Here is a 71,622-nt window from a genome sequence, read left to right on the forward strand (position 1 = left end):
GTGTTTATGTCTACCTTTTCCTATATAGTTACAAGATGCCGCCAAAGAAAACCACCTTGTATGCTAGAGCTGAGAGTATGACGGTTGACGATATAGTAAAGATGTTGGAGCACCAAGATGCTCTTACGAAAGCTTTGAAGAGAGTGGGAAAGGATAAGGAGGTTGATCACTCCAAGATCAATATCCACATATCTAGGTTCAGTCCGAAAGAGTATAAGGGAACCGGGGCGCCAATTCTTCTGGATAATTGGCACAGAGAGATGGAGAATATCCTGGAGTTAGTGCACTGCCCGAATGAGTTAAAAGTGGAACAAGCTGTGTTCTACTTGAGGGAAGCGGCAGGTGAGTGGTGGGATAAGGTTAAGGTGAGTGCTAGGGAGATGTATATGAAGCAGGGACTACCTGCAATACCTTGGGATGAGTTCAGGAGAGCCATGAGACGTGAGTTTGTGCCAGAACATGTGAGGACTAAGCTGGGGGAGGAGTTCGATGAGTTTAAGATGACATCTAATATGACGGTGGCTGAGTACTACCGTAAGTTTAATGAGAAGTCCAGATATGTTGAGGATATGGGGCTGAGTGAGGAAAATCTAGCTTTGAGGTTAGAGAAGTAGTTGACCCCCAAGATTATGGATTAGCTACCGATGGGAGTCCTTACAGATGTTAAGGAAGTCTATGAGAGAGATGGGAGGGCTGAGAGTTTGGTGGAGATGACCAGGGAGAGGGGTGCTGAGAAGAGGAAGGCTGAGAGCGAGGGTGGTGGTCAATCCAACTATAAGAAGGGTAACTACACTCAGGCGAGAGCATATTCATCTGGTTCAGGGTTTAGTGCTGGGCTTCATATGGGCGTGGCCGTGGGAGTGGTAGCAGTAGCTGGGGAATGACCTGTTTTAACTGTGGCGGTGTAGGCCACAAGAGACATGAGTACACCAGTGCGGTGAGTGGGGGTTTCCAGAGACCGTCACAGGGGAGCTTTTCACAGGGTCTTGCACAGAGTTATGCGAGTAACAGACCGGCTGGGTCATGGAACAACATGGGAGGTCAGAACAATGGTGGGGGCAACCGCAATGGTGGTAATTCTTATCAGAAACTAGCTACGAACACCAACAACAACCAGGGGTCGGGTGCTAAACCGGCTACCTCAGCTAGTACTGTCTAGGGAGGTGGGCAGAAGACCAGTGGCAAGCTGTTTATGATGGAAAAGAAAGCAGTTGAGGACGACACTCATGGTATCACTGGTACATTTCTTGTTAATGATGTTTATACCTTTGTTTTGTTTGATTCGGGAGCGTCACAGTCATTTGTATCATCGAGTCATGTTAAAAGGTTGGGTTTGAGCGAGTTTGAGTCTGTAAGAGAGGAAGTTTTTATACCTTCGGGGGAGTCTGTATCTTGTGGGAGGTTGTATAGGGGTGTGTCCATGATAGTTGGGCAAGTTGATCTACCTGTAGATTTGTTGGAGTTTCCTTTAGATGGGTTTGAGATGATAGTCGGGATGGATTGGTTGGGAAAGTACAAAGCTAAGATAGATTGTCATCAAAAGAAAGTTTCTTTGAGAGGCCCTAAGGGGATTAGCGTGTCTTATCGTGGGTTTGTTGTCAAACCCAAAGTTAAGTTGATTGCAGCAGTGACCTTGAAGTCCTATCTGAGGAAAGGGTGTCCGTTGATCTTGTGCCATGTGAGGGATCACAGAGTGGAGAGTCCGACAGTTGAGCAGATATCAGTTGTGGGGGAGTTTCTAGATGTCTTTCCAGAGGAGATTCCAGGGTTGCCACCAAAGAGGGAGATAGATTTCAGTATTGAGCTGAAACCGGGGACGGGCCAATCTCTAAGGCACAGTATCGGATGGGTCCTAAGGAGTTGGAGTAGCTTAGGAAGCAGCTGGATGATCTGATTGAGAGGGGATACATTAGACCTAGTGTGTCATCGTGGGGAGCACCAGTTTTGTTTGTAAAGAAGAAAGATGGGAGCTTGAGGTTGTGCATAGATTACATGGAGCTGAATAGTGTGACAGTGAAGAACAAGTATCCTTTGCCAAGGATAGATGATTTGTTTGATTAGTTGAGTGGTGCAGCAGTCTTTTCTAAGATTGATTTGAGGTCAGGTTACCATCAGGTGAAGATTAGAGAGGAGGACATACCAAAGACAACTTTCACGTCGAGGTATGGTCATTATGAGTATGTGGTGATGCTGTTTGGGTTATCTAATGCACCAGCTGTGTTTATGGATTTGATGAACCGGGTCTTCAGTCAGTTCTTGGACAAGTTTGTGATGGTTTTCATAGATGATATCTTAGTCTTTTCTAAGACTAAAGAGGAGCACGAGGAGCATCTTAGGATTGTGTTACAGACCTTGAGGGAGCATGATTTGTATGCAAAGTTGTCCAAGTGTGAGTTCTAGTTGGAGGAAATTGTTTTTCTAGGGCATGTGATTTTAAAGAAAGGGGTAGTTGTGGATCCTGCAAATATTGAAGTAGTTACCAAGTGGGAAGCACCAAAGAATGTAGCTGAGATCAGGAGTTTCTTGGGTTTAGCGGGGTATTATCGACGATTCGTTAAGGATTTCTCCAAGATTGCTAGACCTATGACAGCTTTGATGAGGAAAGAGAATAGATTTCGCTGGGATGAAAGTTGTGAGACGGCGTTCCAAACATTAAAGGAGCGTTTGACCACAACTCCAATCTTAGCGTTGCCTGAAGGGAGTGAGAACTTTGAGGTGTATACGGATGCTTCAAAGAATGGGTTGGGTTGTGTGTTGATGCGGAATGGAAAAGTGATTGCCTATGCTTCTAGGCAATTGAAGCCTTATGAGGAGAACTACCCTACTCATGACCTAGAGTTGGGTGCAGTTGTGTTTTCTCTTAAGATTTGGAGGCATTACCTATATGGGGCGACCTTTAAGGTATTTTCAGATCACAAGAGTCTCAAGTACATCTTCACTCAAAAGGAGTTGAACATGAGACAGAGGAGGTGGATGGAGTTGATTAGCGATTATGACATGGACATTATCTACCATGATGGGAAAGCCAATGTGGTTGCAGATGCTTTGAGCAGGAAGAGTGTGCATTCTTTGTGCACAGCTATATCTTTGATGAGATTGAGAGATGAGGTTGGGAAGTTCGGGATACATATGATCCAGAAAGGGGATGCTATGGGAGATTTGACAGTGCAGCCTGATCTTTATGTTGATATTCGCAGTAAACAGGAGTTGGATCCCAAGATTGTGGAGTGGAGAGCTGGAGTAGAGAAATGGACAGTGTCTAGATTCTCTATTCATACAGATGGTAGTCTGAGGTTCGATGGGAGGTGGTGTGTTCCTAATGATGAGGAGCTGAAAAAGATGATCATGGCAGAGGCTCGTTGCACACCATACTCGGTACATCCAGGCGGTGACAAGCTATACAAGGATTTGAAAAAGACTTTCTGGTGGCCTGGGATGAAGAAAGAAACAGCTGAGTTCGTGGCTCGTTGTTTGACATGTCGAGAGTGAAAGGGGAGCAAACGACCCCACAAGGTAAGATTCAGTCTCTTGAGGTACCTGAGTGGAAGTGGGAGTCCATTTCTATGGATTTTATCGTGGGTTTACCGAAGAGTCAAGAGGGTAACAACATGATATGGGTTGTAGTGGATCGACTGACCAAGTCAGCTCACTTTGTGCCAATGAAAGATACATGGACTAAGGCACAGTTAGCTATCGCTTATCGGAAGAATGTGGTGAGATTACATGGGGTGCCTAAAGATATAGTGTCTGACAGAGATTCGAGGTTTATCTCACGGTTTTGGAAAGAGTTGCAGGAGTCTTTGGGAACTACCTTGAGGATGAGTACAACATTTCATCCTGCGGCAGATGGCCAGACGGAGAGGACCATCAAGACTCTAGAGGATATGTTGCGAGCTTGTGTTATGGATTTTGGTGGTAGCTGGGAACAGAGGTTATATCTGATTAAGTTTTCTTATAACAACAGCTATCACACCAGTATTGACATGGCGCCATTTGAGGCTTTATATGGGAGGATATATAGGAGTCTGATTTGTTGGGACGATAGTGCTGAGGCAGTGGTTTTGGGACCAGAGATGGTAGAGCAGATTAAGCTGATCAGACAGAGGATAAGAGCGGCCCATGATCGACAAAAGAGTTATGCTGATCTACATCGACGGGATATAGAGTTTCAGGTTGGGGACAAGGTTCTTTTGAAAGTGTCTCATATGCATGGGGTCATGAGATTTGGCAAGAAAGGGAAGTTGAGTCAGAAGTTCATCGGACCGTATGAGATCTTAGACCGTGTTGGAGAGGTTTCTTATCGGTTGGCTTTACCATCTGCTTTGGATAGGATACATAATGTGTTTCATGTATCTCAGCTGCGAAAGTATGTTAGTGATCCGTCACATGTGTTAGAGGTAGAGAACATAGAGCTGGATGAGTCCTTGTCTTATCTTGAGGTGCCTAAACAGATTCTTGATCGAAAGGTTAGGAAAACTAGACATGGTGAGACAGTGTTGCTTAAGGTTCTTTGGTCTAATCATGAGGTTGAGGAGGCTACATGGGAGGCGGAAGAGGCTTTGAAGGAGCGGTACCCGTCTCTTTTTGACCAGGTATGTATGGTTACGGGACGTAACCTTGTTTCTTTTAGGGGGGTAGGAGATGGTCGCGAAGAGTTTTTACATGTTTTTTATGTTGATTTTGATATAGTTAGTTGTTTGAGTCAGATTGGGTTTGGTTTGGTAAGTATGTTTTGGAATTTTATGTTGAGTTTTTTTTTGTTGTCGTGTCGGGAGAGTGTTACTGTGTTTTTGTTTTGTTGTGGTTTGAATGTCGGGGACGAAGTTCTTTTTAAGGAGGGAAGACTATAATACTATGGTTTTATGAGTCTCTGGGTACTCTATCGAGTGGGGCTTACTCTGTTGAGTAAGTATGTTTGGTATACGACACAGTAATCTGCCTGTAGGGTACTCGATCGAGTAGCCTTGGCAATCGATCGAGTAAGTGGCTCTCGATCGACTACGAGACTTACTCGATCGAGTTAGTCGGGTTACGGGTGTTATTTGACGGATTTGTTAATAACGCGGATTAATATATAACAAGTTTCGTCATCTTCTTTAAACGCTTTTACAAAACCTAATTCACTGCCAAGAGACATTTCTAGTTACGTTGCATTGTTCTTCCGCATTATTAGCAAATCCCGGAGCTAGAGGTGTCGGTTTCCTTTGTTCTTTATACCGTTGAGATCCTTGCATCAAGGGTAAGTTCTACGTATCATTTTTATAGCAATTGGTTAATGTTGGTTAAATCCTAATTTGGGGAATTGGGGGTTTCTATGGTTTGTATTGTTGTAGTAGTAATTGTATGAATGTATGTATAGGAGGAAGGTTCGTAGAAGAGAGGTTTTGAGACAGCTGCTAGATCGTCTGATTCTGTGATTGCTTTCCAGGTAGGGTTTCCCTACTCAGTATTAATTACATGATGTGTTTGGTGGTTTCATTGTGTTTTTTTGTTAAAGTATATTGTTGGTGGTTGTGACGGTTGTTGCTTATATTGTTGGTTGTATTATTGATTAATATCGTTGATTATTGTTGTATCTGTCTGTGGTCTTCGGGGTACGTCCCTGGCTGAGTGGAGTCACTTGCGGGAGTGGCTTCACGCCCTTGATTCGCCTTCTGTGGAACCCGCCACAGAAGGGATGTGCACATTAATGAACATGGGTTTATCGCTCAATGGAGATGAGCGGGGCTTAGGTGGGAACGGCTGCGGTCCCCCACTGGTGGTGTGGAGTATTTGTTGCGATGGGTACTCTGGCAGGACTACACACTTTAGTGTGTAGTCAGTTGTGTGGTGATTGATTATGGAGACTGGGGTTGGATGTGACGATTGAGCTGTTTGGCATTTGTTTTTTACTGTGATTTGTATTGTGTAATTAGTACTGACCCCGTTTAATTGTTTTAAAAACTGTGGTGATCCATTCGGGGATGGTGAGCAGTTATTGAGCAGGTTTGATATGATGCATATGGGCTAGCTGGGATGAGTCATCACTTGAAGTTAGAAGAGTCTTCCGCTGTGTCAGACGATGTCCTTTAGTTATTCAGTTTTGTTAGCAGACAGTTTTGGTTTTGTTGTATTTCATTTAACAGTTATGGTTTGAGACATGTAATCACTTAAACTATATTTACTTTTAAAGTACGTTTCTTTATTGTCTTATGATTATCATTGCCTCTGGTAGCCGAGATGGTGATGTTCCTATACCTGAGTGGTCCTGGTAAGGCACTTGGAGTATGGGGTGTCACAGCCTGTGTCGATCCATATGATATTTCCGATCATATGGGGAGCACTTGTTTACAGGTTAGCTTTGGTAGCATGCGGGAGAAGGGACGAGCCGTGATGACATTCAAGTCGAGTATAGTGGATTAGACTAGTTTAGTAGTCATGAGTTGTATTATTCGTTTTATTTATTCATTTATGTCTATGCAATCCACTAAATATTTATTTATGTTAATTGTTTCTCAATTGTGACTCCGATTTCACTACCTCGGGAAACCGAGAAGGTAACATCTCCCCATTACTTTGGCCGGGTAAGAAGGGGGTGTTACATGCACACGAGCACAAATGTAGTGATTTGAGTTAGTAGCGGAAGTCTTATAACAACAAACACACAACGAGTTGGGAGCTTAAGCCGGTCTTATTACCCAATTTACTTTCATAGGTGACTCTTAATCAGGGCTTCAGGGAGATTTCTTGACCTCAATTCTATCCGGTGCCCAGGTAATTAGATTCTTAGGGGAGCCTAGTCAATGTACTAGGAGAATGCCTAATGCCTAATCACTAGCAGCGGAATTAACTAAACTGAACAGTAGTCGAAACGTCTGATTGTCGAGTTTTATGGGATTTGAACTGTTTGAAAGTGAGTGGAAGTCTTAGGACAACAAACACACGACGAGATTCGAATGCACTAGGTTTCTCAATTTGAACCAAAGAGAAGAACCCTTACTCAATTTGAGTATAGCATACTTACAACGTTTCTCATCTTCAATATCTTTAAAATCGAACACTTTATCGATCTTGCGTTCCCATTCCAGATATGCCTCAAGATTTGTCCCTCCAATGAACTCAAGTAGTTCGTTTATCTTGAATTCATCAAAAGGGCGTACTATCTCACGCCTAGGCTGCCATCTTGGCCCTCCTTCATGGACATTGCGAAGGGCTTCCCGCAAATTCTCCAAGAAATTTGGGTCATCAAAATTCATCTTCCAACAACTAGGATCAAGAGTCGAAGCTCTGATACCACAAATGATAAGAGTAGAGAAATCTCATAGCAAAGTAGAACGGAAATCAGGGTCGAAGCTCTTCGTGCTCCTCTAAACTTCTGTCGTTTCTCTATGCTGCCACCCTCGATGTCTGATCAAAATAGGGTTTATAAAGAAAAATTTGGGGAATATGAACCTTTAGTTACCTCTAATTATTGCTCATAAACTCGAGTGATTAATCGCATCATCAATTGGATTCATCATGAATGCAGCCGTTATTCCGATTATTCACTGTCTTCTCGCATCTTTTGCGATTCCACCGAGCATTTTACTTTCTGCATAAAACCCAAATAACTGGAATTTGTGGGATTAGTTGTTTGTTTGGTAAGATGATGATCAACATTAATTCTTGGGATTTTCTCAGTTGCACCCTTATGTTTCTTCATTTTCTCATTTGTAACTCTACATTTTCCATATCCCCAGACATACCCCTCTTCTTTCATATTTATTTCAAAAATAATCTTACTAATCAATTCCATGACTTCCGTCTAAAATTCTGTTAGTTGACCTATATACTTTCTATTTTGACATAACATATCTCCTCAGTCTTCCAATTCTCAACCCTTATATCTCATCTTTATCTCAATCCCATCATCTTTTTCCTTAATTATCTCAGCCCTTCACTTATGCTTCATGGTTGAGCGAGGTATGTGTTATAGTAGAGTAGAGCGATGGTACAGTGGTTGCGCGGTGGCCATTAATTATAATAGGTTGCAACCATACATGGTGGTTCGAGCGACAATTTCGACGGTGTTGCTTTAGGGGTTAGTCGATGGCATGCATGTTGATGGAGAAGATTTATGGTTGTTTAATTCTGAATATTTGCAAAGGCTCAAGTTTCATCTGAAGCTTACTTGGTAATTACGACACCGGAACAACCGTAACGAAATTGCCCAAAACTTTCCTACTATAATCTCAATTAGTGGATCAAAGTTTGACATAAGTTTCAGAAATTACCTCGCCTTATTGAACTCGCACGGTATTAACAAACGTTTTACCGCGGAGAAAAACAGAGTATTGGGACTGAAGTGGTACCCCTTTTCTTTGTTAAATCCATGTTTTACCTTACAGTTTATAAAATTGAACTAAAGTAGGTGACGGTGGTTAAAGGTAGGTGAGGTGCGAGGGTGACGGTGGCTTGAGTGTATACTTCTGCTGGATGATGATTAAATATGGTGTTTTTATGGGAATGCTTGGTGGTTGATGAGTTTTGGGTGGTTGATATGGAGGTTCATGTTGAATGTGGTGAGTTTGACCGTGGGAGATGGTAGATTTAGTATTTAATGGAGGTTGATATGGGGTAAGGAAGAGATGATGGTCATGTAAACGAACAAGTTGACGGAAAAATCATGAGGGTCACGTCTGGGAGTAACTAGGATAGTACAAGGGTACTGCGGGAAATAACAAAAAGGTAGGGGTATAGGTGAGAAAGCGAAGAAACATGAGGGTACAAATGACAAAAATCCTTAATTCTTTTCATTCTTCTATATTATTCTTTGGACTAAAAACGAGGAGTATTATCTCAATCTTGGAGTGGGCCTTCAGCCACTTTGTCACAGCTCTAAACACGGACTATGTTGGCCTAGATCATATCCTTCCACAGTAAATTTGACCCGTTTTGTCTTCGGATGAGGGAAATATGGCCCAAATATAAACGGGTTTCTATAGCGAGATAGCACAACTTGGGTTTCCGAGATCAAATCAATTTGCAAATCACCTATTAAATAAAGAATGGGTTTTTCTATATGGTAACCCCGAACTTTTTCAGATCCCATGTGGTAACCCTGCAAATCAGAAAACAAAAATGGTAACCCTGTGGTGCATTATTATGTATCACCGTAACCCTTAACTAAAATTCCGTCAATTTGCACCGTTAAGTGATGATGTGGCGTATGATGTGGCTATTTGGTGTTGATGTGGCGTGTCTTCCCTCTCTCCTCTTTTTCCTCTCTTCCCATTACTACTGTCATCCGACCCCACCACCCCCATCTTACTGCTGCTCGCCACCGCTGACGGCTGACCCGCCAAGACGACGGCATATCACCGGCGTTCCAACCCCACACGTTATCATCTTCTCCTTGCTTTCTTTCTCATTTTCTCATTGTTTTCTTCCTCATCCTTTCGACGTCAATGGAATATAATCTATAAAATAAACTAAACAGAGGCGTTTTGGTCAGTTTCAAGCGCATTTCAAGCCATTTACACCAAGCACTCGACATAAATATTTAACATACCTTCCTACGTATCTAATTCAAGCCTAGCATTGACGACGAGTTAAAATTTCGACAGCAGTTTGCCAAAATTCGTGCTCTCTGCCAAGTAGTGTCCTTGAGAGGCGGTCAAATACTGCAATTCCGAAGACAGAGAAAGTTTGCCCATAACACAAGGGTTCCAAAACAACAAGTTTCATCAAAATCCGACAAGTTTTGAGTCATTTTCGAGCCTATGAAGCGGTTTTATCTCTAATCATCTCAAACTAGCCTAAATCCTTCTACGGTCAATGAAAATTCGAATGAAAGGCATGGTTGTGCTCCTAGCATGGTCAATTACGCAATTCTAATGCTAAATTTACAGGACAAATGCATTTCATATGCTATCCCCAATTTTTCGAAATTATGGGTGTATGAACCCTAATTTTAATCGAAATTCTGCCCCAAATCAATCAATTAATCAAAAGCAAGATACGTACCTCGATTTGTCATAATTAATGGCGGGGTTATGGTCAATATTGGGTGATCAATGGCTCCGTTCTTCGAGTTTTAGAGGAGGAAGACGAAGAAGTTGTGTTTTGTTTAAAATGAACAAAACTCGCGGCAGTGACGAGAGGAGGATGAGGAAGAAAGCAAGGAGATGAGGAAGGAGAGCTAAAGGAGAGAGGAAGGAGAGATGATAACGTGTGGGGTTGGAACGGTGCTGGCGATATGCCGTCATCTTGGCGGGTCGGCGGTGGCGAGCAGCAGTAGGATGGGGGGTGGGTGGTGGGGTCGGATGACAGTGGTAATGGGAAGAGAGGAAAGAGATGAGAGAGGGAAGACATGCCACATCAACACCAAATAGCCACATCAACACTTAACGGTACAAATTGACGGCATTTTAGTTAAGGGTTACGGTGATACATAATAATGCACCACAGGGTTACCATTTTTGTTTTCTGATTTGCAGGGTTACCATGTGGGATCTGAAAAAATTCAGGGTTACCATATAGAAAAACCCATAAATAATAGATATAAGTAAGTCAATATATTTAGAATCAAACAAATATTCAAGTGATTAAGCCCCAAATGTACTAAAAATATGTAATCTAGCTCAAATAATACGAAAGACGACTCCAAGTGTATAAAAATAACTAGTAAAAATATGTAGAATTATGTGCTTATCAAATTCCCCCACACTTAGACTATTGTCGTCCTCGGCAATGACAAACCATAAGCTAAAAATATCGGCTCAAAAGATTAACCTCAAAGATTTTAGACATAGGTACAATCGACGAAAAACTAAAACATTTTTATTTTTTAGAAATCTATTTTAAAGTTTGTAAGTTGATGAAGTTATTGAAAACATTTGAAGTTAGGTTAGCAAGTGACATATACTAAGTTCTTTCTCCGCTACAAACTATACAACCGATTAATTAAATAACATAAGATGTTTTAAACCGCTTCTAAATTTAAATTATAAATAAACTTTTCATCCTTCACACTTGGTCTAACTATCTTTGTGCTCGCGTGCAAGTGTATTGGCTCGTAGGGGAACGGTTCAACAATTTTTGACACACCAAAACCCGCCCCACTGATATCCCTATCCGAGGGTGACATGCTCGATGTCTATAAGGCATGAACTCAAGTCATAAATATTTTACAAATTTGCTCTTGGAGAGGCTTAAACCTGGGTGGGTCTCTTGGAAATTTCATCCAAGTTTTACGGTGAGTTACTTCTTTCAAAATTTCAATAAAATTTCAGTTTATTCTAGAGCAAGTCAATCACACGAATTTCAAATCTTGTAAAACTCCAAATTTGCGTACCAAAAAAAAAGCACAAATTCTCATTTGTGACGGTAATATCCGTCACAAGCTTGTGACGGGTCAAATAAAACCCAATTGTGAAGATAAAACAAGCCTTTTATGATTACCTAAGCACTTTTACTTTTGTTTTATCTACCATGTGAGTGATACTTGACCCAGATATACCCGTCACAAACAAGACTTATTAAAAAAAAAGACTTTTAATCTCAAATCAAGTATATGCAAATCCTAACCCATATTTAGCTTTTTATAATAGGTGAATAGCGCTATTAACAACTTAAATGTTGCAATCTTATCTATATTAATACAAAAGACAATACTCAATCCTCGGCGCGCCACGTCATTAATGCAACATTTTTTTGTTCTTGAAATTCATGTTATGGTGGGACCCGCTAGTGTGCAATGTATTTATTTTTTCAGATTTCCGTCTTTTCAAACATGCGATAAATTCCGTCTTGCAACAAATTCTATGAAATAATATTATGAAAAAATTCTATGAATTAATATTATGAAATAATTTTATACATTCCGTGTAAATAAAATTAATAACATATACGCAGAATGAATTACAAATGGGAGTAAATGAAATTGAATTACATAATTTTTAAAGCAAAATTAAATTATAATAAAATTACATAATTACGAGAAAGAATTACATTTATATACGGGAGTATTTACTTGGTGTATAAAATATTCATGTATTTTGGTTAATATTATTGCACCATGCAGCAACAACATAACAACATAATTTTTTAAAACTACATGGTAAAAATTTTTTTGTTTAAAAAATCAATCATGACGGAGTATTTACTTGGAATATAAAACTCGGCAACTTAACTATCACCACAAGACACACCGAAAATGGTAGGTGACAATGATAGGCAACCGAGTTAATTTAGTCTTCAACTAGCATTTAAAGCAAATTTTAATTTTTTTTACTCTAAAAAAATAAATAAATTTTAATTTAATTTACAAGTGATTAAAATTTTTGTAATAAATTTTTTTAAATTTTTTTTAATAAATAATTCGCAATTGTTGTAATAAATATTTTTTTAATAATAACAACACAATAAGTTAACAGTCGAAAAACTTTAAAATATGTTGTTTTTAGAAATACAAAAACAAATATACATCCAAAGACATTAATACTGACCCAAATACATACTCGTGCAATTTTGCACGGGTTTAAAACTAGTCACAACCATAATTCTCTAATTTTAAAACATAACCATATTTTATCAAATACAAATTGTTGTGTAAGACTTGAATTTATGTAAGACTCGTCCAATAATATGAGGCCCATCAAAATTACTAAGTAAAAATATAAAATAATATTTTTATTTTAATAACTTAATATTATAAGTTGATAATATACATATTTAAATATGTTAGTTTTCAAAATAAATTATAAAGTTATCAAAATAAAATAAAAAGCTTGATATAGTAATGACTTGTGCTTGGACTTTCTCCTATTGGGTCCGTCCTATGCTATAAGACGGTCTTATAGGAGAACTGTTGTTTATCAAATCAGATCAAGATCAGTTCAAATCGGTTCGACCACTACTACTCCCTCCCTAGTCCCTAGTTGGGCTCTTCCCCAATCCCCATCCCATATATCCCCAAGTATCCCCCAGTCTCCCACTCGACGACCCGCTCTCTGCTTTACCCTTTTTCACAATCCCCTGTTTTTATCAATTCCATCCATCAAACCTCCCTTTACCCTCTCCCTTTCTCTCTGTTAAAAAAAAAAAAAAAAAAAAAAACAGAGAAGAGGCAGAGCAATTAAATAATCCCCAAATCAATAAAAACTCAAACCTAGAATCATTTTTCCCCAAATCTGATCACTACCCATTTCATTATTTCTACAATGTACAAAACCCAGAAATAACTTCCCCAAATTCCATCAATTTCATACATGGGTCCTTCTTCAGAACAACACTCTCCTTCTGAAGTATTTTCATGGTTGAAAACCCTACCTGTTGCTCCTGAATATCATCCTTCTATTCAAGAATTTCAAGATCCAATTTCTTATATTTTTAAGATTGAAAATGAAGCTTCAAAATTTGGTATTTGTAAGATTGTTCCTCCTGTTCCTCCCCCTTCTAAAAAATCTGTTATTTCCAATTTCAATAAATCAATTTCTTTACTAAATTCTAATAATAATTGTAATTATAGTAATAATAATTCAATTTCTGAAGGAAACCCTAGAAATGTTGCTCCAACATTTACTACTAGACAGCAACAAGTAGGGTTTTGTCCAAGAAAACAGAGACCAATTCAGAAATCTGTGTGGCAAAGTGGTGAGAATTATACCCTTCAACAATTTGAAACAAAAGCTAAAAACTTTGAGAAAAATTACTTGAAAAATCATGTTAAAGGTGGTAAAAAGACTATTTTACCCTTGGAAATTGAGACTTTATATTGGAGAGCAAATGGGGATAGACCATTTTCAGTGGAGTATGCAAATGACATGCCTGGTTCTGCATTTGCACCAATGAAGGAGAAAAGGGCAGGTGATGTTGTGAGTAATGTAGGTGAAAGTGCTTGGAATATGAGAGGTGTTGCAAGGGCAAATGGGTCATTACTTAGGTTTATGAAGGAGGAAATACCTGGTGTTACTTCTCCTATGGTTTATGTTGCTATGATGTTTAGTTGGTTTGCTTGGCATGTTGAGGATCATGATTTGCATAGTTTGAATTATTTGCATTTGGGTAATGGTAAGACTTGGTATGGTGTTCCTCGTGACGCGGCGTTGGCTTTTGAAGAGGTTATTAGGTTTCATGGATTTGGTGAAGAGATTAATCCTCTTGGTTAGTCAATTTTGCTTTCTTACATTTGCATGCTTATTACTCTCTCCGCCCAATCATTTATTAACGACTGAGTGAAATACCCTTCAAAGTGAATATAAAACGTAAAGAAATGACTTAGACGGAAATGTGAGGTAGTATAGGTATGACTGGCACTTGGGTTATATTAATGGGATATGAGACGACTTTTTATTTGAGTGAAGAGATTAATCCTCTTGGTTGGTGAACTGTTGTTTTCTCTGTAGGTTTCATACTTAAAATGGCATGTATAATAAACGTGATATATTCATGTCCAGTTGGTGTATTTTAAGATGGGCATATCCGTCTTAGGAATAAAACTGGTGAAATAACACGCCACTTAGATAGACAGGAGTCACGGGACTAGTTTTTTTGCTAGTCGCTAGGGATTTTGCTTTCGTGTCATGTATCCTATTCGACCCGTTTTAAACTTAAAAGATCTGATTCATGGCACTGTTATGAGATGATTTGGTATTTGATTGAAACCAGTTTGCTAGGTGTATAGGTATGCTTTAGTTACTTTGTCTAGGTTGGGAATTTGTGTTCATATGTTACTGTCCTGATTCAGGATAGGCTAGGGAACTTGCTGTGAGGGATATGTTGCAAGACTTGCCTGTCGTGCCAGATGTAAACGCTGTATACTACTGTCCTGTGTTCTGTTTTGTAATGAACAAGCTGTAGCTCTGATTAGCACCAAGCGTCCAAGCCTAGTTATTTATAGTCTGGCCTTGCCCATTAGGTGTCCAGTAGGAGGATGTCATTTAGCTAGTTTGATGCTCTTTTTCGCTAAGAACTGATCACGTGCTTCACTGTTATCTTTCTTTTACTTATGTAGGTCTCGTGCTTCTTGAATTGCTGTAGTTCTGATGTGAAGCTTCTCCCGTGTGTTGGTCTGGAATTTTCGTTGTCTTACATACGATATTATTATGTTTCTGCGTCTCTGTCAGAATAGTTCCTTGGGCTTTACACTTGTTATGCAAACAATGGGCGCCATGTATATTTTTAGATGATCAATATTGAAAATGTTGTTAGCGTTTTATATTTAGGCGATGCTTTCCTTGATTGCCAAGTACGTGTGATGTTGATGATAGTGTTTAGTGGCAATTGAAGTGGTTCTGGCACACTGATAGTGTGTTCATCTGCCATCATTTTTTTGGTTTCAGAGCATGCGTCACCTCCGAAAGGGGACATTAGATACGGCATGTCTGCACCAATGCTTTGGTATTAGCATAAGCTGAAGTAAATTGCTTAAGTTGCAGTCCTCTGTACTCTGATGATTAATGGTTGGGAAACACTGTTCCTCTGCTTTAAATAACTTGTTTTCCCCTAGTTTCTAAATTTCTTTTTCATCATGAAAAGCTATGAATCTTTTGATACATCTGGATCATTTATATGCTTGACTTAAGATTTGAATGCGTGATTTCCATTTTACGAATGAGTATTACTCCGTATTTGAGAGTGTGGCATGGCTCTTTTCATAAATTTCAGTTGTACTCTTGCTATGTTTGGTGAAAGGACTACAGTCTGACTCTGAATTTTAATTTGTTCAACAGTTACTTTTGCTACGCTTGGTGAAAAGACTACAGTAATGTCTCCTGAAGTACTCATGAATGCAGGAGTGCCTTGTTGCAGGTGATGTAACAGATACTTGTGTAGCCTTATCTTCTAATCGCAAGTCCATCAAGCCACAAGCAAAGCTATGAACCATTATAAATAAGAGTATAGGTCTTCAGCTTATGTCCCATTTTAGACAGTCTAACGATCTGGTACTTGCAAAAAATTATTTGTAATAGGCATTGATAAATGGACGAATAGTCGTTTCTAGAACGTTTATTTCATTTGTAATCTTAGACTCTTTGTCTGAAGATGATCATCCCTGTCTGACGCTCTTCCTTACGCCTGGTCAGGTTGGTGCAAAATGCAGGGGAGTTTGTTGTCACATTTCCTCGGGCTTATCATTCTGGCTTCAGTCATGGTAAAGAAGTACCGAGTATTTTTTTTTCTTGCTTGTTTCACTTACTCTGGATGTCTTTAGGTGCTAAGAATATAACTGATTTGAAATTCACCTCTTTGATGTAGGGTTTAACTGTGGAGAAGCATCTAATATTGCCACCCCGGAATGGTTGAGATTTGCAAAAGAAGCTGCAATTCGTAGAGCCGCCATAAATTATCCACCGATGGTTTCCCATTTCCAGTTGCTTTATGATCTTGCATTAGCAATAAGGTATTTGTCCTGTTGAGGGTTAAATTTCTGTCGATCACATGTGTCTTTAAATTAAAGTAGGCAGAATGCAAACAGTGGCGGATCCACGAAGTTTGGCTTAGAGGGGTAAAATGTAAATATAAGAAGTTGCGGGGGCAAAAAGTGAAAAATAAGATACTCTATGTTGTCGAGATACTCTATGTCTGTCTATGCTTAACATTCTGTTGCTTCTCTCTGGGTTTACCTTCTTTACTCTCTGGAATAAAGATGGCTGATAATGAGTACTCGCACAAAACTCCTGTGGTCATCCAAATGGATAATAAACACTTGTGCTGCAACGTTTGGTTTTTAGCACTTAAAATCTCTCATATGTAAGAGATAATGTTCAATATGTTCCGCTCCTTGTCCAATGTTGCTTGTAGTTATATCCAATACAATTGAGATTTGCAATTTAAATATAATTGATGTCTCAAACGTCATCTTTTTTTTTTTTTTTTTTGGCATGTTAGGTTGCCAGCAGGTAGCAGTGCCGAGCCTCGAAGTTCTAGACTTAAAGATAAGAAAAAGGGTGAAGGGGAATTGCTGATCAAACAGATGTTTGTGCAGGATGTGATGCATAATAATGAGCTTCTGTATACTCTTGGACAAGGATCTGAAGTTGTACTTCTCCCTCATAACTCTTCGGAAAAATTTGTCTGGTCCAATTTGCGTTTTGGATTAAAGTATAAGGTGAAACCTGGGTTGCCTATTAGCTTACATAGTTCAGAAGAGTCTACCAAAGCTTATGATGATATCATGTTAGCTAGAGATATCAAACAACATAAAGCCTTTTATCCTGTCAAAGCAAAGCTCAATTCCACGAGCTGTGAGACACAGCACTCGGAAACCGAAACAAGAGAAGCGGCTACTGCAGATGGCTTATCAGATCGTGGACTATTCTCGTGTGTCAAATGTGGGATTTGGACATTTGCTTGTGTCGCAATAGTCCAACCTAAAGAAACAGCGGCACAATACCTGATGTCGGCAGATGCTAGCTTCTTTAAGGACTGGGTAGCTGGCTCTGAATCTCTTAATCATGACATAGATGTTATTAATGGTGATGCAAATCGATCAGAGCCAGAATCACTTTCAGGTGAGCCATTTTTTTCTCCTGTTTTGCCTACTAATGACTCATGACTGCACTTCTTTTTATTGTGAAATAGCGGTCATTCGATTGGAGATGCAATTTGGTTTATGGGTCATCCAAAAACAATCTCTTGGTTTTAAATGAGCAATGACTCTCCCCCAATAGGTATAAGTCATTTATGGGTAGAGTTTCTAACATCCTATAAGATAAGAAGAATTATGATTTTGAGTATACTCCTGGACGGCTGGACCCAAACAAATACCAGCTGTATAGCATCTCATTCCTCCTCCTGTCAGTTCTAGGATTCAAATCTATTTTTCGTTGTCCAAGTAAAGAAAACCGTCATAAGTTTGTTATCATCCTGTGGCCTGTTGTGAAGATTGGCTTACCTACTCCTTCGTTTATTCACCGCAAAGAAGGCCATGATTATGGAGAAAGACAGGCATGTCAATAGTAAAGGGGTTGATAATTATAATGCTGTACTACGGAAGTTCTTCGTTCTATTTCAGGATAGACGTATCTTCAAGGCTGTTTTTTTTTTTTTTTTTGCAACTCTAGCCCTTGTTTTGTTGATTGATGAGATCGTCTTTGCTGTCTGTTATTTGCAATACATTTCTTGTAAGATACTCTTGTAGTTTCCTAGTTTCATTTGCGATTTAGCGAAAGAGACCCTGTTTTTGGTGCTCGATTAATGTTACATATCAAAATGCCTCTCTAAATTGGGTGCTTTTCTTTTACTGCAAAGTAGAAGTCAATGCAACTCTGGACATTCTTTTCAAAATTCGGGTCTCGTGTAAACAGCCTCTGTTGCTATTAACACAAGGCTAAGATTCCATTCATCCGCTCCCTCTTATCCTGCCATTAGCAAGAGCCTTTAAGGAGTGGGGTATTGTTATTGTTGTGTAGTTTTCTGTATGTAACCTATGCGTTGATGATGGTTATTAGGTTGCTTGTTATTAACATTCTGTGTATTTTCTCTTTTTGTTCATGAATGATTGAATAGCTGTTCTTCAAATTCCAGGGTTCATGAAAAAGAATGCCCCTGGTGGGTTGTATGATGTTCGTTCCAAGTCGGCTGAATATCACGTTCAAAGCATGGAGTTCAGCCCTACAATCAAGTCAGATACTGCTAAAACTCCCGAGGAGGGTATTCATATTGAGTCCAAAGAGGTCTCATCTGCTCTCGGGTTGTTAGCTATGACATATGGAAATTCCTCCGATTCCGAGGAAGATGATGTTCTACCCTCTCGTCCTGTTATTTCCGAGGATAATTTATCAGGAGATGATTCATGGGACACTAAACTGCACCCAGACAAGGCAAAATCACCAAATTCTGAGCAAGAATATTGTAGTGGCATGGAAAGGAGTCCGACCCTTATTTCTCCACGAGCGGAGTTTGACGATGAAGGTTCTCCCCGCAGATCTGATTTGTATGAGCAGTGCGAGGATAGAAGAACTAATAGTGGCGATAGCAAATATGAAGCTCACAACCGCTCTGCTAAATTCACAGAAGAAGATAGCTTGACCTCAGAACAAAATTACCCCTCTATTGCTGGAGGAGAAGATTCTGCAAATTTTTGCAGAGGTCTGGACCTAATGGCCAAGACAAGTCTTTCCTTCACTCACGGATGCGATGAAGATTCATCTAGAATGCATGTTTTTTGTCTTGAGCATGCTGCGGAGGTTGAAAAACAACTCCAGCCTATCGGTGGGGTCCATGTCGTACTTCTTTGTCATCCAGGTGTGTTTGGACTTATCCTATGCTGGATTTTAGATAACTAAAACGTCTTATGGTCATATAGAAATTAGGTGAGATTTTCTTCGAATCGACTGGGTGTTTTGCGCCAAGTACCAGGAAGAAAAACAAATCCACTCAGGCCAAAGCCCATAAATGCCCAGATTTGCTTAGTGATTGAGATGTACCTTTTTTGGCTTACTATTATGTAGTCATGTTATTAGCCTAATTTAGGTTAAGATGTTGAAATATTTTAGTGAAGAGAGTTGCAGCATTTTTATGGAGATGGTCATATTTGGAAAATTTCCAATGGAGCCAAAGATTCATTACACTTTGGTTCTGGATTATGATAGAATAAAGTAAAATGGCTCACTAAAGTGGCTACGCTTCTTTCTCTTGTGAAGTAGTGGTCCTTCGATGCAGTTCTCGACGCAATTTTCATCTTGTGTCATTCGGAAACAGCCTCTTTGTATTGCTAACACAAGGGTAAGGCTGCGTACATCTTACCCCCCCCTTACCCCCCAATTTGCGGGAGCCATTGAGGCACTGGGGTAATGTTGTTGTTGTTATTGTTGTTATTGTTGGTCATATTTGGAAAATTTGATAGTTTCGAGATTGTTTGTTGGGCGACTATGGTCCTTGTCACAATTCTTTGCAAAATTCGAAATGTGTTTCCTAGCTTAGCAGAATTATATGCTGCAGATTTAACAAGTCCCCGGTCATAGTAAAGAGTATAAGATGCCTATGAATAGGTCTTCCATTATATATATGGTGCAGTGTGTTAATTGAGTGTACTGAGCTACTGATTGATTACTCTTTAAAACATCTAACACAACATAGGGAGCGAAAATTTTTGGATGTTGTCAAGTCATTCAATGTGAAAAAGGTTATTAAGCATAATTGAAAGGCATTTTTTCCGTTGGGTTGTCTTGACATCATAAGTAGTAGACATACGTCTCTATTTTAGTCTATAAATAGATTTCTTTGCTTTCCATTGCTTCTTACTCAATCCAATTCTCGGATTCTTATTACTATTCCTATAATCTCCTCACAGAATTTGAATAGTTGTAAGAAATCAGAGAACCAGGGGGAGTATCTCATCCCGTTGCGTTTGATTCTTTAGTTTAATATTCTAGCTGTTTGCCTGTTGCATTTTCAGATTATCCAAATGTCCAGTTCGAAGCAATGAAGGTGGCTGAAGAGATGGAAATTGATTATGACTGGAAAGACGTTACATTTTCTGAAGCAACCAAAGTTGACGAAGAGCGGATTCAGTTGGCTTTGCAAAGTGAAGAAGCGACTCCAAAGAACGGAGATTGGGCTGTAAAACTTGGCATTAATCTTTTTTATAGTGCCATCCTTAGCCGCTCCCCTCTTTACAGTAAGCAAATGCCCTACAACTCTGTCATATATGGTGCTTTTGGCTGCACGCCTCCTTCCAAGTCCTCTCCAAAAGCTAAGTCTCATCTCAAAGGATGTGCCAGGCAGCGAAAAGTTGTTGTGGCTGGTAAATGGTGTGGAAAAGTTTGGATGTCGAATCAGGTTCGTCTTTCATTTTTGTTTTTCTTGATAAAGAAAATGATTTTTTTTGTTAAAGGCCAATAAGCATTAAACTATACCAATTTCGTTGAATCAGGTTCATCCTTTATTATTGCAAAGAGATCTATATGAAGAAGAAAAAGCTGCCAGTTTTTGTTTGGCATCAGATGAGAAATTGGGGAGAAAACCTGATACTATCAATAAAGTACAGACTACCTCCTCCAATAGAAAGCTTGGAAAGAAGAGAAAGTTGACCGTCACGAGTAGGACAGCTAAGAAGATGAAATTTGCAGGCAGTGATCCCGAAGATTCACTTGATGAGAGAATAACTGAGTTTTTGCCTAGAAGTATTCGGAAACCAAAAATACATCATAGATTAATCCAGATAGAAAAACATCATGAAGAAGAATCTCTAGATGGCCTATCTGATGAGAAATCTGAGTCCTTATCTAGGAGAAGTGCAAGAAAACCCAAAAAAACACCGAGTAGATCAAGCCAGAGAGTTAGGCATCATGAAGTCGAAGAATCTCAGGATAGCCTATCGGAAGATTCCCCTGATGATGAACCTTTACCTCATCAGGGACCTTTGAGAAGAGGAGGAAGTAAACCCGCCTCGAAAATTAAAGGTCGACGGAAGGTATCTCGGGATGTGTTTTCTGATGATTCCTTGGATGCTATGAACGGTGGAAGTAAACCTGCCGCGAAAACAAAAGGTCGACAGAGAGTATCTCGGGATGTGTTTTCTGATGATTCCGTGGATGCTATATCTCATCACCGTGGGCTGAGGAACTACGGTAGTAGAGTAAAGGTAGTAGGCAAAGCAATCAGACAGGCGGAAGCCCAAGCGAAAGATACCGAGGATAGTGATTCTGAAGGCCCACTTTCCGATGAATCTCTTCAAGAACATACACCTGTTAGGAGCCCAGAGTTTGAGCCCATTAGTGAAGAAAATGAGATGGAAGGCGGGCCCAGCTCTCGACTGCGAAAACGAATTTCAAAGCCTTCAGCCCGGATTCTAGAAACCAAGGCAGCACTAAAAAGCCAAGTAAAGAATCCGCGGGTAAAGAAATTCCCGGCTACAAAGAATGTGCCCGAAAGGAAGGGTCCCAAGATGAGGCTTCCAGTACAAATAAATAGTCCCACTGTCACCAGTGATGAAGATTCAGATAATGACGACGAAGCTGAATTTCGGTGCGACATCGAGGGGTGTACCATGAGTTTCGAGTCAAATCAAGAGCTTTTATTGCATAAAAGAAACGTTTGCCCGGTCAAGGAATGTGGTAAGAAGTTTTTCTCGCACAAGTACTTGGTTCAGCATCGACGTGTTCATATGGATGACAGGCCACTCAAGTGTCCCTGGAAGGGGTGTAAGATGACTTTCAAATGGGCCTGGGCTCGAACTGAGCACATCAGGGTCCACACAGGTGCTCGTCCATACGTCTGCAATGAGCCCGATTGTGGTCAGACATTCAGATTTGTGTCAGATTTCAGTCGTCACAAGCGTAAGACAGGTCACTCGGTGAAGAAAGCTAAGAAATGACGTTTTGAGGGGTAATCGGTATGTAAACATCACAAGTTAATATTGCTTGTCTGAGAATTGGTGTTTAATTCCAATTGATTGACACAGGTTTACTTCAATTTCTAGTTTTTAGGGTTCATCTTGTTAACTGCCATTGGTTGACATTTGATTCAGTTGTTGGTCTTTAGAAGGGTCTTCATTGGACCCATTCTTTAGTTAAATGGATAAAATGTAATGGTTAAAATGATATTTAACCTTCCCTCCCCTTATCTAGACCTTGTTGAAGCGACCGCAAACCTTTTCTTCTGCCTTCTCGTATGAATTGTCATCATACTTTCGAAAACGATTAGACAGAATGAAGTGTATTAGCGTATATATCCTTTGTCCCAGTGAATATTTTACATGTACTTTATTTTGTGAGGAGAGAATAAAGCAAACGTAAACTCTGAGTCTTGATTAGGAAAGCGAAAGTACCGTTTAACTCCATTCATCTCAAATGGGGTAATGTAGAAGACGAATGTTAGGTGAGTAAACTTCCGCTTTTGTGGATGAGGTGTAAAACTCATAACCCGCAAAGTTTATTCCTTCTTTTGCTCATCTATCTTGTTCTGCTGAATATAAATCACAACCCCGAACCCTATGGCACAAACTCAAAACTCTACCAAACTTGGCTGGATGAGTGGTAAGGTTCTCATCTCTTAAACAAGCGGTCAGGGTTCAATTTCTGATTCTTGCGAATGAAAAAGCTAAACTTGAGAGGAATCAACCCATTAAATTGTCTTCAATACCCGAAGGAGATTGCCCAGCTGTCGGTAGGGGATACTCCTAGTCAACACCAAAAAAAAAAAAAAAAAAAACTCAAAACTCTCATAATAATGCTGCATATCAATGTCAACAATTGCAAATTAATTTTTGTACGATGTGAATAAGCATATGTACGGAGTAGTTTAATACTCCTATAAGTGTTCTTTACCAAAAAGAAACAACGTATAAAGTGGTTATACACAATTTTATAGTAAAACGGTATTTAAGTAACCATCTTTATTCATTAATAAGTTTGTGTTTAGATCCGTTTTACAATTGCTTTTTTTTTTCTTTTTTTTTTGACAACAATAAAACCAATGTAAAAAGCCTTACACAAGACTTACTCATAAAAAAAATACTTTGGTGCTCTTACAATTATGCTTTAACATCTTTTTAAACGAGTTAAATTATAAAAAAATACTTTGATATTTTATGAAAATAATTTTTAATACGCTCACTTTTAGAATTGAACAAAAGTAGAAATGATTCTCGTAGTAGCGTGGCTACTTGTCATAATAATATTATAATAATCACTTAAATTTGATGCTAATATATCTTGTTTAAAAGAATTTATTCCCCTCTAGCTTTAGGCATATATAACAGGAGCATATATTTAAAATAAACACGAGGTATAATTATTCTTGAATATAATATCACCAAAAATGTTCGAAAGCTTTCCCTATTTTTACTTATCTTTCTGAAGGGGGTTCGATTTGCAACGTGTTGAGATGTTATATTAGGAATCAGAACGTGAAGGTATGTGGTTGAAACTTAATTTTTAATGCCAAAAATTTGATTCAACTTTTAGATAAATTCAAATAAAGTAAAAAAAACTAAATAATATAAAAAGTTTTGTACAAATTGAATATATAAAGGGAATTCTTACAATGAATTTCCTTGGTGTGATGTGAAGGGAACCATCATTACCAATATTAGACCTGGTAAAATGGGTCAGACCCGATCTGAAAAGGCTGACCCGAGACTCGAAAATGACCCGAACTTGCTTGACCCAAATATGACCCGAAACCCGAATTGACCCGACCCGACCCAGACCCAGACCCGAACATGGTCTGACCCAATGTTGACCCGACCCGAGGTGACCCAATCCAAAAAGACCCGACTCATAACTGACCTGATCCCAAATGATTTGAAGTGACCAAAATGACCCGAAACGACTAGTACTAACTCATATTAATATTATATATATATCAAAATAAAGTTTCATTGGTTACAATAATCCCTAATAAATGGTTAAATTTGCAAAATAGCATTTCTTAATCAAAATAGTATTAACTTAAGTGCTTAGCCATTAACTCAAAAGCAACCCGACCCAAAATGACCTATACCCGAAAATGACCCGACCCGAAATGACCCGACAACAGGTCACCCGAAATTGACCCGAAATCCGAAAGTGACCCGATCCGACCCAACCCGACCCGAAATATGTGGCAGACCCGAAATGACCCGACCCAAACTGACCCGACCCATACCCGACCCGAGTGACCCGTTTTGCCAGGTCTAATTACCATATCTTAGCATCCTTCCTCGTGGCCCAAACTTTTCATCTACCCTCATCGGCATCCTTGCCGTCCTTGTCACCAAGAGAAGTACCCAAGTCAACACTTTCTTCATCTTCATCACTATTCTCAACATCAATCATCTCATCATCACCATCGCTTACATTGATAACCTCATCATCAACTGGTTCATTGCTCCCATTTTCACTTACCACCTCTTCATCTTTTAAAATGTAAAGATCCGGGAGGAAGACTTTCCGATCCACCCTATCCGGTAGTGGCCCATTTGGGTCAAGTAAGCTCTTCTTGGCCAAGTTGTAAAATGATGGATATTGGGCATAGTATGTAGTTGTTGGGAAGAGATACTCTATTCTTTTCTTTACAAGTCATGGAAGCTTGTTTCTTGGTAGAGTAATGGAAGGACCATCCTTCACTAGCCATTCCACGGACAAGTTTTCATCATTTATCTTTGAGTTGGTCTTGCTTAAGACGGGTCGAATATTGAAACGGGTAGTTACACTCACAAAACAAATAGGGGGGACAAGGTGGGGACAACCCCATGTGCCTCCCACTCACTCCTATTTGGGCATTTTGTCTCACAAAATGGTATCCGTCTACACTTTAAGACGGATAGTGTGCGTCTTAAGTAAGAATTTGTGTTTATCTTTACCTAATAGTAACAATGAGTAAGCACAAACATATCTATTTTTGTATCCCCCTTTGACCGGGGTATAGATACCCCTTTTGTTGAAGTGGGGTCAAAGTACTTTGCTAGTCATGTCACTAGTGCATCGTTGACTATAAAAGCCATAGTCTCCTTGCCCGAAAGTAAACCCATCCAACGGTCTAATAAGGGCTTTACAATGTCACTAGTTTTAAACCCGTGAAAAAAATTGCACGGGATTGAATATTCAGCGATTACACTAAATACGGATAAAAATTAAAAACACAATTCTACATATTTTAACTTTAAATACTAATCAATCATCTAATGTACGTCAAGGTATAAAATATAAATAATATAATAAAATTACAAATATTGGACAATACGGCTTATGATCATCTTTATACCATAATAGATAATTGCATAACTCAAGACAAAATAATATTAACCTTGTATACCGTAAATTTTGATAATTTTATTTTTGTAATTTGATTTTTATTACAGTGTAGTTGTTAATGGCAGATGACATAGATTTAGGTTATAAGCCATCTTATGTAGTTTTTTAATGGCAGATGACATAGGTTTAGGTTATACGCTATCTTATTTTCCTTATGTATAATTCATTAATGTATAATAGTATGAGATTAGATTTTGTGCTTATGATTTATCGGTTTTGAAAATTTTATTTTAGCTATATGTGTTATTGTTTTAATCATTAAGTACTTAGTCTAGTGGTTAAGAGAGAGCTATTCTTGACAATAGGTCTCATGTTCGATTCCCCCTTCCCTCTGCACTCTAGTGCAATGCGATTAAATGCGCGCTTCGTTGAACTAAAAAAAACATGAGTACTTTATTCATCTTAAAGGCTAATTGTGAAATACTTTTTTTTAATTATTCAATTTGTAATTTTTATTTGCTCATATTGTATTGGTAATATTTGTTAGAAAGTGTATATTATAATATGTGGTTTAGAATTGACCCAAACCAAAATAACCCATTTTGAAACCTTATCGACCCATTAGATCAAGGATTCCTATTTTTTTTTTTTTATATTAGGTCAACTTGTTTTGATAATATAAGCCATGCATTTTAAAAATGCATGGTTATTTTTAAAATTCTAATATTCAAAATCTCATTTAGTGAAAATGTGGTCTGACGTAATATTATTCTCAAGTGATAATACAATAATAATATGGTGTATAACGATAATAACATGTTATAAATTATACTCCGTACTCATGAAGATATATCTCCATATGATTGAATATTTAAATACTTACTAAATTCAGAAGTACTGAAAACAAATTATATTTTTAATTGCTCTTATTATTATCCGATGTAAGTCGTGATACAAATTAATAATTATACCATATACGTCCAAATTAAATTGAAATAAACCCTAAACTAAACACCATAATGATAAAAACCCAAACCCACTGAAATACTAAGTTATAGAGTATAAATATTTATGTTCCAAATAATTAAACTAAGCTGAAATCTAAATCTAAATCTAAATAAATCCTAAACTAAGCACCTGAAAACCCAAACCCACCCTCACTAACCTAATACTTACAATTTTTCTCAAATTCCGCCTCCTTGCTCCCTCTGCATAGTGCCTACCCATGTCATTCATCTTCTTTCCTTTCATTTTTCACTAAAGCTGATCATCTCATTTTCCACAATTCATCTATCTTCATCATCCATCTTTTATAATTCTTCAATTTTTTTTATCACCCATCTCCAATTTATATAAAAAAGAACTTTAATTATTGGTAAAGATTCATGTAAGTATCCTACAATCTAATATCAAAATATACAGATCTGCAATTTTCACATTTTTTCTGATTTGTTCCATATTTTTTAAAAATATGGATTTTTTGGGGCTTTTTTTCATTAACATATTTTATCTTCATCATCCATCTTTTATAATTATTCAATTTTTTTGTATCACCCATCTTCGATTTATATCAAAAAGAACTTTAATTGTTGGTAAAGATTCATGTAAGTATCTTACAATCTAATATCAAAATATACAGATCTGCAATTTTCACATATTTTCTGATTTGTTCCATAAAAAAAAATACGACTAATCGTCCGCCAAATTTACGATTGAATAATGTCTTTGGCTCAAAAGAAGAAAATTATTTTTAAATTTCTATTTGTTTATTTATTTTTTTAGGCTATTTAATTTATGTTTATGTAAAATTTAATTTGTACTTTATATAATTTAGGTTATATAATGTGTATTATCATATCTATAAAAATGGAATATGCAGATGAAAAAAATAAGAAAGAAGATTAGAATAAGGAAGGAGGAGAGATGGTAATTAATTAATAAAAATGATGGTGGGGTCCATTTGTTTTTTCATCCCTAAAATTGAGCAGCCAATCAAAAGCCAAGAAAGAACTTGACTTTTATACTATGTAGATATTCTTGCCCATAAGACCCATGCACATTCAAGCGAGACTCAAGGTAGGCCAAGTCGAGTAACGTGAGAGAACATGCCTCCTTTCTAGCTATCAATGTATTTGCCACAAAGCAGTGCCAAAACCTAAGGCCCGGTAGATGAATATACAAAGGCGAACAAGCCTTACAAGTGGTAAACTTCCTACCCGTAATCGCCTTCCAAAGAGGCTTGGCATCAAAGTTATGGGGTTTCTGGGCTCCTCTAAAGGTTATCTTAAGTTCAAATATCTCGGCAAAAGGATGTAAATTGATCTTCGGGAAACATTAGCAAGTCGGAATTCTACGAATTTTCGGTCTTCATATCTAGTTATCTTCAATGAACTTATGAATTCAAGAGTCAAGGCTTTGTAAGTGGATTCATGCATATCAAAGAGCTTCCATAGTTTCATTGACTCGAAGAAAGACCGAGTATCCTCTAAAATTCCTAATTGGCTCAAGGTTTTATGACAAAGGAATTTTGTAGTTACAACATTCTTCTTAAGCAAAGAGTTAAATTATTTCTTATGTTGCTCACCAATAAAGATTACCTCCAAAAATCCTTCCAATGGTTCGATTGTTGGAATTTCGGGAACCATCACCTCTTGTGCTCGTTCCTCCACCGTTGGCACTACAATTATTGCCCATGAAGCCAATGCTAATTGCATTTTTTGTGAGATTTTGGGCACTTGGTGTCTTGGTGTTACCCTTAGTTCTTGCCATCTTAATGACCTTTGCTTAAAAACCTTCAATCCTTGACAAAGTAGTACCAATTAACCTTGTAGATGCTTGGCAACTTCTTTTCAATCAACAATCAAGCAATTAATCAAACCCAATTGCAAATCCTTCAAACTTTCGAATTGCATAAATCCTAAGTTTGGGTGAGTCAAGTTTTTTATGATTTGTGTAATTTGAAGGTTAAAAATTGGTGTTGAAGTTGATTAAATATGTCAAGGATGAATTTTCAACGAATTTGAGATGGTTTGGTTGAGATTTGAGTGAGTTTGAATATGGGTAATTGGTGTTTTTGGGAGAAAAGGGGTTTTGTGTTTGAGAATTTGGGAAGAATGAAGAAAAATAAGAAGGGAACCCGTATATAGCTGGCGGTGAACAATGGAGCTCGGGTGGATCTTAGCTGATCTCGCCCGGATTCATTGGCAGGGCTTGGAGTTGTTCTTCAAATCTGCCCGGATTGGGACAGGGCTTGGGCGGATTCCTCGGACTTGGGCGGCTCCTAGCTGGGCTCGGGCGGATTCCTTGGCAGGAATTTATCTTGGCTTCTTTGATTATATAATCCGCCCGTCTCCTCCATTCGGTAGCTCGACTCCTTTGTTTATCCATAGGGATCCTTCATTAAGTGTGGGGCAATGGTAATACACATGAATAATCATCCCCACACTTCATTTCTACTTCACCTACACACTCAAAACACTACTAGCAAACCCTCTCTTACTCACTCTCATTATGAACAAGCAAATTAGCTAAATGCAAGGTTAACTTAATTGAAATGCATAGTTAAAGAGTTAGTATATTTACAAATGGTGGTTTAGAGAGGATTCCACCAAAATATGTCATTGTTGAGCTTCTCATGGGGGCAAATCTAGGACATTGTTGATGTTGCTCAAAGTCCCACGGAAGTAATCGAACACTTGTTCACATTTGTTGAATAATACCAAGAAGACTTGGGTGAATCTTGATCATCATGAGCAAAAAATCCCTTTTCATAGAAGCTTGGGTCGGAATCAATTTATCATCATCATAGTTAAAAACCATCGCATTGCCAACATAAGGATTGAATAATCCTTCAAATTCGCCATGCCAAAGGCCATTCACTTCTTCGGTTTTGCCCTTCATTGGATCAACTTCATTGCTAAAACTAGCAACCACTTCTTTCATGTAATCATTTGGACTTTTAAGGTCAATTTCTTGTACCTTATAACCCGGAATATTCAAGGTTGCATTCTTGTCATTGAGCTTGTCAAAGATGCCTAGATCACCATAGATAACAATCTCTATTTCATCAACCTCTTGCTTCCAAGTTGGAGGCCCTACCTTACTTTTCTCAATAGGAGGCTCATCTCTTGGATAGGGGCAAGGAGGAATCTCCACTTTATCATTCGTATCATTAGGAGCATGGTCAACCATAAAACATGGTTCCTCTAGATTGGGAGCTTTCATCACTTTGATTAGGTTGAAGGTTATTCTTTGGATTTGACATTTTCAACACAAAACTAATCGATGATCATATAATGAAACTAATTAAGTATTTCAATAGTACTAACAATTACCATTTCGGGTTGAAAACAATCAAGTCAGTTGCCCAATCCGGAGTCGGTTCAACGCGCTCTTTTTAGATGCTGGATGATTGGATGTTCCTCCGCCTTTATCTTCGAGATGTGCCTCCACACGTAAAACACAGGGCCTCGGGGGGTGTCCCGAGGGGACCCTCTCTGATGCCTAAGTCAGTTTAGGCCGGTATAATTGGCGTGAGGCTCGCTCCCGGTCCTTCTCTTAGTTGCTTATGATAGTCTTATTTCTAGAGAGAGAAAGTAGTTATTTTTTATGTGATTGATTGGCTGAAATAGTCTTGTGTGATTGTCGTTGGTTGTCTTCCCTTACAAGGAACATTGTCCTTAGGTAAGTACCTTCTCTTGGAAGAAATCCAAGGGAAGATATTTTGTGTGGTACAGGATGTGTACCTTAAATTCGACCTGGCTGTCATTTGGACTCGTTTGACCCGTCGATTGGCATGCGGGTCAGGTCGACTCGACGTGCCTCATCAATTTGCCCCAGACAGGATGGCGTATGAGTCATGCACCTAAGTGTATTTTTCCTTTGATGACGGGTTAACACGGCCCTGCTGTGTAGGCGGTTTCGTGGGAGTCTCATCGTTTTGAATGATTTTGCGCCATGTGGCGGCTTGAAGGCGGTCCACCTACTACTCGCGCAATCCCTTTATAAATGCCTTTAGTAAGTGAGTTCACGGGTTGATATCTTTTGAGATTTGTTGCAGCGTTTCACTTGCTAGGGTTATAAGAAACTTAGGGCGTGGAGCTCTCTTGATGTCGTCGTTGAGAAGGAGTATTGTGCCCGAGAGTAGGGGGCCGGCCAAATTGGAGGAGTCGATCACCTCTCAAGTGTGTGCTTCGCTGGAGGAACCGGAGGAAGGTGAGGCGACTTCGAAGCCCGTGAATCCTGAGTGGGAGCGGGTTTGGATGCTCTTCCCTGTGTTCGGAGACGGCAAGGGGATGCCCATGAGCGAGTAAGGAAAGCATTTCGGGATCTTATCTTTGGAGATCGGAAGGCGGCCGTGGTGCAGGCCAAGGCTATACGAATTATATCCGAGACGGCTAAGGATGAGGACTTCGATGTGGCAGAGGCGAAGTTCGCCGAAATCGAGCTATCTCTTTCCGAGGCGACCAGAGCGCCTATATTACCAGAATCCTAGTGTTGGAGTTTTTGTCTTCATTTGTAATAGACCGCTTCCTGTACTTAGGAAATGAGTAGCTTCTTCTTTAATCTTTGTACCTTCATCCTCTTCTTTTGCGAGATAGAAATTCTCATTCTTTTACTGCGTGCCGTATGTTTATAAAAAGGCATGTCTTACTTCTTCTTAAGGTGCACTCTCTTAGGGCTCCCTGAAGTTTACATTGTATCCTCTTGTTTTTGCTGATGTCGATCGACGCCGGTAGTGATGCGGTTGTCACTCGGTCTTTTGGTGATTTATTTCCCTGTTTCTCGGGCAGGTCTTCACCGTCTACTGCCGAAATGCTGAGCCAATCGCCGACTCCTCATAAATTGTCCCCTGCGGCCGCTGCAGAGCTTGAGGTGGAGTTGTCCGACCTTAGCTCGAGCGGTAGGATCTTTCTAAGGGAGGTGCATCGGCTGCATTTTATGCATCACCGCCTAAGGACTAGTTTGCCCCTGGGGCATCCGATAGTGACCTCGATCAAGGCTTTTCTGAACCGCTGTAGCGTGGCTATGAAGCTAGTTCGGAAGTATAAAGCAAAACTAAAGGGGCGCCTGAAGTGTCGGATCGGCCGAGACTCGTTGGGTCGATCCTCCTCTTCTGCATCAGAGGGAGGACCAGGCTCTCCGGAGTGGGCTTCCTCTCAGATGTAAGGCTGTCTTGCCTCGGGGACCTTTGGCAAGAGGATATGTGTCCTGCGATCACTTCGGCAGGTGAGCTCGATCCTAGTTCTTTAGGCGTCCTCTTTGTGTCTTCACTTAGTAGGTGCATGTGTTCAGCCTTTTCCTTTGGTCGGCGGACATGCTAAATGTAGTCGTGATCCTCTTTTTTCTCGGGCCTTTTTGGATTTAACCCATTTTGAGTCTTTGAATATCTAGCCGTTTTTCCCGCTTCTTTGTACACGTGTCGCCTTACGATTCCTCAAGGGATTCGGTAAGGGTAAACTGCATTTACTCGATATTTGGTTTTTTCTATAAATAGAAACGTTGTTGCCTAGGGTTTTTTGTATAACCTGTTGCGCACTCTTAGCAAAAATGGGTGTTTTGGTAATTTTCTACCGAATTAGGTTAAACTAGGTCAAAGTGGTCTTATTCGTTGTATAGGAACTATATCGTTTGTATGAATGCTGAGTATGGAAAATAAAGATGTAAACAAAGATTTGACACAAGAGATTTGGTGACGCGGAAAACCCAATGTGGGAAACGACCTCGGGAAGGGATGGTACCCTTCCAATGATTGCACTAGCTTTTAATATGAGAACGAGTACAAAGAAGATGGCACGATATTCTAGCTAGTAAAATGTGTGATGCCCGTGTATGTGTTTCTGAATGAATCCCCCTTCTCTTCCTCCATGTCTATATATAGGACCTAAACCCTAATAGGGTTTAGGTTGCTTGCCGTGTAAGTAAGCTCCGTCCGGATCTGATTGGGCTTCTTTCCATGATTTGCTGTCTAGAACTCTATTCTCCCCAATCTCTCTGAAATCTCCCTAAAATCTCCCTGACTATTCTTAGCGCACGGGCTCCTCGTGGCTATTAGTTTGCTTGGCCCAAGTCTTGATAGACCTATCTTCTATTGGCCCAATGTACAGAATTTGGCCCAAACAGTTTGCCCCTAATTCCTTGTGAGACACGCCTCGAGATGTCGAGTAAGGAATTACTAGTTGAATCCCGCGCCGTCTTTTACACAGCTTCCCAAGCACTCATCATTGCCCCTACTCCTTCCCTCGTTTCTCGGTCCCCTTTACTCCCCTTCCTTTGTAATCTCAACCACCCCACCTACTTACCCTATTAACTTCAAAAATTTAAAACCCGCCCTCACTCTCTCCTAAACCCTTCCTCTTCCCTTTGCTCACCCACCGGACTTCCGCCATTTTTACCGGAGCTTCACTTCATTTCGTCAGGTACTCTCCCCCCTCTCCTCAGTCTTCTTTTTCTTTCTTTTTACTTCAACCATGGGTAAAGCTCATCACACCCCCTCGTCTTCCACTCCGGCCGACTTGACCCCAGACCCCGTTTTTCCATCTCGCAATCTTTTCACTCACGCCCACAACTGCGACTCTTCCTTGACGGTTGCGGACATTCCTGCAATCAAGGAACTACTGGGATTAGGTGATGGGGTGGATATCGCCATTCCAAACGCCGGTCAGAAGGCGGACGCGTCTTGCCAGGAATGCGTCTGCCTTTATCTTTATCCTTTCAAATACGGCCTTCGTTTCCCCTTTACTAAATTGATGCAAGACTTCCTTCGGACCAATGGTTTCGCCATGGCCCAAATCGCCCCCAATATATGGAGGGTCCTTCTTTACTCCTTGTCAGCCAACCAAATCACGAGCAGCACCATCGGTCTCGGTGAGTTGGCTCACATGTTTGAGATCCGATCATTGGGAAGAGGCCAATTTTCTTTTCGCGACCGTGGGGAGGCTCCTTTCAGGCACGTGTCCAGGTTGAAAGACGAGAAGTGGTTTGAGGAGTTCTTTTATTTGAGGAAAGACTCCATTCTGCCACCTGCCGACTACATTTTCGAGGATTGGGTCATAACTTTGAGTAAGTAGCTACCCTGACACTTTTTGACCTTCACCTGCTCACTAGCTTACTTCTTATTTCTGTACAGGCCCACCCAACCTGATCTGCCTGGGTGATTCTGTGTCTGCCCGCAACAAGCAGTTCCGCATTCCCATTTCTGACAGAAAGTTTCCTGATATGCTTCCTGGTTTTGCACCTGTCTCCTCTTCCAACCCTCAACAATCATCACACAACATGTCTTCTGGTAGGTCTTTCTTACATTGATATATTTCGTTCTCATTTGATGCCCCCTGACACTTGACGTCTTGCTGATTGCAGGTGCCAAAATTGATCCCCTGGAAGCTATTCTCCAGAGTGCCAAGAGGAAGAGAGCTGCTGGGAGCCCTGATGTGCCTTCTGCTTCCAAGAGAAGTGCCCCTGCCGCCTCCTTTCAATCTCCTCCTACCCGTTCCAGTACTTCTCGTCCTGCTTCTGAGCCTTTGGAGGTTAGCCCACTGTCACGCCATCCTCCTACCCCTCTAGCAAGCCCTGCTGCTGCTGCTAGTGGCGGCTTTATCGCCCATTTTCCCAAAGGTTTTGGGAACATTGATCATGTGCCCTATTGGCCGGAGATGGATCAACTCCTCTTTCCTTCACTGGTGGAGGGGTTTAAGGAGTTCTCCCCCGAGGAGATGGCCGATAATGATGTAGATAATGCTTTCATGGTACATATCCCTCTTCTGCTGCCTGTTCTGGATCCTTTCTTGCTGAATTTTCTAACTCTCCTTTCATGTTGACAGGCCTTTAAGTTATCCCTCCACAACAGGAATATGATCAACGTGGTCTAGACCACTAGCTGGGCTATGCATGCCAAGAATCAAGAGCTCACTGGAACCATCACCGACTTGGAGCAGCAGCGTCTTGACTTGAGGGAGCGCGTAGCAGGGCTAAAGGCTGAGCTGACTGGAGCTAAGAAGAAGTTGAAGGAGGAAGCTGACCAGCTAGCACGCACTCAAGAAGTGTTCAATACCTTCTCTGATGCCCTCAAGCGCTCTGATGAAAAGATCAGCGAGCTGATCTCCCTTGCCACTAATATTGTTGCTTATGCTACCTGGCGGGGCAAGATCAGTGGAATGTGTGCTGTGCTGGCCGAGCCCCCTACCCTGCAATCCATTGAGGAGGAAGAGTGGTAGCTGGAGACCCTCTACCCTATTCAACCTCACTTGAGCGTGCTGATGGATGAGGTTGGCGAGGTGAACTCCCCCGCGTTGATAGAGTAGACTACTGCTGAGGAAGCTGGTTCTTTCCAGGAGGCTGCTGTTGTTGTGGAGATCCATGAGGCTGCTGGCAATGAGAAAGTGCAGCGTGGTCCTGTACCTGAAATGGGGAGTCAACAGGAAAACGCATGAGAGGTGCCTGAGAGGGAGGTCATTGACCTGACCTCTAGTTAAAAATATTTTAAATTTTTATGATTGGTAGTCTGGCCTTGTGATGGCGCAGACTTGTAAGTACTTTTTTTTGGGAAAGATTAAGTATATTAATATCAACAAAAGAACACATCATCCAGTTAGAGTGTTTACAAAACTGATGCTAACACCCACAACAAGCTAAAGCAAAACAAAAAACTGATACATCATCTATGTGGACTGAATGCTTTTAAGCCAAGTATCTTTCTCCCTAGTGATAACAGCTTTGTTACGAGCCCAAAATCTGGTAGAATCTAGGATGAGTAACAGTAAACAAAAATCGAGCTCTGTTACGTGCCTACCAAATCAGATACACAAGCATCACATAGCAAGGACACACAATCCTTCTACGCAAGATGCTATATCTCCTCCCTCTTTTGTTCTAACCAACCCGGTCTCGTGGATTCAAACAAGTATGAAGTTTCTGCTGCATAATCTCAGAGCATCTCCTACTATATTCACAGCCAAAAAATAGGTGTTCATGGGTTTCATCTGCAGCATTACATAAGTAGCATTCCATAGAAGGAGATCCACCCATTCTAGCCAATCTATCTCGAGTAAGAAGCCTCCCTAGCATGACTGCCTAATAAATGAAAGAGATCTTAGGTACATTTATAGTGTTCCAACAGATTTTCCACCAGTTAACAGAGGCCATGGGAGTTCTAATCCAGTCATAACCAGCTTTGATAGTATAAGCATCACGTTTCCCCAGCCACTGGTCATCAGTATACGCAGGCCTAAAAAAGAGCATGATATGGGATATTTTTTTCCAAGACCAACTACAGTCAGAATGAGGAGAGTAGTTGGTCCAATGTCCACCTCTAAGATACACATGATTGATCCAGCGGACCCAGAGATGATTCTTCTTAGCAGCCACCCACCAGACATACTTTTCCAATAATGCTTTATTCCAATTCTTAGCATTTTTAATGCCAAAACCACCTTCAGCTTTTGGATTACAACAGTGATCCCATCCTACAGCAGGGGCACAGAGATATTAATCTTTCCCACTCCATAAAAAGTTCCTACAAATTATATCAATGTTGTTCATAATGCCAGAAGGAATGAGGAAGATGGATCCCCAATACGAATGCCGGGTATGCAAGACAGAGGTGACCAAGGTTAATCTGCCAGCATAAGACAAGTGGTTGGCCACCCAAGCTCGAATTTTTGCAGTAATTTTGTCAGTCAATTTCCTCCCATTATTCTTAGAGAGCTTCTTAGAGGAGATTGGAACCCCAAGGTACTTAAAAAACAGTTCCCCTTTCTTAAATCCAGAGATTTGAAGCACCTCATTCACAGTGTCATTTCTTACTCCATTAAAGTAAATCTCAGTTTGATCTTTATTGAGGCAGAGGCCAGAAGCAGAAGAAAAAGTGACAAACGCCCTAAGCATCCACATGATTAACACTGCATTATCTTTAGAGAACATAAGCAAGCCATCTGCAAATAGAAGGTGATTTAATTTCCGGTGCCCACAAAGTGGGTGGAACCTAAAATTGTCTTGATGACCAACTACTGCCAGTATCCTTAACAAATAGTCCATACAAAGGGTAAACAAGAGAGGAGACAAAGGATCACCTTGTCTAAGACCTCTCTTGCCTTTAAAAAAGCCAAAGGACTTACCATTCAAGGAGAAGGAGTAAGATGAGGATGAGACACATTTCATAATCCAATTAATAAATTGGCCAGGAAATGTTAGAGCTGTCATCATCTGCTGCAAGAACTCCTACTCCACACTATCATAAGCTTTTTTAAGATCAATCTTTACCAAACATCTAAGAGAGGCAGCTTGTCTATTATAGAGTCTGATAATATCTTGACAGATGAGAACATTCTCTACAATGTTTCTCCCTTTGACAAAACCACCTTGAGTTACACTCACAATGTCAGGTAATATTTCCCCTAGTCTGTTGCATAAAAGTTTAGCAATGCACTTGTATAAGGTGTTACAGCATGCAATAGGGCGAAATTCCATCACAGTTTTTGGATTACTAACTTTTGGAATCAGAGTAATGTTAGTGGTGTTGAGTTGCTTCAAAAGATGACCAGTGTGGAAGAATCTTTCACAGCAGCACACACATCCTGTCCCACTATAGCCCAAGAATCTCTGTAGAATTGGCTTGTATACCCATCAGGGCCAGGGCTTTTATCAGCAGAAATTGAGAAAATACTCTGCATAATTTCATTATCAGTTACTGGTCTAAGCAAAATTTGCACACGTTGATCAGTAATAAGACTGCCTGTCCTCACAGTAGGGTTGTGAACCTTAGTAGTTGGTTTACTTGATCCCAGCAGCTCAGTGTAATAGGATAAGAATGCATTCTCAATTGCCATAGGATCCTGGTGATTGACTCTATTAGTATCAGTGATTTGGGACACCTTATTATGGATTTGCCTGGCTTTGATCCTACTATGATAAAAGTTGGTGTACTCATATCCATTCATTAACCAGTCCACCTTTGCTTTCTGTTGTAAATAACTAGTTCTTGCCTTGTTTAAAGATCTATATTTCTCTGCAGCTTGCTGTTCAGCAGCTAATAGTTGTTGATCCTGAGGATTAAGATGCATTGTAGTTTGAAATCTATCCAACAGAGCTCTAGCAACTTTAGCACTCTTCTCAATGTCAGAGAAACTGTTCTTGTTTAAATCCCTCAAAGGCTTCTTCAAATTCCTAAGCTTAGTGACAACTTGATACATTTTGACCCCTGAAATGCTCTTATTCCATTCAGTGGCAACAACCTCTTTATAATTAGGGTCCAAGCTCTACATATTGAAATACTTAAAGGAAGTATGTCTGACTGGTGCCTCATTCCTTCTATAACAAATACATGGACAGTGGTCAAAAGTGCCCTCATTCATGAAAAAAGCTGAACTTTCAGGATATAGATGAAGCCACTCTATGTAAATAAGACATCTATCAATTCTGGAAAATACTCGAGTGGTAGGATCTTGCTTGTTATTCCATGTAAAAAAGGAGCCATGGGCTGGAATATCAGTCATCTCACAATATTCAACACACTGCCTGAAACCCCTAATTTCACTCCAAACCACTTCTCTGCCCAGTCTTTCATTATAATCCAACACTGAGTTGAAATCCCCACAAATACACCAAGGTTTAAGGCATTGATCTTTAAGCTGATTTAGATGCTCCCATAGGCTAAGTCTGTCACTATCAGAATTGGACCCATAAACAACAGTATACAAAAAAATATCCCCTGAATTAAGATCAGAGACTTCCACAGTTATATGCTGGTCACTGTTAGCAATGAGTTGAACACTAAACAATTGAGGTACCCAAATAATCCACACTCTACCACCTGGATGATGCATATTATTGTTGATACCCTGCCACTGATGTCCTAAATTATTAAGCACATAAAGAAAATCTTGGTCCTTTATTTTAGTCTCCACTAAACCAAATAAACCAATTTTATTTTGATAAAGAAAATGCTTAATATCTAATTGTTTATTTGGATTATTCATACCTCGAACATTCCAAAATCTCAAATTATCCATTATCACTATTGATATTGATGCCACTCCCCCCTTCATCTTGTACTAAATTTGTCCCAATATTAGCAGAATTGCCCTTAGGTGGAGAAACAGCTGCCATATAAGATGTCCCAGGTCGAAGACGTGAGACATGAGCATGTTCTTGCCTCACTTTGTATAATAGGACTGGCCGGTGTAGAAAGATGAGCAGAGTTATGTATAGTTATCCCACCAAATAAAGGAGTGGACGGCTTCACCCCCTCTGGCTGGGTCTTACTGGCTGTCTTAGGACGGTGCACAGGAGGTTTTGCCACTGGTCTCCAGACCTGGACTTGGTGAGGAGCAGCAGTTTTCTTCTTACAGACATCCTTCATGTGACCAATCCCTTTACAAGAGCCACATACCACATGTTTCCATATATATTCAACACACACACATACTTCATTGCTTTTTTCATCCTTAAAAATAAATTTTCTTAGGGAAATCTTGTCCTACCTGCACTTCAACCATAAGTCTTGCTTGTAAGTACTTTTAAAACGCTTTCCTTTTGTGGTTTCCGCCGTGGTTGCGTTCTTTAGACTCTGGGCCATGCTTGGCTTGGTAGCATGTTTGGCCATATTTTGAAATGGTCCTTGCCCAGTTTTGGCAAGTTTTTTACTTATGTCTTGACTTATTTGTTGATTTTATAGATTTAGTCACATATCAGGTGGTTAGACTTAGCTCAGGGAGCCATTGCGTCAGCCCAATAGCTGATTTAAGTTGGTAGTGGCCGTGTCAACCTAGGAGGTTGATTCAGACCTGTCGTGTCAGCCTGAGAAGGCTGATTTAGACTTAACTAGCTGTCGTGTCAGCCCAGGGAGCTGATTTAGACGTATGCTGCGTTCTGACTGGAGGTGGCGTGTCAACCTAAGAGGTTGATTTAGACCTGTCGTGTCAACCTGAGAAAGCTGATTTAAACTTAGCTAGCTGCCGTGTCAGTCCAATGACTGATTTAGACATATGCCGCATTTTGGCTACTTAAGCTTGTTCATGATGCAAGGTGTGTTCACCACGTTTAAAGCCAATAGAGGCGTACCTTAGGCAAGTTTATCGTCATTCTAGGACCAGTGGAATGTTGCAGGATCCTAGTAGCTCAGAGATCCCTGCGCTCTATATGTTTGTGCATGTATGCTGGGGCCCTGACTATGCCAAGTACTCGGTGCTGATAGCTACTGTTGGGGGTGGTATCCGGGGTAGCTGCGTGAGCTTTGAGCTGTCGGCCAAGCTTCCCTTCGTATGTTCCAAAAGCCGCCTGATGAGAGTGCTCCTATTGGAGAATTAGGTTAGGCATATTGGAGTGTCATGTGCCTTGTCACCCGCATTCACAGTTGACAGTCCTGCTGGCAACACTTTCAATATACCATAGATATTAGAGTGCAGAGCGGCATTTTCAAAAGAGCCCAAAATAGAGAAAATCTACTAGAACAATGTGAAGTACTTGGCGCTATCTCATGGGGTTCCAGAGCAATCGTGGTCCCAAGAAGCTACAGACCACACGGCTCCAATAGTAGTTTTAAGTTTAAAGAAACGTAAACAAATAAAAAAGAGTGAAATAAAAGTTGGTAGCATGCCTACTACCTTTTTCTTTTTTTTTGTTTTTTTTAGGGTTTTCTGGATAAAAACTCTGTACACTAAATTCTACTTGTTATCAAAAGTGATACCTCTTCAGGTGAAGTATGTTCCATGGTTTGTGTATTATGTGACCATTCATGGTCATTAATCTGTACGCCCCATGGCCAACAACGCCTTCAACTTGGTATGGTCCTTCCCATTTATAGGCGAATTTGCCTGCTTTGCGATTCCTGGTGTTTTGGAACAACTTGCGGAGAACTAGGTCTCCTACCTCCAGGAGCCTGATTTTACGTTCTTGTTGTAGCTTTTGGCGACTGACTGTTTTTAGGCAGCCAGACGTATCTTTGCGCTTGCTCGTAGCTCATCTATCGTGTTCAGGCTCTTGATCATTTTTGCACTCTTCAGTTCCCCTGTCATACATCCATACCTATGAGTTGGAACTAGAACTTTTGATGGAATTACTGCTTCTGCGCCAAACACCAGGCTGAAGGGTGTTTGGCCTGTCGCCGTCTTTGGTGTAGTTCTGTCTGACCATAGTACCAGTGGCAACTCATCTGCCCACTTTTCTCCTAACTCCTCCAATATCCTTCTTAAATTGTCCATGATGATCTTATTGCTAGATTCAGCTTGCCCATTGGACTTTGGAGTCCTGGGTGCTGACGTTTTTTAGAGACATGTTCCATCCGGCACAGTATCCTTCCGCGTCTTTTGACACAAATTGTGATCCGTTGTCATATATAATTTTTGATGGGATACCAAACCTGCAGATGATATTACGTTTGATAAAAGAAATGACTTGCTTATTTTTTACCTCCGTGAATGCTTCTGCCTCTATCCACTTTGAAAAATAGTCTGTCATTGCTAGCATCCACAGTCTGTTTCCTGGGGCTCTAGACAGAGGGCCCACGATGGCCATTCCCCATGTCATGAATGGCCAAGGGGAAATGATGGGATGCAAAGGTTCTGCTGGCTGGTGGATCATTGGCGCTGACCGCGGGTAGGGGTCACATTTCCGAGCGTATTCTGCTGAGTCTGCCCTCATTGTACGCCAGAAGTAGCCTTGTCTGAGGGCTTTGTTTGACAGACTCCTGCCCCTGCATGGTTTTCGCATTCGCCACTGTGGAGGTTATGCAATACGGTATGTGCTTCTTGTTTATCCAGGCACCGTAAGTAGGGTCCTGCCAGTGACTTTCTAAAAAGCACATTGTTAATCAACGTGAATCTGGAGGCTTTCATTTTAAAACCCCTTACCTCCTTTTTGTCATCTGGTAGCTTGCGGTGCCTCAGCCAATCTAGGTAAGGCATATGCCAATCCGGGTCAGCTGACTGGTCGTTTGTGCTTAACAGAACTGTTGCTCCGTCTTGCTGGTCTTCTAGCTCTCCTTTGTCTACTTCCTCTACCTTTTGGATTGATGGTTCCAATACATGCGCGATGGGGATGCTAGCCAGCTCTGTTGCCTTGAAGGTTGCCCCCAGGGTTGCTAGGGCGTCAGCCTCCACATTCTGGTCTCTAGGGACCTGTTTGAGCTTGCAATCTCTGAATTTCTGCTTAAGCTCATTCGCTACTTTCAGGTAGGCTATCATCTTTGAATCCCTGGCTACATATTCATCATTCACATGGTTGACTATAAGCAAGGAATTTCTATATACCTATAGGTTTCTGACTCCCAACTCCAGAGCTAGCTGCATCCCTAGTATCAAGGCTTCGTACTCTGTTTCATTGTTAGTTGCCTTAAATTCACAATGAAGCGCTTGCGCTATCAGATCCCCGTGTGGAGATCGCAAGATGAGGCTTACCCCTGCCCCCCTTTGATTGGAGGCACTGTCTATATGCATTTGCCAGACTCCAGCTTCCTTATCCCCTTTGAGGGTTAGGATTTCTTTGTCTGCCAAGTTTTGGATAGCTGGGCTGAAATCTGATACGAAATCTGCTAATGCTTGTGACTTTATCGCCGTTCTTGGGTCATACTTAATGTCATACCCACTGAGGTGTACGAACCATTTCGACATTCTGCCTCAGGCTTTCTTATTATAGATTTTAGCGTGTAGTTAGTCACAACATGTATGGTGTAGGACTCAAAATAAGGGCGCAGTTTGTAAGAGGCAATTACAAGTGCAAGTACCAGTTTTTTGAGATATGTGTACCTGGTCTCTGCTGGCAGCAGAGACTTGCTTACATAGTAGATTAGCCTTTGCTCCTTATCTTGCTCCCTGACTAGGACCGCGCTTACTGCTACCTCTGTGACGGCTAGATAAAGGAACAGTGGTTCTCCCTGTTCTGGTTTTGATAGTAGTGGCGGGGTGCTGAGGTAATGTTTCAGCTCCCTGAATGCTTACTCATGCTCTGTGGTCCATTCGAACCTTTGAATCTTCCTCAATATGTCGTAGAATAGCCTACATTTGTCTGAGGATCTTGAGATGAACCTGCTCAAGGCTGCTACCTTGCCTGATAGCCGTTGCACATCTTTTGGCTTTTCTGGTGATTCTAGTAGTAACACTGCCTTAATCTGCTCCGTGCTGGCTTCTATTCCCCTTTGAGTTACATTGTAGCCCAAGAATTTTCCGGATGAAACTCTAAAGGTGCATTTGGAAGGGTTCAGCTTCATTTTGTATTCTCTGAGTGTACTGAAGGTTCTTGCCAGATGCCGCATGTGATCCTTGGCCTTCTCCGACTTTACTACCATATCGTCAATGTATACCTCCACGGTTCTTCCAATTTGTTCCTTGAACATCCGGTTGACCAATCTCTGATACGTGGACCCCACATTCTTCAGGCCGAAGGGCATGATGTTGTAGCAGTACATCCCCCTTTTAGACATGAATGCTTTTTTGTCTTGATCTGCTGGATCCATTTTGATTTGGTTGTAACCACACCAGGCGTCCAAGAATGTTAACATCTCGTGTCCAGCTATCGCATCTACCCTTGCGTCAATGTGGGGTAGCGGGAAGGGATCTTTTGGACATGCTTTATTGAGGTTGGTGAAGTCCACGCATACTCTCCACTTTCCATTATTCTTAGGCACTACTACCACATTTGATAGCCATTCTGGATATTTTACCTCTCTTATCTTGTTTGCTGCTAGCAGGCTATCCATCTCTTGATTGATCACTTTATTCCTTTCAGCTGCAAATTTTCTTCGTGTCTGCTGGATGGGCTTGCATCCTGGGTCGACGCTGAGCTTGTGTGTTATGATAGATGGGTCTATTCCTATCATGTCATCATGGGACCATGTGAAACTATCCATATTAGCTTGCAAAAATTCGATTAGGTGCTGCCTGAGGTCGCCCGTGCATCCTGCCCCTATTAGCAGAGTTCTTTCTTGGTGCAGCTTGTCTAGGTTGATTCGATCCAACTCCTCGGCTGGGGGCTCGATGTACTTGTCCTGGACGTGCTGCTTCTGTAATTGCTATGTTGGAGGACTGGTTGTGCACTTCAATGCCTTTTTGTAGCAGGCCCTGGCTTCCTCCTGATCTCCACGTATTTTCTCTACTCCCCAGGGCGTGGGGAACTTCACACATTGATGATACGTTGAGGGGACTGCCTTCATTAGATGCATCCATGGTCTTCCGAGGATAACATTTTAGGTATATGGTCCATCTATGACCAAGTATCTCACTTGTTTATTGATTCCTCCTGCGTAGGTTGGAATCACGATATCTTCCAGTGAGTTAGCTGTTTCCCCATTGAACCCCACCGGCGGGATGGTCTTAATCTGCAAGTCCTTCTCGCTGAATCCCATATTTTCTATGGTTTTTAGCATGATTAGATTGATCGAGCTACCAGTATCTACTAGAACCTTTCTAACCGTGCAATTGGCCATTGACAGTGCTATAATAAGTGCATCATGGTGTTCCTGGTTGTCGTGTATATCTTATCGTCGAAGGCGACATCAGGCAGGTCGCTGTGGGAAACTCTGCAGGAGGTCTCTGGTATGTCCCCCTTAGTTTTAGTAGCACGTCTCTTGGCTGCTGAATATGTTAGTCCGCTTAGGTCTAAGCCGCCTGTTATCACGTTTATTATCTTGGTGCATGTAGACGGTGCTGCGTGCTTTGTAGAGCCCATCTTATCCTGCTGCTTGCCCCCACGTGGTAATAGGTGGTTCAGCTCCCCTTGCTCGTACATGCGTCTGATCTCCCTGCGCAGAGTGTAGCAGTCCTCCGTGGTTAGTCCGATGTCACAATGGAATTCAAACTTTTTTTACTATCTTTTCGCCATGATTGTCCTTCTACTGGTGGCCTAGGCCACCTTACTCCATCTCCCATTTCTCTGAGTGCTTTCAGGATTCCTCCGACGCCAGTTGTGAATTAATATTCTGCCAGTGTACGGAGTTGCTGATTCTCCTCTCTATTGCCGATTCTGTTGACTCCCCTACCATATGTCCTATATCACTCCTCCTTCTTTCCAGTGGACTGCTTTCTGCTTTATTTCTCTATGGCCGACGTGCTGGATACGCTTAGCGTGCTTGGTATACTGGCTCTAGCTAGCAGATCTTCTTCCAGTCTGATTGCAGCTGCTGCCTTTTCATGAACCGCTTCAAAGCTATGATAAGGGTGCATAGTCAGCTACTTATATAGGTCTGACTCGTGGTGTAAGCCCCTTCTGAATGCTTCCAATGCTGTTGACACGTCACACTCACGTACTACCACCTTTTCGTTATTGAACCGGGTGTTGAGTTCCCCAATGGTCTCGTTGGCGCCTTGAATGATCCGGTACAAGTCACCAGCGTGCTTTTGTGGCTTTCGGCCGCTTGCAAACTGCTAAGTGAACGCATTTACCAGATCGGCAAATGTGGATATCGATCTGTTAGGTAGGCTTACGAGCCATCCGAGTGCTGGCCCTTACAACGTGGACCCGAACCCCTTACACATGCAGACCTCCTTCACGCGCCCAATGGCTGTTACAGTCATCATTTTTTGTTTGTACTGGCTCACGTGATACCGTTGTGCCGTCAAAGAGAGTCATGTTTGGGTTGTTGAATCCCTTTGGCATGGTGACAATTGATATTGCATCCACGAATGGTGAGTCCGCGTAGCTGTCAGGCGCTGCCTTTTCAAGTGGAGGCGGCATCCCTGGGACCCTGCTCAACATCTCCCTTAACTCTAGATACTGCTTATTCGTTAAGCTTCCCAAGTCTGAGCTACTGTCGTCTGTCATCTGCTGATTCTAAATGCTGCTTCCAGGCCTAAGTTCCATAGGGTTTTGAAGTGGCGTGTTATTTAATGGGGCTGTCGTCATAAGCGTCCCCTGATGCCAGCTTACTTGCGGATTGCCTACGGACCCTGCACCAGGTGTCTGGATAGTTATAACGAAGTTACTAGCTGGGATGTTACCTGGTACTATCTCTGTGTGGCTGGCAGGCTGCCAACTATCTGGTGTGAGGTATCCTAGTCCCCGTGGGACTATCCTCTCTCCTGTTGATACTGCTGTTAGATCCAATATGGTTACCAGCTCGGCTGGAATCTACCATGGTTGGCTCCTATTGCCTGATGTCGCCTGTATGAGCTCCACTATTAGGGCCTGGTCCTCACCCTCTGTGCTTGTTGGTGTGCTTGATTGCTATCTCAGGATGTCTATCTATGCCCAGAGCTCCCTGTTCCTCCTCTTTGCTTGAGCTTCCGCTTTCTTTTGATCTTCTCGCATGCTTTCCATCACTTTCTGCAAGTTTTCCATGCCATTAAGTAGGGTTTGTGTTGGACATGGCGGTGGGGTGAGATTCGAGCTTCCAGGTCCCTTATCTGATTTGGAATGCGTCGCCACGGCAGAAGTTCTGGGAGGTAAGGTGACTTTTGCCATGGGTGTGGTTCTTGATGTGTGTCCGGGTGCTTGAGTTTGAGCCGTTGATGCTGGATTCTGGATGGGGTTTGGTGGTATTAGCGGCTGACTACTTCTTGACCGGGCTGATGATGTTTGTTTGCCTCTATCCATTCTGTATTTGAGTAACTAACGGTGACGACCACAATGCCCCACGGTGGGCACCAAACTGTTTTGGTAATTTTCTACCGAATTAGGTTAAACTAGGTCAAAGTGGTCTTATTCGTTGTATAGAAACTATATCGTTTGTATGAATACCGAGTATGGAAAATAAAGATGTAAACAAAGATTTGACACAAGAGATTTCGAGACGCGGAAAGCCCAATGTGGGAAACAACTGCGGGAAGGGACGGTACCCTTCCAATGATTGCACTAGCTTTTAATATGAGAACGAGTACAAAGGAGATGGCACGATGTTCTAGCTAGCGCAATGCATGATGCCCGTGTATGTGTTTCTGAATGAATCCTCCTTCTCCTCCTCCTTGTCTATATATAGGACCTAAACCCTAATAGGGTTTAGGTTGCTTGCCGCGTAAGTAAGCCGTGTCCGGATCTGATTGGGATTCTTTCCATGATTTGCTATCTGGAACCTTATTCTCCCTGATCTCCCTAAAATCTCCCTAAAATCTCCCTGAATATTCTTAGTGCACAGGCTCCTCGTGGCTATTAGTTTGCTTGGCCCAATCCTGACAGACCTATCTTCTATTGGCGCAATGTGCAGAATTTGGCCCAAACAATGGGTTTGAGAACACAACTTCTTTTCCTCTTCTTCTCTCAATGAAGGCCTCATCCGTTGATCTCCGCTCCTGAGGAGATCGGGGGGTTCTACATTACCAAGAAAATTCTTCTCATAGAAAACACCAATGGCCATCACGGCCCTCATAATGTTTCCTTATGGATTTCTTCTCTCCATTAGTCATCTGGCTTTAGATAGGAATCTTGCATGACATCCAACCCGTGTCGTAACGGTGTCGTCGGATGATCTACCACCTCGTTACACATGTCGTCCTGAAAGTTACGGGTCGGGCATATCTAAAGTGTATCTCTCCGTTCAGGCGCTGACCTCTAGCAGTTCCCTTTGATGGCTCTTTCTTGGCGGCGGACTTTATTGTAACAGCAAATTTTGTATTGCGATAACTGAAATACAAAACAAGGAAACAATTAAATTTTATTAATAAATATCAAAAGTATGTGTACAATCTCTAATATATCCTCTGATTCTAATATGCCGTAAGGGATACGTGTACAAGGTACACGTGGGGGGTGCGCGTGTAGACAACTTTAATTGCTCTACGCGCGAAGTAGATGTGATTTATTGAGAGGGTCGCGATGACTTGAATCTCTCTTGAAGGTTTGGATTTGTGATTGAATCTTCAACGCAGGTGGCACGATTTGATGTGCTTGTTGACTGCTTGCAATGATTTTGATAGAGATGATTTGTAGGAATTTTGTACCTTGTTCTCTCTGGCTCCTTTGCAATTATGAATTTTCAACCCTTTGAATGAATGTGGAGAGCTCTATTTATAGAGTTTTAAATCTCCTTGTTGGACTTTGGTGGTCACAGGCCCATTTGTGGGTTTATTAGTGAACTTGGTCCAAGTTTGCTTCTTTTCGGGTTTAGTGATCCGAATAACTTCTTTGGTAATCCGAATCGACCCACATTTCATTTAATCGGGACAAAATAATTAAATTAAGTTAAAATTTGGTATTAAATCAAAATAATTAATTTATTTTATTTATTCGGCACTTTAATAAATTTTTCGTGCCTACAAATTGCCCCCTCGGGACCTTGTCACGTGCGCCTTTTTTGGTGTCTTGACGTGGCGAGGTCTCGATACATTTTGCTGTGACTTGGAAGTTGATGATGAGCGCCCTAACTTGTCAAGAAGGGCTCCTCCACTTGTCTTGACTTAGAAGTCGATATTGAGCACCCTAACTTGTCGCAAGAATGAGCGAATGACCCATTTTTTTGTCACCCTGTCGTTTTCCAGCTCGGCGAGTGAATTTGCATTTGACTTGAAAGTCAAGGGCACCTCAACTTGTCGTTGAGATCATCCATTTTTCTTGTAATGTCACCCTATCATTATTTGATTTGGTGAGCGACTTTTTTTTCCTTTGACTTGGAAGTTGAGTAGTGTACCCGAACTTGTCGTAAGGGTAGTAGCTTGCGGAATTTTTTTTGACGTAACCCTGTCATTTTTTTTAGACTTGGCGGATAACGCATTTTTTTTACTTGTCTAACAAAGTCATCAGGTACCCGAACTAACTTATCGTAAGGATGACCAATTTTTTAACGTCTTCGTTAGTATCTTGACGGGTGATATATAGACTGACACCTCTGTGATAAAACCTTTTTTATTTGTGGAAGTGTTCCATATTATTTGACGTTTCAATAAAGGGCATAAACTAGTTGATAATTGTGAAACAAACTCAATCTCATTATTTAAATTTTTAGGAAAGTAATACCATTGTATACTTCTTCAACCTGCATAGGGTTTATGGAAATCCACAACCAATATATATGTACAGCTATTTCCTTCCGTCCACACATTAATCATCAACACAATTCTTCTTGACGGTATTCTTTATTTCTGAAAATTCTTGCTTGAGCTGTTCTCTTATTTGTCCATGCCTTTAAAGCACACAACTTCGTATTCTTAATTTCTTATCTCTTTTTTTTTTCACGAATAGAATCATACTCTATTGATACAGGAGACCGACCCGGCATGTTTCTGATTTCTCGACTCGTTCAGCAATTTAACATACTCCAAGTAAGTTAATCTCCGATGCTAAATTTGTTATTGCACTCTCTTTCTCTTTTTGTTTAGTCTTTGTATATACAATAAAGACGAATACAATTTGACAAATGGAGACTCGGTGATGTTGGCAACGATGGAGCCCTCTCTGCATATGTGCAACAAATTTATCGCCTTTCTTCTTCCTTGCTTGGTCTTTGTTGTACCATGTTTATTGAACAAGTTAAATTGACACAACCATATGCTTTAGAAATGTTGCCTTTAGAAACACTCCAGCCATGCCTAAATTGAAATTCGAGCAAAGCTCTAATCATACTATGGCCTGCGTCTTGTATATCACCGACCCGAATTTTTCTTTACTTAACGCTCCGACCATAATATAATATTGATTTAATCCTTGACCTAGTCACTGATCGCTTGGATTGAAAGACTTGATAGACTTGATCTTGTATTTTTATTACAGGTGAAATCAACACCGTCACAGCAACATTGGTGTGGTGACTACTGCATGTTTATGTGAACTTTGTGCAATGACAGAATGTTTATGCACCTTTGACTTGTTTTTTTTCTTTTAGTTTAGGGTTTTTTGTCAGAAACTACCTTATATTTAGGGGTATTTGTAAAAATACTACCTTACATTATTTTTTCTGTTTTCGACTACCTTTGGTTTCTTTATTTTTGGTCAATAACTACCTATGTTAAGAGTCTAGACAGAATTGGTCAGTTTTCTGGCTTTAACCTATCTCGCGTGAGTCCTTTATGTTTCAAACTTGCTTAGACCCTATTTTGGAAAGTCATGATGTACTTACGCTTAACTTTAAGAGATGTTCGTAGTTACTATTAAAATGTGAAAACATAAATTATGCTTATTTGAAGTTAAATTGTGGTTTGAATGCACTTGATCATTGTTGTTAGGTGTTAAGAGAGTAATGTGAGATAGGTTAATATCGTTAAATCGACCAAATTTTGCCATATTTTGAGCATAGGTAGTTTTTGGACAAAAAAAGAGAAAACAAAGGTATTCTAAAACAAGAAAAATAATATAAGGTAGTATTTTTACAAATACCCCTAAATATAAGGTAGTTTTTGACAAAAAACCCTTTATTTTATTGCATCAATTATGACATCGCATCTTACTATAATTGTTTTCGCTGTTGTAGGTTAAAAAGGTAACACTCAATTTTTTTTTTCTTTTTTGAATGCATATTCTTGCCTCAGTTTCTTTTTTGTTTGATTGCTAGTGGTCTATGCAGAGATTATATCATGTCCTTCTAGCGAAGCAAATGCAATTTATTCATCAACAGCTGAAGATCTATTATTTCCGACAAGTTAACCAATCTTCAAAAGAATTAACAGGGTGAACCTGTTTTGGGTCGTTGCGATAGGATGAAGACTTATTACTTGTCAGGGTGAACCCATTTTGGGTCATCGTGATAGGATGAAAACTTATTACTTGTCAGGGTGAACCCGCTTGGGTCATCGCGACAAAGTGTGTCAGGGTGAACCCGTTCGGGTCATCGCGACATGGCGCTTGAAGACTTATTATCTGTCAGGGTGAACCCGCTTGGGTCATCGCGATAGGCTGAAGACTTATTACTTGTCAGGGTGAACCCATCTTTGAGTCATCGAGACAAGATGAAGGCTTATTACTTGTTAGGGTGAACCCATTTTTGGGTCATCGTGCCAGGTTGTGTCAGGGTGAACCCATTTGGGTCATCGCGACACACTTTTGAAGACTTATTTCTTGTTAGGGTGAACCCATTTTGGGTCATCGCGACAGGTTGTGTCAGGGCGAACCCATTTGGGTCATCGCGACACACTTTTGAAGACTTATTGCTTGTTAGGGTGAACCCATTTTGGGTCATCACGACAGGTTGTGTCAGGTTGAACCCATTCGGCTCATCGCGACACACTTTTCAAGAATGATGCAATGAACCTCTTTATGAAGATCAGACTATTATTTCATCACACCTCCAACTTACCCTCTCCCTAGGAGACCTGCCGGATGAATACAATTCTTGATTTGATGTCCCCCCTACTTGTAAAAGACTTCCTCATATTCTCTATACTTACTTGTATTTTTCTCTTTTTTTTGCAGGGATGCAACTCGCAATGGATCTGACTCGTCGACTCCAAGAGATTACGAGTCACTCCTGGATGGGTCATCTTGGGTTCCCTTTGGAGTTACCATGCAATGAACTCGCTCGTCGATTGTAAGGAAGTTCTAAGCCTTTATGTGCCAGATTGCTACATCATTTCATCACCTGTATGCGATGTGACCCTCTTTTTTAAAGATCTATCCAAGGCTAACCGTGAAGCAAATAGTGTAAAGACCCCGCTCAAGCGGAACTCTTCATCGATTAACATGACCTTGATTTTACAACCTTGGTTGATGATTGATTGTAATTTTAGCCGTACATAGTTTAAACTCTTGCGGGCCAGGAGTAATTATTTTTCTGTAATTTTTTTTGGTTTTTTTTTTTGGTGTGGCTGCACTTGAACAAAGTGTTTGCTCAAACTGCCTACGTACTCGCAAAGCTACCAAGATGACAACTTGCAAGATCAAGCCAACGTAGTTCAAGAGAGGGATTTTTTTTTTGTTTGGAGGTGTGGCTGCACTTGAGCTACATGTTCACCCAAGCTGCCTACGTACCTGTGAAACACAAAGTGTATTTCACAAGATCAAGCCGACGTAGTTCATAAAGGAAGGAAGGAGTTTTTTTTTTGTATACAGTATAATCTCTTGCTTAGGAGCTTTGACTTGCAGTTTACGCTCTTGCTTAGGAGCCTTCATTGTTGGGATTTAAGAATAGTAACGTTTCAAAAACTTCCCATTGATTAAGCCTACCCGAACACCGTCTTCATCCACGATTTTGTAAGCACCATTTGTGTAGACCTCCTGTACCACGTATGGACCATCCCACTTAGAGGTGAACTTGCCAACTTGCTTGTGAGAGGTGATGATTGGTCTTCGTACTGCAAGGACGAGGTCTCCTACTTGGAAAGAACGAGGGCGCACCTTTTTGTTGAATGCGCGTGACAACCTTGTTTGATAGCACTGGAGTTTTTGTTAAGCTTCTAATCTTTTTTCATCTAGAGCCTCTAACTCTGCTAATCGCAATTTGTCATTTTCGTCATCCGTGTGTGCTTCTTGAATATCGATGCGCAAGGAAGGGATCTGTAGCTCTAATGGTAACACGGCCTCTACTCCATACACCAACGCATACGGGGTTGACTGAGTAGGTGTTTTGTATGTGGTACGATATGCCCACAATGCTTCACCAATCCTTTCATGCCAGTCTCGCTTCGATTTTGATACTACTTTTCTCAACAAGCTGCAAAGGATCATGTTAAAGGCTTCAGCCAAACCATTTGCAGAAGCATTGTACATGGATGACTTGGATGACTTATACTGTTTGAACTTGAATTTTTCTCCCAGACTTCTCATCAGATGGTTGAAGAATTGTTTCCCATTGTCAGTTGTGATATGCTGAGGTACACCATATCTGTAGATGATTTGGGTTCGAATGAAGTGCACAACATTTTCTTTCTTCACTTCCCGTAGTGTGATGGCTTCTGCCCATTTTGAGAAGTAGTCAGTGGCGGCGAGGATATACTCGTGTCCATTTGAGGCCTTTGGAGTAAGAGGTCCCACAACATCAAGTCCCCAAGCTTCAAAGGGCCATGAAGAAATAGTGGGGTGCAACGGCTCTGGCGGTTGGTGTATGAAGTTTGCATAGAATTAACAAGGTTCACATTTTTTCGCGAAGTCCATACAATCTTGCACCATGGTTGGCCAGTAATTGTTGGAGCTTGTGTCCTCCACAATTAGTGTGATAACATTTATAAATCTCTTATAGGTTCACAAGTGGTATCAGAGCAAGGCCACGAAATTATTTTATATGAATTTCATAATTGAATTTAAACAATAAAGTTTGATGAATCGAGAAAATTTTTTTTTTCAGCCGTGAAGAAATTTTTTTTTTGCCGTATGGTAAAAATTTTTTTGCCGAAAAGTTTTTCTGTTTTTTTTTGTTGATTTGTTCCATTTTGATTTATTAATATTATTGTTTTAATTTGTTAAAATGATGATATGATGAATTTGTAGTTGTTTTGATTTATTGAGGATTAAATTAAAATGTAAATGGAAATCGTCTTGTTTGATGATGTTAAATTTGTTTTTGTTATATAGTTTTTGGCATAGATGGTTTTAAATCGTTGTTTAGAATCATGTTTCATTAATTTATATGTTCATGATTATGCCAATCTTGTTCTGATAGCAACTATAAACGAATTTGTTCATCTAAATGTTTTTTTTGTTATTAGGGCTTAATGGCGTGTAAAAAAAAAGTTTATGTTTTTTTTTGTGGCCGTTTGCCGTGACCAGAAAAAATAGAGGGTTTCTGTTTTTTTTTGTTTTTATGGATATGCCGAGTGCATTTAAAAAGGAAATATGTTTTTTTCGTTTTTGCACAATGCCGTGAGCATTGAAAAGAAAAAAAAAACCTGTTTTTTTTAGTTTGCCGAGAGCATTATTAATTTTTTTTTTTTTGTTTTGTTTTTGGCCAATATTGATTATACATTAAATTAATAATGTATGATTAATTGTTGTGAAGAAGTTCACAATTTTTAGATACCTAATTATTTTAAAGAAGTTTAAAATAATGTTGGATTAATTCATATTACAAGATTAATGTGAATTAAGATTGAAATTATTGTGAGTAATTGAGGAATTGTCACATAATTTGATCATTTAAATAGGTGGTTTGGATAAATTAATCTACATAATTAAGGAATTATGTCTTGCATGTTTAATTTATTAGTTGATGCATTTTTTTAGTTGAATGAATCGTTGAATGGATTTGTTTACGTATTTTTGCAATCGGTTGTAATTTGTAATACCTAGTGTGGCCTTAGTTAAATTATGTTTTCGTAATGATGGAAACATAATTTTTAATGTAATTTGAGATCTCGAATCTCCTTTTATTTTCCTTAAGTATTATGTTTTGAAATTAGAATGTAAATATGTTTATTTTGTAATTTTAATTGTAATTCTAAAGAAGACTAAAGATGGAGATTGGAGCTCACTCCCGCTACATGGACCAAGATGGAACATCAAGACAAGCTTCTCGGGTCCAAGGATGGATTCCAAAATTGTATTTTATGTTCATTTTGGTAGATAGGCCACACTAGGACTTTATTTTGTTTTACGTTTTACCGTTCTTATTGCTTTTCATTCACATGATAGTTAGTGCATCATATTACGCCTAAAACCAAACCACCTACTAAAATGCATGAAAATTGACTTATATAGATTGTATGTTAGTTTTCATAGACATACAGATGTCACACAATTTATTAAGCCATCACCTTAGTTTATTCATTCTCGCATGCTAGATATTAGTTCACTTAAAATGAATTAAAATAAAGTTGATGGGATCTTCCTCTAAAACTGAAATTGAGACTAGTCTTTATAAGGGCAAACAACTATGAATCCCTTCTTCGTCGGTAGGCATATAGGACCTTACTCTCCATTTGACCCCTTCTACGTTGGGTAAGTAGTTTGTGTTGACTTAGTTTACCTCAACATTATAGTCCGAAGAGTTTCTCGTGATTATGATGGACTAAAGATAGAATTTACAGAAATTTATCGACCAAGAATTCTAACAGTAGAATTAGCCAAAAGTTTGGCTTATCAATTTACAGATAATTGAGTCTTGGGATCATTTATATAATTCTTGAGGGAGGTCAATTGTATAAATGCTTGAATCTTTGCGTTATAAAAGTATTGCATTAGACTTAAATGATAAACGATGAGTATGCTTATTATATTTATTCTTCTTTTTCGCAATGTAGAATGTCTTATTTTGATAATACTGTTACAACAAATGGCTGGAAATAACGAAATCCCTATGCCAAGTGCCACACTTGGACGCGAGTCCTGGCTGAAAGCTTTCATGGACCCCATGAATCAGTTCACATGTCTGAAAAATGACGGGTCCAACTTTGCGGACTGGGAGGCATCATTGCGAATGTCGCCATTCTTGACGGTAAGCTCAAGTACTTAACTGAGCCAATACCGGTAAACCCAGGCCCCAATGCAGGAGTAAACGAGTCACTTGCTTATAGTGACTTCGTCATGGAAGCGGGTGCGATAAAGAACGTACTTATCTTTGCAATGGAAACCAATTTGCAGAGACGCTTCATTGCCCAAGGTGCAAACAATATTTTCACCACGCTCACTAACGAGTTCTCAAAAGCACCGAGAATCGTTACTTATGAGCATATCTGTCGCTTCTTTGATGCGAAACTCCAGAAGGGCCAACCGGTTAGCCCATACATTCTTAACATGATTGAGAATGTCGAGAAGCTGGAGGCACTTGATTGCAAAATCAGTGAGAGCATAGTCATTGACCGTAAGCTTCATTCACTTCATGATGGTTTTGCCCTCTTCAGGGCAAATTACTATATGAATGACATGAAGAAAAGTCCTCATGAGCTACACTCACTTCTCGTACAGACCGAGAAGGATATGAAATTGAGTGGGAGCATGAAGCAAGATGTTCTCATGATTTCCAACAAGAATAAGGGTAAAGGCAAAGCTCCCGGCGACCTAACTGTAGGTAAGCCAAAGTTTAAGAAGCCAGGAAACGGTAAGAGTGGGCCTGGTGAGACTAGTGGCTCACAAGGCAAGGCAAAGAGCAAGGGAGGTGACATTGAGTGCCACCATTGTCACAAGACTGGACATTGGAGGAGGAACTGTCCCGTTTACCGTGAGGACATAAAAGCAGGCCGCGTCACTCCTGTTGGTATGTCATCTTATATTCATATGATTGAGATTAACCATGCAAGTTTCAGAACTTGGGTACTTGATACTAGTTGTGGTTCTCATCTGTGTAATCATTTACAGGGCCTAAGAAACATCAAACCCCTCGCAAAGGGTGATGTGGACCTACGAGTCGGAAATGGAGCACAACTTGCTGCAGTCTCCATGGGAACATATGTAATCCAACTCCTTATTGGGTTTGAGTTATATTTATATAACTGTTACTAAGTACCTAGTTTATCTAAGAACATTATTTCTGTTTCCGTACTCGATAAAGACGGTTTTGCATTTTCAATAAAGGATAATAGTTGTATTTTCTCTTTCAATGAAATGATTTATGGCAAAGCAGTTTCCATGAATGGAATTACATCTTAGATCAAACTACAGATATATTACACGTGAATAATAAGAAGTTAAAGGTTGGTGACAAAGATCAAACCTATCTATGGCATTGTCGAATGGGACACATAAATGAAAAACGTGTAAAGAAACTCGTCGAGAATGGGACTATTCCCGCATTCGATTTTTCTACATATGGCACGTGTGAATCATGTCTTATTGGCAAAATGACTCGAATTTCCTTCAAAGGTGTTGGAATGCGCGCTAGTGACCTATTAGGACTCATACATACTGACGTATGTGGACCTATGTCAATTACCGCTAGAGATGGCTATAGATATTTTATCACTTTCATGGATGATTTGAGTAGATACGGATATGTCTACTTAATGAAGCATAAAAGTGAGTCCTTTGAGAAATTCAAGGAATACCAGAACAAGGTTGAGAACCAACTGGGTAGAAAGGTTAAAGCACTCCGTTCAGATCGGGGTGGCGAATATCTTTCAAATGAGTTTGATCAACACCTTAAAGACTGTGGAATCGTTTTACAGTTAACTCCACCTGGAACACCTCAATTAAATGGTGTGTCCGAACGGGAAAATCGAACATTACTTGATATGGTTTGATCCATGATGAGTCACACGGTAGTACCTGATTCATTATGGGGTTTTGCTCTTTTTTCAGCTGCTCTTATACTTAACCGAAGTCCGACTAAAGCTGTCGACAAGACTCCATATGAAATGTGGAGGGGAACGGTTCCCAACTTGTCCTTTATTCAGGTTTGGGGCTGCGAGGCTTATGTCAAGTGGAGACACGAGGATAAGCTCGGCCCGCGATCGGTTAAGACATACTTTATTGGTTATCCAACAGGAATGTTTGGTCATTACTTCTATTCGCCTACCGAACATCAAGTTTTTGTTGCGGCTAGTGCGACGTTCTTAGAGAAAGAATTTCTCGAGAACAAGACAAGTAATAGAACCATCGAGCTGTCGAAGATTCCAAAACCAACAACCAAGGAACAGATGGAGGAAGTTGTTCCTCCAACTGATGATACGGTTAATATTCCTCAGGAACCTAGGAGGTCGGGTAGAGTCTCTAATCCTCCGGACAGATACATTGGTATGGTCGAGGAGAATGACGTTTTGCTCCTAGAGAGTAATGAACCCGCTACCTATAAAGGTGCCATGACCTGTTCCGACTCAAAGCTATGGCTTGAAGCCATGCAATCCGAGATGGACTCCATGTATGAGAATGACGTATGGGATCTTGTTGATTTATCTAATAAGGTAAAACCTCTACAGTGCAAATGGCTTTACAAAATAAAGCGTTCTGTAGACGGGCAACCAGATACCTAAAAGGCACGACTAGTGGCAAAAGGTTTCACTCAAGTGCACGGATTGCATTATGAAATTTTTGCACCCGTAGTTATGCTGCGTTCCATTCGGATTATCTTAGCGATTGCCGCTTTTCATGACTATGAAATTTGGCAAATGGATGTGAAAACCGCCTTCTTAAACGGTTATTTGGAGGAAGAGTTGTACATGGTACAACCCGAAGGTTTCATAGATCTTGAAAATCCTAAGAAAGTGTGCAAGCTTAACCGTTCCATTTATGGACTTAAGCAAGCTTCTCGGAGTTGGAATCATCGTTTCGACCAGGTGATAAAAGAGTATGGTTTCACTCGATCGGTCGAGGAACCATGCTTATATATCAAGTCAAGTGGGAGCAAGATTGTTTTCTTGATATTGTATATCGATGACATACTCTTGATTGGGAATGACATTCCTCTCTTATATTCGGTTAAAGGATGGTTGAAGAACCATTTCCAGATGAAAGATCTGGGTGAGGCACAACGCATATTTGGAATCCGTATCTATCGAGATAGATCACGACGGACGTTATCACTGAGTCAGGAGTCTTATTTGGATAAGATTCTTGAAAGGTTCAGCATGACCAACTCCAAGAAGGAGAACCTTCCAATGACGTCTGGGATGCAGTTGAGCAAGTCTGAGTCACCCACGACGCCCGAAGGGATTGAGCGCATGAGTCGTGTTCCTTTTGCATCAGCTATAGGATCAATCATGTATGCCATGATATGCACACGTCCAGACGTGGCATATGCATTGAGTATGACGAGTCGGTACCAAAAGAATCCTGGTGAAACACACTGGATAGCTGTTAAAAACATCCTTAAGTACCTATGGAGGACTAAGGATAGGGTATTGACTTATGGAGGAGATACTAAGCTATGCGCAATCGGTTACGCAGATGCTATCTTCCAAACGGATCGAGATGACTCAAAATCTCAGTCCGGGTTAGTCCTTACTCTTAATGGTGCTGCGGTCAGCTGGAAGAGTTCCAAACAGAGTGTTGTAATCGATTCTACTCATCGAACTCAGTACTATGCCGCTTCTCGAAGCAAAGAAAAGGAAGCCATATGGATGCGTCAATTCTTACAAGGACTTACGATAGTTCCTAGTTCGAATGACCCGGTCACCATCTATTGTGACAATAGAGGTGCCATCTTCCAGGCTAAGGAGCCTAAGTCTAGCAACAAGTTTAGACATGTACATCGGAAGGCTCACCTGATCCGTGATTACGTGGAGCAAGAGGAGATAGTGATTGACAAGATAGCTTCGGATAATAACATCGCGGACCCTCTCACTAAACCGTTGAATTATGATAAGCATGAAGGGCACGTTATTTCCATGGGAATTAAACGTGTTCCCGAGTTGTAGTAGTTGATTATGGATTTGATACATTATCTTTTTCATATACTATTTATAACTTCATCGTTTTATTTCATATTTTGTTTTTTCATGTGGTTTGTACTGACAACATTGAACGCCACAAAGTGAACTGAATTACATTATATTTGTTTTGGTCCGTAATCGCCCATATGAACTGATAACTCTGGCTATTATATTGTGCAGTCGATTGATGGTGGGTTAAACGAGCCATAAGTCAATCAGTTGGCTGATCGATCACAAATACGGGTTATAACGATACCTCGTAGGACAATTTTTGTGACAACTTAATGGAGTCCTAAATGTTTAAAAACATTCAGTGCCAGGTCATGGATTGGACGTCCATTGTGTTCCTAGAGTTGATTATTTTGACTATCGACTGTTTCTTGAGATTAAGGCAGTTTTTGGGTGACTTTGGTTTCTTTCTCATGGTCTGCCGTAACAGGAGACTAAGTAGATTTTTTCTGGGTCATTTCATACTGTGCTTACATCTGCAGGATTCGAGTTGAAGAAAATATCCAACCTTTATCAGGTTTAGTTATTTCTCAGGGCCACTCGAGGAGTTGTAACTGAAATGCATGGCCATGCTCGAATGATGATTCGTATATCAGTTAAGTTACTCTCTAGTCGGGGAAACCACTCTGGATATTGATCACTTGTAAAATACGACCTTTGTGAATACGTATTTTGCAAATTGTTTTACATTGAGTGGGAGAAATTTTAGGATATGAGAATCGGTTATCGCACATACACTTGTGAGGACAAGTGGGAGTTTGTTAGAGCTTGTGTCCTCCACAATTAATGTGATAAAATTTATAAATCTCTTATAGGTTTACAAGGGTATACTTCGTATTTTATCAGTTGATTAACGATTACTTAATAACGGTTTTTTTTTTTTGGTGAAATGTGAGAGATTTTCATTAATCAATAAAGAGAATATTCAATTACAACATTACTTTAAAGTTTTTAGTACTAACCACAGCTAAAGTAAAATATCAAGTCTAGAAAGCCATTGCTGATCTTGGCTAGTAACAGGTTGTTGGATCATCTGACTGATTCGAGCATGAATCAGTCTCTTCAAGTCTTTAACAATATTTCTAGGCACTGTTAGCTGCAATTCCAGGCGACATTTGTTTCTCTCCAACCAGATGGTGTACCAGCAGGCCAACTTTGCCATTCTGCAAACATGTTGCTGCAACTGAGAGCATCTCCTATCAGGGACCAAATTTAGTTGCAGCCAAGTCTCTATTTGTCCCAAAATTTGCTTGCTGTATAAGCAGTCTTCAAAAAGATGGGAGTGAATTTCAATGCCATTTTCACACAGCACACAATCCTTAGAATCACTTATCCCATGAGCATGTAACTTTTCTCGTGTATTGAGTGCCTTATGAGAAATCAACCAAGCTATAAAGGCATGCTTAGGGACATTCCATCTATCCCAGACATCAGAATACCAAGGCACAGGTGGGTGTTGATCCTGTATCCAAGTATAACCAGACCCTACTGAATAGCCTTTAGGGTCAGCTACCCAGCAGTTATCCACAAAACCAGCATTCAGTTTGCACCTGATCTTACAAATGTTCCTCCAATTCCAATTAGAGTCACTAGGAGGGACATAGGTAGACCAGTCAGCATCTTTTAGATAAATATGATGAATCCACTGAACCCAGAGCCTATCAGCATTCGTGTAGATCCAATTGACAAGCTTCCCAACATTAGCAATGTTCCAACTTTCAGCATCCTTCACACCCAATCCTCCTGTTTTTTTACTGCAGCAAACAGTGGACCAAGACACAAGAGGAGCCCTCTGGTACTCTGTGCCCCCATCCCATAAAAAATTTATGCAGATGGCCACAATCCTCCTGATTATCATTTTAGGAATCAGAAAAATGGAGGCCCAATAATTATGAAGAGTATTGAGGATAGAATTAATCAAAACCAGTCTGCCAGAGTAGCTAAGCTTCCTAGCCCCAATCCCTCTGATTCCAGTAACAATCCTTTCCACCAAAATATTACAGTCCTGTTTAGTGAGTCTACCAGGCTGGATAGGGATGCCAAGGTATTTAAAGGGTAGACAGCCTTCTTGAAAACCTGAGATCTGCAAAATATCATGTCTCAGTTCATCAGAAACCCCAGCAAAAACTACTTCAGACTTAGCCTCATTCACCACCAGTCCAGAAGTAGCAGAGAATGTAGAGAAGGCTCTAAATAACAGCATAATAGATCTAACATCCCCCCTACAGAAGAGTAATAAATCATCTGCAAACAGCAAATGTGTCAATTTAAGGCTTCTACAGAGAGGGTGAAATATGAAGAACCATTTATGAGAAGCATATATCAAGACCCTTGACAAATACTCCATACAAATTGTAAAGAGCAAGGGAGAAATGGGGTCCCCTTGTCTTAAACCTCTTTTTCCAGCAAAATATCCAAAATGAGATCCATTCAGATGAAGGGAGTAATGAGGTGTCCTCACACAAGTCATAACTAAATGCTTAAATTTAGTAGGGAACTTCAAGGCTGTCAACATCTGCTCTATGAAATTCCATTCAATGGAGTCATAGGCTTTTTGTAAATCCAGTTTAAACATACATCTAGGAGAGGCATTACCTCTGTTGTACATCCTTACCAGGTCTTGGCATATAAGAATGTTTTCCAAAATACTTCTTCCTTGAATAAACGCACCCTGATTCCTACTTATAATGTCAGGAAGGACCACAGCCAATCTAGCACACATAATCTTGGAAATAGTCTTGTAAATGACATTACAACAAGCAATGGGTCGAAAGTGTTTGACACTAGTTGGTCTGTCAGTCTTAGGTATAAGAGTAATCATTGTAGCATTGATTTGAGTGAGCAACTTACCACTATCAAAAAAGTCTAACACAGCAGCACACACCTCATTGCCAACTATGTCCCAGGCATCTCTATAAAATTGACTAGTGAAGCCATCTGGGCCAGGGGACTTATCCTTAGGGATGTTGAACAAATGTGACTTAACTTCCTCTACAGTGACAACTTTACTCAGCACCTCCCAGTGAGCAGGACTGCAGCATTCCCCCAATCTGACTACCCTATCATTAATAGGGATAGTGCTCTTCTGAGATCCCAAGAGATCCAAATAATAATCCAAGAATGCCTGCTGAATATGAGACCCCTCAGTACAGGTCCTACCATCCTTATCCTCAATGCTTAGTACTTTATTTTGCAACATTCTTTTTTTGATTGAATTATGAAAATAAGCAGTATTCAAGTCTCCTTCAAGTGACCATTGAATCTTAGCTTTCTGAATCAGAAAGCTATCCCTAGCTGTCATAAGGTCCCTCAACTTAGTAGCCACCAACAACTCCTATTGCATCAGCTCCATATCACCAGGATGGTCCACCAAATCCTTCTGAATTTTTTCCAAGAGAGCAGCAGTAAGAGTTGTACAATTCTCAATATCAGAGAAGCAATCTTTATTAAGAGCTTTTAGTCCAGGCTTCAGTGCTTTCAATTTTTTAACAATAGAGAACATTTTAGTCCCCTGATATACCTGGCACCAGATTTTCTTCACACAAGGAATGAACAACTCAGACTTCCCCCACATGTTGAAGTACTTAAAGCTTTTCCTTCCACCCATGTCAGCTTTCTTGTTAACAATTGTGCAAGGGCAGTGGTCAAACACACCTTCAGGGTGGAAATGAGCTAAATAGTCACCATATTCCAACATCCACTCATTATTACCCATCACTCTATCTAGCCTACTGTAAACTCTATCCACAGGGTTCTGCTTATTAGTCCATGTGAACATAGCCCCAATAGCCTGCAAATCTTCAACACAGCACAGAGATACACATTCCTGAAAATGCTGCATTTCAGCTTCAGAAGTAGAACCTCCAAGCCTCTCCACTGGACTCAACACAGTGTTAAAATCCCCAGCCCAGAGCCAAGGTTCAGTACAAGTCAATGCAGTATGCTTCAGGAAAGTCCAAAGTTCAACTCTCTCATGTAAATCATTGTGAGCATAAATCATAGTAAGCAAAAAAGACTTATCATCAGTCCTAGAAGTCACTCTCATGTGGATATATTGGGCATTATAATCTAGGACATTAACTATGAAGAGCTCAGGTTTCCACAAAACCCAAATACGACCTCCCTTGTGCCAACTGCTATTAGTAGTTATGCTCCAGCCTTCACAAAGAGAGGTGCTCTTATTCAAAAGATTCCTAGGCTTTATTTTTGTTTCCAATAGACCAAATAACCCTACACCATTATTATGCATAAACCATTTAACTAACTTTTGTTTATTAAGATCATTCAAACCTCTCACATTCCAAAAACCCAGATTATGCATGGGATGATTGAGAGGGGGGGTCTTTACCACTCTTCATCACCCCCCCTAGGAGTAGTGCCATTCAAAGCATCTAAGAAAGACAAAGGACCTTTCCTACCAGAAGCTATTATCTCAGTAAAACCACCCTGCTTGTTAAGTTTCATGATATGCATAGCAGGGGTAGTAAAACTAGGTCTGACCAGAGGAGGGAACCCCTAAAGGGAAAACACAATTGAACGTTTAGCCCTAGAGGGATCCATCTGTTTTTGCACTGGCCTCCATGTTTGTTTATTTTGTTTCTCAGGAGGGGGATTTGGTTTCCTTTTTGGTTGAGCCTTAGGCTTAGCCTTTCTACACTGTTGTTTGTCATGACCAAATCTTTTACACCCCTCACAAGAAACTGGTCTCCATTCATAAGTCACCTGAACAACCACAACATTCCCAGTTTCATTAAGGAACTGAATTTTGTCTGGTAAATGTTGATCCATCTTCAATTCAACCAGGACACGCGCATAACTAAGTCTCTTTTTTTCAGTAGTAGCAATGTCCTTTGATACGTGCCTAATGTATAGTCTTTTTGGCCTATTTCAGCACGTATTTCTATGCATTTCTATACTGTTTTTATAGTATTTTGCCCCGAATTGGCTACTTTGGTGTATTTGGTCCTTTTTGTAGGAATGATCGCGGAAGTAGCGGAACCATACTCCTTTTCGTCCTTTTTGCATGCATTTAGAGGAGACGGGATTGTCCCAGAGTAAGACATTGCACTTGGAAGTGTCGTTGCACGCATTACGAGGCGTTTGGGTGGAGACGTGAGCTGAATTGAAGATACAAGTGCTTGATCGAGCTGTTTGGTGGTCGATCGAGTGGTTCCTAGGCTCCCTGAGGCTCGATCGAGCTATTCCTTACTCGATCGAGTAAGCTGCACATGACCTAGTCCTCGATCGAGTGACCTGCTGGTCGATCGAGGGACTTCTGCTGAGATGATGGTCGATCGAGTGGTCTAATCTACTCGATCGAGAGGTTTTCACAGGCGTGGGCTTTTAATTAGTCCATGTTTTACTTTTCCGCATAAACTCTTAAGTTGTTTGGCTATATAACCTATGTTTTACTAGGTTATTAATTATCTTTTTACCTATCTTTTTACTATCCTTCACAAAGAACATTGTTACGTTGCTTAAACCTTCGATTTGCTACTCTTGTTTCCTAATTTCTTCATTGGATTTCGTGTCTTTACGCCGGAATCGCTTAGATTGTAATCTCCTCTCTTCCCTTAATAATAATTAACCTTCTTGTTGCTTTTAATTCTTGTTTATGTTATCGTTCTTTCTTGCCCTAATTTCCGTTATTGAATTTTATTATTATTTCATTATGTCATCTGCTGGGAAATTATATGCTGTTAGTTTAACAATCGACATGAGTAGCTAAACTCCTTTCATGTTGGGATTAGGGAATCTGCGGTAGGAAAATGACGACGTAGTGAATGAATTGGACGAATTGATTCGGAGACTCATCACTATAGCAATTTAACTGTAATTCCCGACCTAGTTGAGTGCACGCTTCTATGTCACCCATTAAATCAAGCTACAATTAATCCTGGATCGAAAGATTGGACTAAATAGGGCTGCTATAAACAGTAGACTACCCTAATGAGGACGAAAGTTAAGTTAGTGGTATTTTAGGGTGGGAAGTGGACCGAAAGGACCTTCTAATATCCGTCTCGCATTAGTTAAATCCTGAGTCATTTACTGCTAAGTTGTTGAACTACCGTAGTGAACCGAATTCCCGACATGTCCCCCTCTTATTGATAGTTTTAATTCACTTTCCTGCTTTACTGCCCTCTGCTTTATTTCTCTTCCCTTCAACTACGTAGTTTAGAAACCAAAAATTCAATTCAACACCAATTGTTACCATAGGATTAGAAATAGATAGCTGTGTTGCATTACCTCCCTGTGGATTCGATACTCGACTGCCTCTGCTACATTTTTAGTTGAGACCGTTAGGTTTTATGTTTGACAGGTACGCGACAGACGTGTCAAATTTTGGCGCCGTTGCCGGGGAGGCAATTGTTCAATTTACTAGCAGTTTTATTTTTAATTCTTCTTTTAGTTTAAGGAACATCGTTCCTTAGACTATTCTTATATCTTGTCTGTAGTTTCTTCTTATGCGCAGGTCGCAAGGTGGTCCACTACTACCTTTTGATCCCGAGATTGAGAGATCTCTGCACGTAAAAAGGAGACTATTTCAAGAACAACAGGCAGAGGAAGAGCCTAGTTCTCGTGGTAGCTTTTACGAGAACGAGCTTTTCGAAGACAATCCACCGTCTTCTCCAGTTTCCAATTCATCAGTTGAATCTATCACTTTCCCAGATTTTCCCGAAATGGCTGAGGAAGCAACCATTTCTAGTCACTCCGAGCGCACGGCTGACAATCTCTATAAAGGGTTCGAATTACCGGGAGATGCTAGGAAGTTCGAGCCAAAGCCTGCATACATCAATATGGTCGAGAAAAATCAGTTCGGGAGCTGAATCAAGATGCAAATCGGCATATGGAGACCTTCATTGATTCTATCGCGCTCCATACCTCCTCCCGCCGGCGTGATGTACCGATCGATAAAAGAAACCATGTTCATCTTCTCACTCCGCGATGCTGCAAGGGAGTGGTACAGGGATTTAGACCGAGCTGCTCACGGCATAACAGATTGGAATTCGCTAGCATTGGCGTTTTATAAGAAGTACTTCTCTGCTTCGAGAACCATCGCCATTAGAGCTCAGATAACAAGTTTCAAACAAGGGCCTGACGAGAACTTCCACGAGGCATAGCTTCGTTTAAGAAACTAGTGCGGACCATACCGCATCATGGTTTCGAAAAATGGAGTTTGTGCAACCATTTTTACAATGGTTTATATGATGATCAGAGGGCCATTTTAGATGCTGCAGCCAATGGTCGATTTGCTGACAACTTGGGGGCGACCAAGGGATGGAAAATCATAGATGATTTAGCCACTCATAGGGCTGAATATGGGAATTCAAGGGGAAACCAAAGGAGAGCCGTTGAATCCTCTTCATAGAGTCGCATTAGAAGCCCTTACCGCAAGGTTTGACAAGTATGAACTAGGGGAGCTCTCAAGGAGGGATGTACCAGGTTAATGCTATGACAGACGGTCCTTTCGTCTGTACAAGGTGTAGGGTAGATGGACATGTCTCTGATTATTGTCCTAGTCCTTATGAGCAATGTGCTGCCTTTCAACATTACAGGCAAAACAACACTCATTACGAACCGAATATCCACCCCAATTTGAGGTGGAGTAACTAGAACGTACTCAACCCCACCGCCCCTCCAAATCAGCCGCAACAGCCCTATATTCCTCCACACCAGAAGCAACAAGGCTATCAGAAGCCTCCGTCTTTCAACCCTCCTAACCAAGGTGCTTCGTCATATAGTGGGGTGAGTGAGATAGGTGAGTTAAAGTCCATGATGCAGTCCATTGCAAAGCAATTACAACAGAAGGACACGGCATTCAAGGCACTTGAGACTCAAGTTGCCCAACTGGCTGAAAATCAATCTTCAAGGAAGCCCGGTCATTTACCGACTCAAAATGACAAGAACCCAAATGAGACGGTACATCTGATAGAGTTGAGAAGCGGTCTTTCTTATGAGGGACCGAAGTACAAAATCGACCCGAGGAAGGCATGTCGATGATGAACAGTGTTCATAAGAGAAAAGGACTCACGACAAATGAGTTACTCGATCGACTGAAGTCTGATGCTCGATCGAGTGGAAATGGTGAAGAATCTGCTCGATCGAGTAGAGTTCCTGCTCGATCGAGTGAAGCATAAGATGAGGTTGGTCGATCGAGTGGTAAGTTTGCTCGATCGACTGACGCTGATGAAGAAACTGCTCGATCGAGCGAGCACATTGCTCGATCGAGTGATATTGCTGACGGGAAGCTTATTCGAGAGCCTGCTAGTGCTCGTTTAAGCGAGGAATTACCAGAAAGGCCTCGTTCGAGAGGTAAGAAGCGTCTAAAGGATACCGAACTTGCTCCGGAAGACACTTTGGAAGCGAGAAACAAGGGGCTCGAAATACCAATTACGGTTCCCTTCCCGAGGCGGCTGCAGAATACCAAAGTTAATCAACAGTTTGGCAAATTTGTTGAACTTTTGAAGAGTTTGGAAGTTTCCGTGCCGTTCACTGAATTGCTGACCAAGGTACCCTCTTATTTAAAATTTATGAAAGAAATTTTAGCACGTAAGAGGACTCTTAATGATAATGAGACCGTAGCTTTGACGTAGGTGGGGTCAGCCCTATCTCAAAATAAGCTACCGCCAAAGCAATCAGACCCGGGTAGTTTTTCGATCCCTTGTCACATCGGTATGCAATTGATTGATAATGCGCTATGCGATTTAGGCGCTAGCGTAAGTGTTTTACCCTTGTCTCTAGCTAAGAGACTTGGTGTGACAAAGCTGAGTTGAGCCAACATGACTGTCCAGATGGCCGACCGTAGTTTATCACGGCCACTAGGTGTAGCAGAAGACGTACCTGTTCAGATCGGGAAGTTCTTTATTCCCGTTGATTTTGTCGTCTTAGATATCCCCGAAGATGTGCACACCCCTATCATTTTAGGGAGACCATTTTTGCCCACTGCCCGTGCAGTAATAGACGTCGGGGGGAAGACTTTGACCTTTCAGGTAGGGGACGAGAGCCGACTTTCCATCGGTCCAAGTTCGGAGGGCTCCCATGCAAGCTCAACCTTGCAATGCCCTCTCTTCTGTTGACCCTATTATTGACACTCCAGATGAAAATTTGGAGAATATTGCTGTTATTGCTAACCCTCCGCCTCATACTGAGAGCAAAAAGGAGGAAAATTCGTCTGTTTTCCTTACTGCAGGTACAGATGAAGGCAAGAAAGGAGTTGTCAAGGGACAGGTTGCAACCATTATCAATCACACTGGAGCCAAGGATGCCAAAGAAGATGACAGAGGGGCGAGAACGAAGACAGTTCGAACCTACATAGATTGGAACTATGTTCCTCCTCCTCTTGCAAACAGTAATTCAAGCTCATGGAAATCAAAGAGGACGGTCAGCATCGCTGAAGTGACGTCCTCCAGTCAGAAGCCCACCAAGGGGCTACTGAAAGCTGATGGGAATTAAACGGGGAAATGCCCCGTGTAACAAATTGTAATAGATATTTGTTTGAATTTCTTTTGAATTTCTTTATTACGTTTTTAATTAGGACAATTAGTTTAGACAATTCTTTAGCTTAGACTAAGACTATAGACCGTTTTGCTGCGTATTTGGTATTTTGGGATGTGTTTGGATGTATTCTATGCAGGTTTGGGGAAATGTCACGCATTTCGAGGAAGTAAAGACGGAAATCAAGGAGCCTACAAGAGGAAGTCCTCGATCGAGTACTTATTGTACTCGATCGAGTGGAAGTTGGTTCGATCGAGCTGTCTGGTTACTCGATCGAGAAAGGCCAAAGAGGAACAGGTCGATCGAGGGGATGTCTACTCGATCGAGCAAAGGGGACAGCAAAAGTCCTCGATCGAGTGATTAAAACCACTCGATCGAGTGAAATGAACAGTGGACGGGAGTTTTCTTTCTTAAAACTCTTATTTTCCTAATTCTACTTCATTTCACTTCTAATTTCCGTCTAACTCCCCCTTAATGTGCGATTGACTTCTCCCCAAATCCCCAATTTTCTTGCCCATTTTACCAAATCCGTCACCTACAATCCCTTCATAGCTAATTAATCTTCAATAGCCCCTTATTTTCCCCCTCTTTTGTGCTCGTTTTTGCGGTTTTTAAAGGGAATTAGGGTTCGCGGGTTTTTCAATTGAAAATCCGCCTTTGTTGCTTGTTATTTGAAGTTTAATTGCTTATTGTAGGATAATCATCATCAAGTAAGTTTTCTTTCACACTCTTTGCAATTTCTCTTCATTTATTTCGAATTTCATGAGGTGAATTTGAATTAGGGTTCGAAAATCCATGTCTAGTCGATTTTGTTTCGATTTAATTGTGTTTATATGCCCTTAATTAGCTTGTTGATGATCTTATCCCAATCCCTCGCTGTTTCTGCTTGTTAATTCGAATTTTGCACGAGATTTCCGCGATTAGGGCCTGTAAGTCGACATATGTCGACTGTCAGACGGTTTTTCTGTTGCTTTGCTTGCTTAACTTCAGTTCTTTCTCACTTATCATTGTTGTTAACTGCTGTTACCGTCCCCTATCGCCATTACTCGATGTTAATTCTTTGGGAAATCTCGTCGTGAGTAGAAATCTTCGATCGCTAGGAGTCTTACATGCCCCCATATGTGGTTTTCATCTTTGTGTTAGCCCCTCTATCAGTCATTGTATTATCATATCACCACCACTCACATGCTGCTTTTCGATTTTTTCTGAGGAATTATTGGGTTTTGCTTGCTGGTAGTCGAATATTTTTCGACTAATAGGGCCATTATTCGCTGTCACATGCTGGTTAACGCTTTGTTTTAACCACGGTTAGCAGCATCTTCCCTTATCATGCCCTTTTACATTTGCAGGATGGATGCTAGTTCTTTGCCTTCTACTAGTACGTCCTCCAGCCCGTCCGCGAGCGAGTCAGTGGTCCCTGCTGTCACCACTACTACGCCCGGTTACCACCGTAGTTCCAGCCTTGTCTCCGCCTCTACAGACCTTTGTCCATCTTTGGAACGAGGATTCATCCTCATTTTCCGTCTCCGGCATGGCACCACCGAGGCCACATCGGCGAGCTAGCCGATTAGCCATCACCTCCAGCCCATCAGGGGCTACGGCTACAACTACAGCTACAGCTACAGGAGAGGGCAACGTCACACCTTTACAGCGGATGCCCACGGTACGTTTTACTTCCGCGGCTCACCGGACTCGGTTAGCCGCTTTACTTCGTTGCCCCCTCTCCTCCACCCGTTTCCTTGCACGGACCGACCTAGAGACCTTAGGAATTTATGAGGAGGTCTGTAGTTTGTTGAACGGGACGGGTATGTCGGGTCCCGATCACCATGCGAAGCTACTATTCGTACCCCTACGTACGAGTTCTTTAGCTCCTACTCCTTTGACACCGACTCTTATGATGCTGACCACTCCAGCTCTTGCATTCACTTTCGACTCCGCAACGAGTCACACCACTGGACTTTGGCCAAGTTTGGGCAGGTTTTAGGCCTAGTTAGTGACGGTCCCACCGACCCACCTCGAGACCTCCTTCACCGCTTTGGGCCGCACTTTCTCACACCCCTTCCCTTCACGGAAGGGAGCTCACGTTCACTTACCCGCCCCCCGTTACTACTTGCGTCTGATAGGAGAGACCATCTTTGGGCGACCTGAGCCCAATAACGTGACCAACACTGAGCTAGCGATTCTCGCGAGGTACCTCAACATTGACTCCGGTACCCCGTTTGTTCTAAACATTGCCTATCTGGTAGCTCAGCATTGGAATGGAATTGGGACTCGGGTCAAGACCGCTGTTGTCTGTGGCAGGCTAGTGACTAGGATTGCCCGCCACCTTTACCCCACTAACCCTTCACTTATTGCACCCGATAGGGAGGCTTACCTTGACCTGGGAGCCATGACCGACTTCGCCTGGTTCCCAAAGGCGAAGGGGAACGCGAGGACGTGGAAGATCTGTGGTTCCACGTCTGTTACCTTGCCGTGCTCTACCCTTCCGCCACTTTTACCGCTCCCTACTGCTGCTGAGGGAGCGAGGCCACCTACACCCACCTACCACCTTACACTTACCCCTCCTTCTTCTTCTAGGAAGAGGAAGCGGGAGGCCGGAGCATCTTCTAGCTCTCAGACTCCGGCTCAGACCCAGACCCAGTCTCAGACTCAGACTGGACCCACACAGACTCCCACACCTCCACCTTCACTCACTCCACCTCCTTCTGATCCGGCCTTTCCGGCCAATTTTGTCTGCCCTCCTGTCTTAGAGGCGCCCAAGGTCATGGACCAAGGGCGTCGTGATGTCGTGCTTTCGGATATGTGCAGGTACATTACTGAGATGAGATGGGATATGGCTTTGGCTGTATTCCAGCTCTACGAGTTCCATATCCGAGCCCGGCGACCGATTCCAGAGGGGTGGCCGCATCCCTCCTTCTACCGATACCCGGCGGACGGGTACCCTCCACTACCTTCGACTCGGAGGAGGAGCCGGAGGAGACAAAAGTAGCACGAGAGGTGCGGTTCGGGCGAGAAGCGGCGGCACAAATGAGCCGCCGAGAGAGGAGGAGAGTGACCCTCCGTTCGTGCCCGGTCCGGAGGATCACCGGAGATGACGACCGAGTCTCCCCCTTGTTTGTTGCTTTGGTTTGGGGAGACCGTTTTGTTGAGTCGGAGTACACGGGAGACGGCGGTGCCCGACGACAGTAGTTATTGGTCTACTCACTTCCCCGCCATTTCGATCTGGTTTGGGGAAGTTCGCTTTTGTATGTACATTACTCTTTTTATTTCGTCTCCTTTATTTTCCTTTTATTGGTTGTATACTCCCATCCCCCATTTTTCTCTTTGGTGTATCTTTGGAGGACAACGAGGGCGTTGTCCGTTTTGGTTTGGGGAGGGTATTGCATCCTTTTGAGTCT

The 71,622-nt window shown here is 41.1% G+C and overlaps 5 protein-coding genes across 5 annotated transcripts in view; 1 reads left to right on the forward strand and 4 right to left on the reverse strand.

Moving 5' to 3' along the window:
• The first annotated feature begins 12,869 nt into the window (after window positions 1-12,869).
• On the forward strand, window positions 12,870-22,577 carry LOC141633820 (lysine-specific demethylase REF6-like). The gene is made up of 8 exons (XM_074446217.1): window positions 12,870-14,124; window positions 15,693-15,771; window positions 16,047-16,114; window positions 16,219-16,363; window positions 16,852-17,474; window positions 18,490-19,209; window positions 20,363-20,745; window positions 20,840-22,577. The coding sequence occupies exons 1-8, from the start codon at window positions 13,230-13,232 to the stop codon at window positions 22,280-22,282; spliced, it is 4,356 nt and encodes a 1,451-aa protein (XP_074302318.1). The 5' UTR covers window positions 12,870-13,229; the 3' UTR covers window positions 22,283-22,577.
• Window positions 22,578-34,943: 12,366 nt separating this feature from the next.
• Window positions 34,944-36,797, reverse strand: LOC141630264 (uncharacterized). The gene is made up of 4 exons (XM_074443109.1): window positions 36,185-36,797; window positions 35,739-36,103; window positions 35,540-35,620; window positions 34,944-35,039 (listed from the first exon to the last, which is right to left on the reverse strand). The coding sequence occupies exons 1-4, from the start codon at window positions 36,795-36,797 to the stop codon at window positions 34,944-34,946; spliced, it is 1,155 nt and encodes a 384-aa protein (XP_074299210.1).
• Window positions 36,798-37,165: 368 nt separating this feature from the next.
• On the reverse strand, window positions 37,166-38,461 carry LOC141630265 (uncharacterized). The gene is made up of 2 exons (XM_074443111.1): window positions 38,066-38,461; window positions 37,166-37,894 (listed from the first exon to the last, which is right to left on the reverse strand). Exons 1-2 carry the CDS (start codon window positions 38,459-38,461, stop codon window positions 37,166-37,168), a joined length of 1,125 nt encoding a protein of 374 aa, XP_074299212.1.
• A 13,411-nt stretch (window positions 38,462-51,872) lies between these two features.
• LOC141630266 (uncharacterized) lies at window positions 51,873-52,250 on the reverse strand. Its single transcript, XM_074443112.1, has one exon. The coding sequence runs from the start codon at window positions 52,248-52,250 to the stop codon at window positions 51,873-51,875; it is 378 nt and encodes a 125-aa protein (XP_074299213.1).
• Window positions 52,251-62,063: 9,813 nt separating this feature from the next.
• Window positions 62,064-71,622, reverse strand: part of LOC141630267 (uncharacterized) — a 12,901-nt gene continuing 3,342 nt past the window's right edge. The window contains exons 2-5 of the mRNA XM_074443113.1: window positions 69,707-69,843; window positions 63,302-63,451; window positions 63,139-63,244; window positions 62,064-62,959 (exon numbers count right to left, since the gene is read on the reverse strand). Of these exons, the coding sequence (XP_074299214.1) occupies window positions 62,064-62,959; window positions 63,139-63,244; window positions 63,302-63,451; window positions 69,707-69,843 (1,289 nt within the window). The remainder of the gene's footprint in view (window positions 62,960-63,138; window positions 63,245-63,301; window positions 63,452-69,706; window positions 69,844-71,622) is intronic.

This window comes from Silene latifolia, chromosome Y (genome assembly GCF_048544455.1).
Source record: "Silene latifolia isolate original U9 population chromosome Y, ASM4854445v1, whole genome shotgun sequence".
NCBI lineage: Eukaryota > Viridiplantae > Streptophyta > Magnoliopsida > Caryophyllales > Caryophyllaceae > Silene > Silene latifolia.

Excerpts from the sequence above, each read along its gene's own strand:
- LOC141630265 (XM_074443111.1), bottom strand. The coding sequence starts at position 38,461 with ATGCATCATCCAGGTGGTAGAGTGTGGATTATTTGGGTACCTCAATTG. Across the intron at positions 37,895-38,065 it reads AGCAAGATCCTACCACTCGA|AGCTTGGACCCTAATTATAA; the intron begins GTATTTTCCAGA and ends TTCAATATGTAG.
- LOC141630266 (XM_074443112.1), bottom strand. The coding sequence starts at position 52,250 with ATGAGAAGTCTGGGAGAAAAATTCAAGTTCAAACAGTATAAGTCATCC.
- LOC141630264 (XM_074443109.1), bottom strand. The coding sequence starts at position 36,797 with ATGAAATGTGTCTCATCCTCATCTTACTCCTTCTCCTTGAATGGTAAG. Across the intron at positions 36,104-36,184 it reads CATCTTCCTCATTCCTTCTG|GATGGGATCACTGTTGTAAT; the intron begins GCATTATGAACA and ends CCCCTGCTGTAG. Across the intron at positions 35,621-35,738 it reads TCTGTTGGAACACTATAAAT|ATGAAACCCATGAACACCTA; the intron begins GTACCTAAGATC and ends GTAATGCTGCAG.
- LOC141633820 (XM_074446217.1), top strand. The coding sequence starts at position 13,230 with ATGGGTCCTTCTTCAGAACAACACTCTCCTTCTGAAGTATTTTCATGG. Across the intron at positions 15,772-16,046 it reads GCAGGAGTGCCTTGTTGCAG|GTTGGTGCAAAATGCAGGGG; the intron begins GTGATGTAACAG and ends ACGCCTGGTCAG. Across the intron at positions 19,210-20,362 it reads CGTACTTCTTTGTCATCCAG|ATTATCCAAATGTCCAGTTC; the intron begins GTGTGTTTGGAC and ends TTGCATTTTCAG.